The sequence below is a fragment of the Arachis stenosperma genome, chromosome 8, assembly GCF_014773155.1.
Source record: "Arachis stenosperma cultivar V10309 chromosome 8, arast.V10309.gnm1.PFL2, whole genome shotgun sequence".
Lineage (NCBI taxonomy): Eukaryota > Viridiplantae > Streptophyta > Magnoliopsida > Fabales > Fabaceae > Arachis > Arachis stenosperma.
The window spans coordinates 30,785,375-30,857,463 of NC_080384.1; the positions used below are offsets into that span (position 1 = coordinate 30,785,375).

General features: G+C 30.9%; 6 protein-coding genes and 2 pseudogenes across 9 annotated transcripts in view; 7 read left to right on the forward strand and 1 right to left on the reverse strand.

Annotated features, from left to right (window-relative positions):
• The first annotated feature begins 3,382 nt into the window (after positions 1-3,382).
• Positions 3,383-7,791, forward strand: LOC130945779 (uncharacterized; annotated as a pseudogene).
• A 4,204-nt stretch (positions 7,792-11,995) lies between these two features.
• On the forward strand, positions 11,996-16,611 carry LOC130945780 (uncharacterized; annotated as a pseudogene).
• A 2,388-nt stretch (positions 16,612-18,999) lies between these two features.
• LOC130946440 (uncharacterized) lies at positions 19,000-21,210 on the forward strand. Its single transcript, XM_057875192.1, has 5 exons — positions 19,000-19,364; positions 19,442-19,624; positions 19,745-19,956; positions 20,102-20,363; positions 20,573-21,210. The coding sequence occupies exons 1-5, from the start codon at positions 19,272-19,274 to the stop codon at positions 21,002-21,004; spliced, it is 1,182 nt and encodes a 393-aa protein (XP_057731175.1). The 5' UTR covers positions 19,000-19,271; the 3' UTR covers positions 21,005-21,210.
• Positions 21,211-25,604: 4,394 nt separating this feature from the next.
• On the forward strand, positions 25,605-27,332 carry LOC130945781 (ABSCISIC ACID-INSENSITIVE 5-like protein 1). The gene is made up of 4 exons (XM_057874483.1): positions 25,605-26,462; positions 26,698-26,769; positions 27,111-27,140; positions 27,246-27,332. The coding sequence occupies exons 1-4, from the start codon at positions 25,605-25,607 to the stop codon at positions 27,330-27,332; spliced, it is 1,047 nt and encodes a 348-aa protein (XP_057730466.1).
• Positions 27,333-30,835: 3,503 nt separating this feature from the next.
• LOC130944729 (transcription factor TGA9) lies at positions 30,836-37,519 on the reverse strand. The gene is made up of 12 exons (XM_057873219.1): positions 37,357-37,519; positions 37,183-37,271; positions 36,656-36,738; positions 36,288-36,506; positions 35,353-35,397; positions 35,133-35,192; positions 34,901-34,978; positions 34,737-34,782; positions 33,422-33,693; positions 33,118-33,339; positions 31,470-31,612; positions 30,836-31,293 (listed from the first exon to the last, which is right to left on the reverse strand). Exons 1-12 carry the CDS (start codon positions 37,485-37,487, stop codon positions 31,200-31,202), a joined length of 1,482 nt encoding a protein of 493 aa, XP_057729202.1. The 5' UTR covers positions 37,488-37,519; the 3' UTR covers positions 30,836-31,199.
• A 12,109-nt stretch (positions 37,520-49,628) lies between these two features.
• LOC130944730 (myb-related protein 2) lies at positions 49,629-52,303 on the forward strand. 4 transcript variants are annotated; one of them, XM_057873220.1, is made up of 7 exons: positions 49,629-49,826; positions 49,908-50,114; positions 50,213-50,289; positions 50,680-50,737; positions 50,823-50,919; positions 51,030-51,102; positions 51,262-52,303. In XM_057873220.1, exons 2-7 carry the CDS (start codon positions 49,913-49,915, stop codon positions 52,021-52,023), a joined length of 1,269 nt encoding a protein of 422 aa, XP_057729203.1. In that variant the 5' UTR covers positions 49,629-49,826; positions 49,908-49,912; the 3' UTR covers positions 52,024-52,303. The 4 variants fall into 4 exon arrangements, with proteins under 4 accessions (XP_057729203.1, XP_057729204.1, XP_057729205.1 ...); XM_057873221.1 differs by having other exon boundaries at positions 50,826-50,919; XM_057873222.1 differs by having other exon boundaries at positions 51,033-51,102; positions 51,262-52,302.
• Positions 52,304-54,922: 2,619 nt separating this feature from the next.
• Positions 54,923-55,948, forward strand: LOC130946282 (protein BIC2-like). Its single transcript, XM_057874958.1, has one exon. It carries the CDS (start codon positions 55,203-55,205, stop codon positions 55,641-55,643), a length of 441 nt encoding a protein of 146 aa, XP_057730941.1. The 5' UTR covers positions 54,923-55,202; the 3' UTR covers positions 55,644-55,948.
• A 14,540-nt stretch (positions 55,949-70,488) lies between these two features.
• LOC130943390 (glucan endo-1,3-beta-glucosidase 14-like) overlaps positions 70,489-72,089 on the forward strand; it is a 5,048-nt gene continuing 3,447 nt past the window's right edge. The window contains exons 1-2 of the mRNA XM_057871242.1: positions 70,489-70,752; positions 71,106-72,089. The exon at positions 71,106-72,089 is cut by the window's right edge and continues 44 nt beyond it. Of these exons, the coding sequence (XP_057727225.1) occupies positions 70,677-70,752; positions 71,106-72,089 (1,060 nt within the window). The 5' untranslated portion in view covers positions 70,489-70,676. The remainder of the gene's footprint in view (positions 70,753-71,105) is intronic.

The window sequence follows — 72,089 nt, forward strand, 5'->3', positions numbered from 1 at the left end:
TAGACTCCTTACGAAAGTGTTGCAAGATAGAAGTCCTTACGAAATATTATTTAATAAAAAATCAACTACAATTTTTTTAAAATTTTTTGTTGTGCTGGTTACCTTTCTTAAGACCATATAATAAAGTAAAGTTTGTATATAAATTAGAACAATGTTTGTTTTTAAGGTATGATGCTAATCACAAAAGTGTACTTAGCAAGACATGTTAATTTTAATAAATTTGTATTTTTCTATAGTAATATTTTCTAAGTTTGATTCTTCTTCTAAAAATTCTGAATCTGTAGCATTAGTTGAGAATCTTATTTTTTATATCATTCTACCAATTTATATAGCCTCTTTTCCTCTTTTTCTCTTAATTAGTACATCATCTCATTAATCTCTTGATCAACTTCCTTGTTTAGAACAACCTAACAATTGTCCATTCACTTCTACATCTACATCAAACATTTTATCTAACAACACAACTTTACATTTAGTATCTAGTACATTAGATTCATCTATACCAATTGGGGATATTGATATTGTCTTACCTCCTATCTCTCCAACTCCAGTGCTACCTAGTAACACTCATGCCATGGTAACTAGATCAAAATCTAGAATTACTAAACCAAGAGCTTTAGCTACTATAACTACTTCCAAATTTATAATCATTGATTGATTTGATACACAACATTCCTAAAATTGTAGCTCAAACTCTAGCCTCTTCACACTGAAAACAAGCCATGAATATTGAATTTTAAGTATTTATAAAGTATCAAACATGGACTCTTAAAGAACTACCCCTAAATGCTACCATCATAGAAAGCAAATGGATTTTGCCATTAAAATGATCAATTTAAAAATATTCTAAAAGACAAAGCTAGACTAGTTGGTAAAAATTTTCATCAAACAGAGGAAATAGATTATGAACAGGTTTATAACCCAATTGTGAGGTCTAGCACAGTTTGAATTGTTTTTAGTATTACTGTCTTTTTAGGTTGATCTTTATGATAATTTGGTTTTAATAATGTATTTTTTAACGGTAAACTAGAAAAAACTGTCTATTTAGCTAAACAAGCAGGTTACTCTCATTCAAATACATCCTTAGTTTGCTGTTTAAATAAGGCTTTCTATGGTTTGAAGCAAGCTCCACGAACTTGTTTTAATACTTTAGCCAAAATTTTAGCCAAATTTGGATTTAAGAATGTCAAATCTGATATTTTTTGTTTATTAAATATAATTTTTTTTGTTTACTTAATTGTGTATGTTAGTTGATGATATTATCGTAATTGGTAATAATATGAATGAAATTAATACTCTTATATTTGATCTCAATAAAAAAATTTTTGAAAGATTTGGGACAATTCAGCTTTTTTTGGGCCTGAAAGCAAATTATTTGCCACAAGAAAATTGATTAATTACTCAATCTAAATATGCATCAGAATTATTAAAAAGATCAATTATAGAGGACTCAAATCTCATGTCTACTCCTATGATATTTAATCTTAAGATGTCTATCAATGACTCAAAATTCTTTGATAATTCAAAACTTTATAGGTCTATAGTAGGTGGCTTACAATATTTAATTCTTATTAGGCCAGATTTATCATACTCGATTAATAAAGTATCTCAATATATGTACCAATCCATATTACACCATTAAAAGCGTGTGAAAATAATTTTGAGATATCTAAAAGGAACTTTGAATCATGACTTATTTTTCATAAAATCTACTAATTTTTGTCCTTTTTTTTTTGCAGATTTTAATTGGGTTGGTGACTTAGATGATAGAAAATTTATTACAAATTTTTGTGTGTGTCTTGGCAACAATCTAATCTTATGGAAGAGTAATAAACAAACCAAACTCAATAAGAGCAATATTGAAACAGAATACAGATTTATAGCTGCTGCACAAATCGAAATTATATCTCTTCAACAGTTGTTCGAAAAGCTGCACATTCTTAAAAATATTTCACATATCATCTACTGTGATAACTAATTCACTTGCCTTTTAACTGCTAATCTTGTCCTCTATAGCAGGTACAAATACTTGGAGTTAGACTTACACTTTATCAAATATATAGACAATCACAGAAAATTTTTTACCATGCATATATCTTCATCAGATCAGATCGCAAATATTTTAACTAAATTTTTCTTTTAAATGAATCATCCATTTAGTATAAAAAGAATCATCTATTAGTTTAACATAAGAAATATGTGACAAAATTTTTTGCATAAACATTCAAGTTACCTATAAAAAGAAAGATATTAAGTATGACCAAAATAAAATACATCCAATTCTTAAAATATTATAAAAATTCACAATTGTAATCCAAGAAAAATCTCAAAATATATTAAAAATATTTCAAACGGTAACATCATCACATCACATGTATACATTATAATGGATTCCACTCTTTGCATAATTTTTAGGTATCCGGACTCAAATAGTGAAGAGGCTAATAAGAATTGTTAGCATTCTTTACTTCCAACAATTAAAAAGGTTTCCCTTGGTTTTAACAATTTAAACCCCTCAATATGATTTAGAGAAACACGCAAAAACAGAACAACATCCGAACATGATACACTATAAAGTCCACTTTTCATGCCATTCAACCATAACAATCCAAGGAATTTTTCAACCTAGGCACAATTTAAAATCAAGATTCAAAATTAAAATCATAAAAAAATAATTTTATTATTTCTAACTTCCCCAAAAAGAAAAAAACACAGAGAACTGTCCTAATAAGACCCAAGGACAAAAACATCAAAGACCCAAAATTCCAAAATCTAAAAATCTAAGACCTTGAAGCAACAAAACAAGAAATTTGAATAACTGGGCTAAAACCTCATAATCATCAATTTGATTAGTTTCTCTATCGAATTAAGATTCCTCTTGTTTCATTTGTTGGCAATTGTTTATTTGGATTGTCTACTTATCATTGGATTACTTGTGGTTAAGATTATCTATATATTCATATATAAAAATTAAGTCAATTTGTTGAACCAACTAACACATATTATATATATAGACTGAAGAATTATTGAGGTGGCCCTCTGGCAGGTGCAGATTAATGCCGTTGTACAACAATTCTATAAAGAAATTTAGTAATTTATGAGTTCACTCAGCTTAATACAACTACAACAATATTCCAAACTAACTAGTTGTATTCATACTTAGAAAAAGTGGGTGTTGTACCATTGTATTCAAAAGTACCTAGTTGATCAAAAGCCACACCAGTTATTTAACCTTTAGTAAAAAAAAAAAAAACTTCGCACCACCATCAGCAAGTATCATCCACGGTACTTAAACCCTCCATCAATGAAAACCAACTATTAAATACTTACTAATTAGTTATGTGAAGGGAGGTTTTGAAGTTAGAGCAGTGGATGTCCTACTATGTTCGACGAAATAGAGCAGAGAGGCATCAACAGCACTGCCAACACTGACATGCAACAGCAGTGGCGCGTCCTCGGTAAGAAGGAGAAACACCTTGTTGATCGCACCTGGGTGGAGCAACGTCGCCACGGCCAAGGGTGGGAAAGCTCCGATTAATGCGGCGTTCTGGAATGGTCTACGGAGATCGACTGTTGCCCGCACGTGTTGGATGACGGCGCGGCGTCCAATGAAGGCAGAGAAAAAGTTTACTCGATGAACCTGGAACTCTAGCGCAGCCGTGAATGGTTTTCAAATTTTGCTGCGATAAAACCGTAAAAAGAGAGAATAGGGGTTGATTAGGGTGAATTTTTGGATGTTGTTGAAGTGAAATGAATTTTAGAGTCTAAGTCCAAGAAGAGCTGGCAGGTTTTTGGCTGGACCCCTCTTAATTTTCTAACATTATTGTTATTGTATATATTCTCTTTAAGTCTATTAAAAAATTAGCCAATGAGCCATATCTCACACGACATTCCGTCCCCTTTCTATTTCAAAGGTCTCGACCGAAGAAAAAAATTGGTAAGTATGTGAAAAGTGTGCGAATATATATTGTGTATCTAGAATTGGACTGACAAAAAAAATCTATTAAAAAATCAATGATAACATAATAATGAATAATAAATTTTTTTCCTTTTAGAAATGTGCCTTTTCTTGTTGGAGGTTCCCTCACTTTTAAGGTTGGTATAGTATGTGGACTATTATAGTAGCTAGTGGGGGCCACCTAGCTAGTTCAAGAATCATATCTAGGGCTAAGGGCTTGGCTTATTATTTATTACTTATTAGTTCTACTACATCATTATTTTTGGTATTATATCAATAATATGCCAACATAGTACAATTGGAAATTTTTTAGGATAAGTTTCCTCCATTCATATATATTAATTACAACTTACGGTACGGAAGTATCTTAGAGAAAGAGGCCTTTTCTCTTTCAGAGGAGACAAAAATTGTAACGAGGTAAAGAACATGGAAGCATAATTAACTGAAATTTCTTTTTATTTATTTATTTTTTTGGGCTTTGCAGTCATTACACCTGCCATTTCAACCCAGCACTTCAACAACACTTACAATTTTTAATAACATTTCGGTATAGTGGGCCTAACAAAAATGGGCCCAACAAAAGACAGCCCTGTCGCTCCAAAATAGGTCCAAAATGACCAAAAATATTTAATATAATATAACTATATAATCATAAATCAGCCACTAAACTAACTTGGGTTGGTCGAGTGGTCAGCTCTCTCGTCTGCTTAAGTAAGTGTCGGAAGTTCGAACCTCCGCTTTATACATGCAACAACTCATTGGCCAGCAGGACGAATTAGTCCTTAACCTGTGAAACTATTGGAACAGGAATACTTAGAGACAAAGGAGCAAATGATTCCACACTCCAAACAATCAGAAGAAGAGACAGAAGACTGTTAGATGGATGTAGTCCTTGCTTTATACATAACTAAACAGTCATCACCTAATGTTCAAGCCAACCTATCTAATGCTTTGCTGAATCTTTAGTCTCAATCTCAACCCCCACCAAATTATGCTTTATAAAGTTTTTCAGGTCTAAAACTATCATTCACACGCAAATAAGATACCATTGAGTAGATTTAATAAAACATCCTCAATTCATTCTTTCTTTGATTCTAGCTAGTCCATTCCATTATGCTGGGAATAGCAGCATGTATGGTGTTAGTGAGTGTTGTAATTTATGCATATAAAAGAATAATGCCTCCTCCACCAAAGGGTCCTCCTGTTATTTCTTCACCAAGAATTAAGCTGAGAGATGGTAGACACTTGGCTTATAGCGAGAGGGGGGTCCTGAGAGAAAATGCTACATACAAGGTCATTCTTGTCCATGGCTATGACAGCTCCAAAGATATCTATTTGCCTCTTTCTCAAGTAAGAACTCCATTTGCCTCTCCAAGGATATTTAATTTGAAAAATGATTGCATATAATGAGAGTGACATACATGCAGGAAGTGATGGCAGAGCTGGGTTTGTACATTGTGACATATGATAGAGCAGGGTATGGAGAAAGTGATCCAAATCCAAAGCGCAATGTGAAGAGTGAAGCATTTGATATTCAAGAACTTGCTGATCAGTTGCACCTGGGTTCTAAATTCTATCTTATTGGGATGTCCATTGGAACATACCCTGTCTGGGCCTGTCTCAAATACATACCCCACAGGCATGCTAATTAATTTCACCGTAAATATTCACAAATAAGTTCTTGAAAAATTTTATAATAGATTAGATCTTTGAGATAAGTGAATGGTGAAAATTTGCATGTTATTATCTTGTTATAAAATTAATAATTAATAATTATTAGATGATAATTTAATGAAACATATAAAATCATTTAATCATTTTCAGTTACTAATTTCATACTGAAAATATCTGCATATGGTATCAACTGTGGAGAATGATTAACTGCTTGAGAAATGGAGAATTATTGCGTATGGTAAAAGTTGTTTTAGAGTTCTCTCCTGTTAGTTAGGCGTTGGTTATGTCTGTTTATGTTGTTTTCTATGAGACCAAAATCTTTGTTCCCGGATAATAACACCCCCAAGATATAACTGATTCTTAGATTGGCTTCTATGGTGATTAGGGCTGTGCTTTTTGTCTGATTATATTTAGTGCGACATAAACTTAAATGCAGTATTCTAGGTTGTCTTTATATTGGAGGGGTTATGGTTTTTTGGTGTTGGTGTTTTAGATATGTAGGTGTTGCTTAGGCAGTTAGGTCTTTTGGTTAGAGTTTTAGTTTGGGTGCATTATTATGGTTTTGAATATTTGTCTTTCTACCACTCTTTAAATAATCAAGAACTACTCTTATGGATTTATTAAAACAAATAAAATAACTGGATACGAGTCTTTACCTAAAAATAATCAATTAAATCTCTAGATTTATAAAGTCGACTTACTTGATATATTTTTTAGATTTATTAATACTTTTAATCTTAAAGACGTATAACCCTATAATTTCATCTCAAATTTTTTAGAGGCCTATTTTATGAAAATAATTGATATTTCTAATTTTAAGGAATTATAATTCTATAATTTCATCTCAAAAGTACTTTTAATTTTAAGGATCTATAATTCTATAATTTGATTAATTTTATCTCAAATTTTTTAGAGATCTATTTTGTGAAAAATAATTGATATTTCTAATTCTAAGAAATTATAATTTTATAATTTCATCCCAAAAGTACTTTTAATTTTAAGGACTTATAACTCTATAATTTCATCTCAACATTTTTTAGAAGCTTATTTTGTGAAAAATAATTAATACTTTTAATTTTAAATACCTATAACTCTATAATCTCAAAAATACTTTTAATTTTTAATGACCTATAACACTATAACTTCATTTCAAAATGTTTAGAGGTCTATTTTCTGAAGAGTAGTTGATACTTGATAGCATTGATGGTTGGTGCAGGTTACTTTTATTGATTTATAAAAAAATAAAAAAAAATAAAAAGATCTAGATTTATAAATTCGACGATTTACTTGATATATTTTCTAGACTTATTAATACTTTTAATTTTAAGGACGTATAACTCTATAATTTCATCTCAAAATTTGTTAGAGGCCTATTTTATGAAAAATAATTGATTTTCTAATCCTAAAAAATTATAAATCTATAATTTTATCAAAAGTATTTTTAATTTTAAGGACCTACAAGACTACAACTTTATAGTTTCATCTCAAAATCTTTTAGAAGTCTATTTTGTAAAAACTAAAAAGTGATTAGTACTTTTAATTTTAAAGACCTATAAATCTATAATTTTATCTCAAAAATACTTTTAGTTTCAAGAACCTATAACTCTATAATTTCAACTCAAAATTTGTAGAGGTCTATTTTCTGAAAATCAGTTGATGCTTGATAGCAGTGATGGTTGGTGCAGGCTAGCTGGTGTATCACTAGTAGTTCCAGTGATAAATTTCTGGTGGTCTTATTTTCCTCCAAAATTGGTGAAGCGGGAATTTGAGAAGCAACTTAAAAGGGACCAATGGAAACTGCGGATTGCCCACTATGCCCCTGGATTCGTGCTTTATTGTTGGATGACCCAGAAGTTCTTCCCTCGTGATTCTATATCTGAGAGACACCCTATACTTCTTAACAAACGAGACCTGGAAACTATGCAGTAAATGTCACAAGTACCTATGCCCAATCAGGTGCAATTTCCATTGCTACCTACTTTCATAGAGTTTAATTTGTTATATTTACATAAATAAAACTCAATAATATAGTGAATCAATTGATGTTGCAGCATAAGATACGGCAGCAAGGTGAATATGAATCTTTGTATCGAGATATGATGGTGCATTTTGGAGACTGGGAATTTGACCCTATGGAGCTTCAAAATCCTACAAAGTAATGCTAGAAGTGAAATTTATACCTTAGATAATTTTAGAATCCCAAAATCTTTAAATACTAATTCTGGAATTGGTTGTAATAATGTTAATGTTCAGCAGTTTCAAACTAAATCCATTGTACTCAACAATGGGCCTATTTCTAATTTTAGTAATTCACATATATTAGACTCATATTTGGATCTGGCCTTTAGTTCTCCGGTTAATAAAAATAAAGATGTGCAATTATGACATAAGAGGTGAGGCCAGACCATAGTGATATTCACATTGGTCTTACTATTCTTAATCAAACTTATAATTTTTTGGTTCTGCTGCTAAATTTCAACATGTATGTGAAATCTGCTCTATAACAAAGATGCATCACTTACTTTTTTCTGTCTCTAAAACTTGCTATACACAGCCCTTACAACTTATTTTTGTAGACATTTGGAGACCAGCCCCCATGAACTCTAAAATAAATTTTGATACTATATATGTTTTATTAATGCATATACAAAATATACTTGTCTTTATTTGCTAACTAACAAACTACAAGCATTCGTTGCATTTCAAAATTATAAAGCTTTTATGGAGACGCAAAGTGGTCACAAAATTAAAGCAATACAATCGGATAAAGGTATGAAATTTTTTTAAAAAATTTTGCTTTATTCTTGGTATCAGAAGGCATTTTGCACAAGTAATTTTGTGGTTACACACAACATCAACAAAGAAGTGCGAAAAGAAAGCATAAGCACATCATAGAGATGGACCTATTTTTACTTGCCACAGCTTCTTGTCCATGAATTTCTGGGAGAATGTCTTCATTAGTGCAGTTTATATCATCAATAGACTCCCTACGAAAGTGTTGCAAGATAGAAGTCCTTACGAAATATTATTTAATAAAAAATCAACTACAATTTTTTTAAAATTTTTTGTTGTGCCGGTTACCTTTCTTAAGACCATATAATAAAGTAAAGTTTGTATATAAATTAGAACAATGTTTGTTTTTAAGGTATGATGCTAATCACAAAAATGTACTTAGCAAGACATGTTAATTTTAATAAATTTGTATTTTTCTATAGTAATATTTTCTAAGTTTGATTCTTCTTCTAAAAATTCTGAATCTGTAGCATTAGTTGAGAATCTTATTTTTTATATCATTCTACCAATTAATATAGCCTCTTTTTCTCTTTTTCTCTTAATTAGTACATCATCTCATTAATCTCTTGATCAACTTCCTTGTTTAGAACAACCTAACAATTGTCCATTCACTTCTACATCTACATCAAATATTTTATCTAACAACACAACTTTACATTTAGTATCTAGTACATTAGATTCATCTATACCAATTGGGGATATTGATATTGTCTTACCTCCTATCTCTCCAACTCCAGTGCTACCTAGTAACACTCATGCCATGGTAACTAGATCAAAATCTAGAATTACTAAACCAAGAGCTTTAGCTACTATAACTACTTCCAAATTTATAATCATTGATTGATTTGATACACAACATTCCTAAAATTGTAGCTCAAACTCTAGCCTCTTCACACTGAAAACAAGCCATGAATATTGAATTTCAAGTATTTATAAAGTATCAAACATGGACTCTTAAAGAACTACCCCTAAATGCTACCATCATAGAAAGCAAATGGATTTTGCCATTAAAATGATCAATTTAAAAATATTCTAAAAGACAAAGCTAGACTAGTTGGTAAAAATTTTCATCAAACAGAGGAAATAGATTATGAACAGGTTTATAACCCAATTGTGAGGTCTAGCACAGTTTGAATTGTTTTTAGTATTACTGTCTTTTTAGGTTGATCTTTATGATAATTTGGTTTTAATAATGTATTTTTTAACGGTAAACTAGAAAAAACTGTCTATTTAGCTAAACCAGCAGGTTACTCTCATTCAAATACATCCTTAGTTTGCTATTTAAATAAGGCTTTCTATGGTTTGAAGCAAGCTCCACGAACTTGTTTTAATACTTTAGCCAAAATTTTAGCCAAATTTGGATTTAAGAATGTCAAATCTGATATTTTTTGTTTATTAAATATAATTTTTTTGTTTACTTAATTGTGTATGTTAGTTGATGATATTATCGTAATTGGTAATAATATGAATGAAATTAATACTCTTATATTTGATCTCAATAAAAATTTTTTTGAAAGATTTGGGACAATTCAGCTTTTTTTGGGCTTGAAAGCAAATTATTTGCCACAAGAAAATTGATTAATTACTCAATCTAAATATGCATCAGAATTATTAAAAAGATCAATTATAGAGGACTCAAATCTCATGTCTACTCCTATGATATTTAATCTTAAGATGTCTATCAATGACTCAAAATTCTTTGATAATTCAAAACTTTATAGGTCTATAGTAGGTGGCTTACAATATTTAATTCTTATTAGGCCAGATTTATCATACTCGATTAATAAAGTATCTCAATATATGTACCAACCCATATTACACCATTAAAAGCGTGTGAAAATAATTTTGAGATATCTAAAAGGAACTTTGAATCATGACTTATTTTTCACAAAATCTACTAATTTTTGTCCTTTTTTTTTGCAGATTTTAATTGGGTTGGTGACTTAGATGATAGAAAATTTATTACAAATTTTTGTGTGTGTCTTGGCAACAATCTAATCTTATGGAAGAGTAATAAACAAACCAAACTCAATAAGAGCAATATTGAAACAGAATACAGATTTATAGCTGCTGCACAAATCGAAATTATATCTCTTCAACAGTTGTTCGAGAAGCTGCACATTCTTAAAAATATTTCACATATCATCTACTGTGATAACTAATTCACTTGCCTTTTAACTGCTAATCTTGTCCTCTATAGCAGGTACAAATACTTGGAGTTAGACTTACACTTTATCAAATATCTAGACAATCACAGAAAATTTTTTATCATGCATATATCTTCATCAGATCAGATCGCAAATATTTTAACTAAATTTTTCTTTTAAATGAATCATCCATTTAGTATAAAAAGAATCATCTATTAGTTTAACATAAGAAATATGTGACAAAATTTTTTGCATAAACATTCAAGTTACCTATAAAAAGAAAGATATTAAGTATGACCAAAATAAAATACATCCAATTCTTAAAATATTATAAAAATTCACAATTGTAATCCAAGAAAAATCTCAAAATATATTAAAAATATTTCAAACGGTAACATCATCACATCACATGTATACATTATAATGGATTCCACTCTTTGCATAATTTTTAGGTATCCGGACTCAAATAGTGAAGAGGCTAATAAGAATTGTTAGCATTCTTTACTTCCAACAATTAAAAAGGTTTCCCTTGGTTTTAACAATTTAAACCCCTCAATATGATTTAGAGAAACACGCAAAAACAGAACAACATCCGAACATGATACACTATAAAGTCCACTTTTCATGCCATTCAACCATAACAATCCAAGGAATTTTTCAACCTAGGCACAATTTAAAATCAAGATTCAAAATTAAAATCATAAAAAAAAATAATTTTATTATTTCTAACTTCCCCCAAAAAGAAAAAAACACAGAGAACTGTCCTAATAAGACCCAAGGACAAAAACATCAAAGACCCAAAATTCCAAAATCTAAAAATCTAAGACCTTGAAGCAACAAAACAAGAAATTTGAATAACTGGGCTAAAACCTCATAATCATCAATTTGATTAGTTTCTCTATCGAATTAAGATTCCTCTTGTTTCATTTGTTGGCAATTGTTTATTTGGATTGTCTACTTATCATTGGATTACTTGTGGTTAAGATTATCTATATATTCATATATAAAAATTAAGTCAATTTGTTGAACCAACTAACACATATTATATATATAGACTGAAGAATTATTGAGGTGGCCCTCTGGCAGGTGCAGATTAATGCCGTTGTACAACAATTCTATAAAGAAATTTAGTAATTTATGAGTTCACTCAGCTTAATACAACTACAACAATATTCCAAACTAAGTAGTTGTATTCATACTTAGAAAAAGTGGGTGTTGTACCATTGTATTCAAAAGTACCTAGTTGATCAAAAGCCACACCAGTTATTTAACCTTTAGTAAAAAAAAAAAAAAACTTCGCACCACCATCAGCAAGTATCATCCACGGTACTTAAACCCTCCATCAATGAAAACCAACTATTAAATACTTACTAATTAGTTATGTGAAGGGAGGTTTTGAAGTTAGAGCAGTGGATGTCCTACTATGTTCGACGAAATAGAGCAGAGAGGCATCAACAGCACTGCCAACACTGACATGCAACAGCAGTGGCGCGTCCTCGGTAAGAAGGAGAAACACCTTGTTGATCGCACCTGGGTGGAACAACGTCGCCACGGCCAAGGGTGGGAAAGCTCCGATTAATGCGGCGTTCTGGAATGGTCTACGGAGATCGACTGTTGCCCGCACGTGTTGGATGACGGCGCGGCGTCCAATGAAGGCGGAGAAAAAGTTTACTCGATGAACCTGGAACTCTAGCGCAGCCGTGAATGGTTTTCAAATTTTGCTGCGGTAAAACCGTAAAAAGAGAGAATAGGGGTTGATTAGGGTGAATTTTTGGATGTTGTTGAAGTGAAATGAATTTTAGAGTCTAAGTCCAAGAAGAGCTGGCAGGTTTTTGGCTGGACCCCTCTTAATTTTCTAACATTATTGTTATTGTATATATTCTCTTTAAGTCTATTAAAAAATTAGCCAATGAGCCATATCTCACACGACATTCCGTCCCCTTTCTATTTCAAAGGTCTCGACCGAAGAAAAAAATTGGTAAGTATGTGAAAAGTGTGCGAATATATATTGTGTATCTAGAATTGGACTGACAAAAAAAAATCTATTAAAAAATCAATGATAACATAATAATGAATAATAAATTTTTTTCCTTTTAGAAATGTGCCTTTTCTTGTTGGAGGTTCCCTCACTTTTAAGGTTGGTATAGTATGTGGACTATTATAGTAGCTAGTGGGGGCCACCTAGCTAGTTCAAGAATCATATCTAGGGCTAAGGGTTTGGCTTATTATTTATTACTTATTAGTTCTACTACATCATTATTTTTGGTATTATATCAATAATATGCCAACATAGTACAATTGGAAATTTTTTAGGATAAGTTTCCTCCATTCATATATATTAATTACAACTTACGGTACGGAAGTATCTTAGAGAAAGAGGCCTTTTCTCTTTCAGAGGAGATAAAAATTGTAACGAGGTAAAGAACATGGAAGCATAATTAACTGAAATTTCTTTTTATTTATTTATTTTTTTGGGCTTTGCAGTCATTACACCTGCCACTTCAACCTAGCACTTCAACAACACTTACAATTTTTAATAACATTTCGGTATAGTGGGCCTAACAAAAAATGGGCCCAACAAAAGACAGCCCTGTCGCTCCAAAATAGGTCCAAAATGACCAAAAATATTTAATATAATATAACTATATAATCATAAATCAGCCACTAAACTAACTTGGGTTGGTCGAGTGGTCAGCTCTCTCGTCTGCTTAAGTAAGTGTCGGAAGTTCGAACCTCCGCTTTATACATGCAACAACTCATTGGCCAGCAGGACGAATTAGTCCTTAACCTGTGAAACTATTGGAACAGGAATACTTAGAGACAAAGGAGCAAATGATTCCACACTCCAAACAATCAGAAGAAAAGACAGAAGACTGTTAGATGGATGTAGTCCTTGCTTTATACATAACTAAACAGTCATCACCTAATGTTCAAGCCAACCTATCTAATGCTTTGCTGAATCTTTAGTCTCAATCTCAACCCCCACCAAATTATGCTTTATAAAGTTCTTCAGGTCTAAAACTATCATTCACACGCAAATAAGATACCATTGAGTAGATTTAATAAAACATCCTCAATTCATTCTTTCTTTGATTCTAGCTAGTCCATTCCATTATGCTGGGAATAGCAGCATGTATGGTGTTAGTGAGTGTTGTAATTTATGCATATAAAAGAATAATGCCTCCTCCACCAAAGGGTCCTCCTGTTATTTCTTCACCAAGAATTAAGCTGAGAGATGGTAGACACTTGGCTTATAGCGAGAGGGGGGTCCTGAGAGAAAATGCTACATACAAGGTCATTCTTGTCCATGGCTATGACAGCTCCAAGGATATCTATTTGCCTCTTTCTCAAGTAAGAACTCCATTTGCCTCTCCAAGGATATTTAATTTGAAAAATGATTGCATATAATGAGAGTGACATACATGCAGGAAGTGATGGCAGAGCTGGGTTTGTACATTGTGACATATGATAGAGCAGGGTATGGAGAAAGTGATCCAAATCCAAAGCGCAATGTGAAGAGTGAAGCATTTGATATTCAAGAACTTGCTGATCAGTTGCACCTGTGTTCTAAATTCTATCTTATTGGGATGTCCATTGGAACATACCCTGTCTGGGCCTGTCTCAAATACATACCCCACAGGCATGCTAATTAATTTCACCGTAAATATTCACAAATAAGTTCTTGAAAAATTTTATAATAGATTAGATCTTTGAGATAAGTGAATGGTGAAAATTTGCATGTTATTATCTTGTTATAAAATTAATAATTAATAATTATTAGATGATAATTTAATAAAACATATAAAATCATTTAATCATTTTCAGTTACTAATTTCATACTGAAAATATCTGCATATGGTATCAACTGTGGAGAATGATTAACTGCTTGAGAAATGGAGAATTATTGCGTATGGTAAAAGTTGTTTTAGAGTTCTCTCCTGTTAGTTAGGCGTTGGTTATGTCTGTTTATGTTGTTTTCTATGAGACCAAAATCTTTGTTCCCGGATAATAACACCCCCAAGATATAACTGATTCTTAGATTGGCTTCTATGGTGATTAGGGCTGTGCTTTTTGTCTGATTATATTTAGTGCGACATAAACTTAAATGCAGTATTCTAGGTTGTCTTTATATTGGAGGGGTTATGGTTTTTTGGTGTTGGTGTTTTAGATATGTAGGTGTTGCTTAGGCAGTTAGGTCTTTTGGTTAGAGTTTTAGTTTGGGTGCATTATTATGGTTTTGAATATTTGTCTTTCTACCACTCTTTAAATAATCAAGAACTACTCTTATGGATTTATTAAAACAAATAAAATAACTGGATACGAGTCTTTACCTAAAAATAATCAATTAAATCTCTAGATTTATAAAGTCGACTTACTTGATATATTTTTTAGATTTATTAATACTTTTAATCTTAAAGACGTATAACCCTATAATTTCATCTCAAATTTTTTAGAGGCCTATTTTATGAAAATAATTGATATTTCTAATTTTAAGGAATTATAATTCTATAATTTCATCTCAAAAGTACTTTTAATTTTAAGGATCTATAATTCTATAATTTGATTAATTTTATCTCAAATTTTTAGAGATCTATTTTGTGAAAAATAATTGATATTTCTAATTCTAAGAAATTATAATTTTATAATTTCATCCCAAAAGTACTTTTAATTTTAAGGACTTATAACTCTATAATTTCATCTCAACATTTTTTAGAAGCTTATTTTGTGAAAAATAATTAATACTTTTAATTTTAAATACCTATAACTCTATAATCTCAAAAATACTTTTAATTTTTAATGACCTATAACACTATAACTTCATTTCAAAATGTTTAGAGGTCTATTTTCTGAAGAGTAGTTGATACTTGATAGCATTGATGGTTGGTGCAGGTTACTTTTATTGATTTATAAAAAATAAAAAAAAATAAAAAGATCTAGATTTATAAATTCGACGATTTACTTGATATATTTTCTAGACTTATTAATACTTTTAATTTTAAGGACGTATAACTCTATAATTTCATCTCAAAATTTGTTAGAGGCCTATTTTATGAAAAATAATTGATTTTCTAATTCTAAAAAATTATAAATCTATAATTTTATCAAAAGTATTTTTAATTTTAAGGACCTACAAGACTACAACTTTATAGTTTCATCTCAAAATCTTTTAGAAGTCTATTTTGTAAAAACTAAAAAGTGATTAGTACTTTTAATTTTAAAGACCTATAAATCTATAATTTTATCTCAAAAATACTTTTAGTTTCAAGAACCTATAACTCTATAATTTCAACTCAAAATTTGTAGAGGTCTATTTTCTGAAAATCAGTTGATGCTTGATAGCAGTGATGGTTGGTGCAGGCTAGCTGGTGTATCACTAGTAGTTCCAGTGATAAATTTCTGGTGGTCTTATTTTCCTCCAAAATTGGTGAAGCGGAAATTTGAGAAGCAACTTAAAAGGGACCAATGGAAACTGCGGATTGCCCACTATGCCCCTGGATTCGTGCTTTATTGTTGAATGACCCAGAAGTTCTTCCCTCGTGATTCTATATCTGAGAGACACCCTATACTTCTTAACAAACGAGACCTGAAAACTATGCAGCAAATGTCACAAGTACCTATGCCCAATCAGGTGCAATTTCCATTGCTACCTACTTTCATAGAGTTTAATTTGTTATATTTACATAAATAAAACTCAATAATATAGTGAATCAATTGATGTTGCAGCATAAGATACGGCAGCAAGGTGAATATGAATCTTTGTATCGAGATATGATGGTGCATTTTGGAGACTGGGAATTTGATCCTATGGAGCTTCAAAATCCATTCCCACAAAATGATGAGGCTTCTTATGTGTATCTATGGCAGGGTCATGAAGACAAGCTTGTTCCATTTGAGCTACAAAGGTTCCTTGCAAGGCAACTACCTTGGATAAGGTACCATGAAGTTCCGGATGGTGGACATTTCATCATTCATGAAAAGTACTTGTGTGAAGCTATTTTCAGAGAACTTTTGCTTGGAGAACAACCAAAAATTAATTAATTATTGATTTGGCTAATTAATTAGACCAAATAGAACATGCTTGATGTAATAAATAAACTCTAAATAATCTAATTAGCCTCTAAAAAATTATTTATTTTTTAAATTGGTTTTTAATATTTTTTTAAATCAAATTCGTCTTTAAAGATTTTAAGTTATTCATGTTAAGTCCTTCTGTCACTTTGATTACTAACCACGTTAGAGTTTGCTAATATAGTATATTATGTGACATCACAACATATTTAGTAATTTTAATTGATTATTAATATGATCAATTTATGAAATTAGATCAAATCAACATCAAATTGAGGAATTTTAATGCCTCAAATTCTTTTTTTAATTAAGTTTTGATTTGATCTAATTTTATAAATTTATTATGTTAATATTTAACTAAAATTTTTAGACGTATGTTATAGTATCACTTAACATGTTATATTAGTAAATTTTGACACTATCAACAAAAAAAATAACGGAAAAACTAACGTTATTAACTTAAAATTTTTAAAAGATGAAATTGATTAAAAATATTTTAAAGATCAATTTAAAAAATAAATAATTTTTTAGAGACAAATTTGATTTACAAAATAAATAAATAACAATGTAATAATGCTATATGTGTTAACCAAAAAACATTGCTTGAATAATAGGCTAATTTTTCCTTATATATATGATTGACTTGTTTATCACTGCGTGGGTATTCATAGCGGGGCTAACTATTTTTCCATTAGTGTATCTTGTACGTAATTAATGAGATTAGGAAGAATTTAACACAGCAGCATAACATACGTAACTCCATCTCCATCTCTCCTATCTGGGAAAAAGAATGTTCTATATTTGATTCCTGCCACAAAATAATCACATCAAAATTTGTCTATATATATCCACGTTATTATTTTAAGGAAAATTTACTCCCCCAATCCGTGTCTGTGTTCTAAAATAATTAAATATTGTGTCAGACGCACTTTTATAGTGGGGTAACACACTACACTTGAATTAGTAAATAGTAAAAAGAGAGTCATTTAAATAAAAATATCAAAAATATTTTTTTTAAAGATATTTTTAAAAAATAAAATTTAATACATATAATTAATTAAATTATATTATTTTTATTAAAATTAGACTGAATAAATTATTTTAGTAAAAAAATTAATAAATTAAATTTTAAATCAATATAAATTAATATTTTTAATAAAAAATTATTATAATATTTTTATTATAAAACACAACTAAAATATTTTTATTATATATATATATATATATATATATATATATATATTGAAAAGTTTAAATTCTAACCCTATAACAATAGAAAAGAAAAGAGTTAGAATTTAGAATTTTTAAAATTAATATATATAATAAAAATATTTTAGTCATTTTATATAATAGGAATATTGTAGTCATTTTTTATAAAAATAATATTAATTTAGATGAATTTAAAATTTAATTTATTATTTTTTAATCAAATTAATTTATTTAACCTAATTTTAACAAAAATAACATACTTTAAGTGATTATATGTGTTAAATTATAATTATTAAAAAATATCTTAAAAAAAACGTTTTCTGCATCTTTATGAGCATCCTCTAGTAAAAAACTAACATTTTATTAAAATTAAATTCTCCGCAAGAAGCAATTACGAATTGCAAGCAATGTTGTATTAGTGTAGGTAATATCATATTAATTATTAAATCAAAACTTGCAGGATTAATCAAAATAAAGAAAGAAGCCAGAAAACAATAAAAGTGACGGTGACATGCATCCAGCTAAATATATAAAAGAATATTCTTAAAATATCTTGGTATAAACTCCCGCAACCCTCACCACACAAACATTCATCTTCTGCTATGTTTATACTTTATACGACCTACCCAAACATAGAATTATTATTATTATTATTATTATTTTACCGAAAATAGAAAAATTTAAATCCGTGACTTCTTATGTCATTTGAGCGATAATTCATTGGCAATGATAGAATTATTATTATTATTATTATTATTAAATGGAAAGTGCTATCACTCTCTAGTCTCTAATTGCACTTTGCCACTCTGTATGTGATAGTGTGGTCTTAAATCGAAATATGCACAATTTCAGGAGCCAGCAATCCAGCATTATGAGCTTTAGTATTCATTTTTTTTTTCTTTAACCATCAATCATCAATACAACTTGCCATTGTTGTTCTAATTTCATCAGGAATTTACTAACATCTAAATTTATGGTGTACGGTTATATTAAAATGCAAAAAAGTAAAAGTAAAAATAAAAATTAATCATCCTAGTGAACTAAGTCAACAGAGATCACCTCCAGTAAGAAAATATATCTAATTTCAACAAAACAAACCCATGAAATATGTTAGACTTGTAAATTTCTACATTTCAATAAAGCAGTTCTAAGGATTAAGGAGATAAGTTCAAGTGATATTACTAGAAGATATTTTTCTTTTGAAAAAATAAAAGAAAAAAAGATGCTTCCTTAATGGAACCTTTGTAAAGGATATCCCCCAGAAGCAAAGGAAAGAACTTGAGAAAGTCAAATCAAGTACCTCAAAACCTCTCTGATTTAAACAAACCAAATGAACCAAATTCAGTTTTCATTCCATTCATATTTGATGTGCACACAGAAATAAAAAGCATAGCTTGGATCTACTAAGTCATCAAGAACAGATGAAAAGATTCGGACATCACCTTAAACTATTGTTCAGTGATAAAAAACCATCACAATCTCAGACAAAACAACTCTGCAGAGGTTTCTGTCAGGTAAACACTGATAAGATTTGTTCATTCTTAATGGTTTCAATATTATATATGTTGTTTTTTTTTTTTTTTTGTTTCAGGGGACTAAGGTTGTTTCTCCAAACCAAGATGATCTTGTTATGATTTCACCAAGAATTAAACTCAGAGATGGGAGGCACCTGGCTTATCTTGAGAGAGGGGTTTCTAAGGATGTGGCAAAGTACAAGATCATCATTGTCCATGGTTTTGGAAGCTCCAAAGAGATGAACTTTCTCGCACCCCAAGTACAATTACTCATTCCCTTTCAACTTAAACAGAATAGTAGTACTATACAATTAAGATATTCATATGCTGAATAAGGTTAGATGACTGAAAACTCAACGTGTATATATACATATATACAGGAACTAATAGATGAACTAGGCATATATCTGCTGCAATATGACCGAGCTGGGTATGGAGAAAGTGATCCAAATCCCAAACGCTCGCTCAAAAGTGAAGCACTTGACATTCAAGAACTTGCTGATCAGTTAGAGTTAGGGCCACAGTTCTATGTCATTGGAGTCTCAATGGGTTCATATGCTACATGGAGTTGCCTTCAGTACTTGCCCCACAGGTACAGAATTACAACCTTCCATATGGATATATAGATTGCAAGACAAAATAGTCTATTAGGATTTGTTTGATAAGAGGGAGATTGTGTGTGTGTATTGTATATCAGTATGCATAGTTTAAGCAAAGGACCAATTAATTTTGTGCAGGCTTGCAGGGTTGGCACTGATAGCACCAGTGATCAATTACAAGTGGCCTTCACTTCCCAAGAGTCTAATAAGAGAGGATTATAGAAGGAAACTTGTGCAATGGGCTAGGTGGCTTGCAAGCTATTGTCCTAGGCTATTGCATTGGTGGGTAACTCAAAAGTGGCTGCCTTCAGCTGCTGTCATTGAAAAGAACCCAGCTTTCTTCAACAAGAGTGATATTGATATTCTAAAAACACTCCCTGGCTTCCCAATGCTTACCAAGGTATACTACTTATGAAGTTGGTATCCTGTATATCTAAGATTATTCAACATTACATATGTTTCAACTTTGATTGTCATCACTTTGGTGTCTCATTAGAGATTTTGGTTTAGGTAGAGTTGTCGCTTATTTTGTTTGTCATCTTTGTATACATTGAAGTAGGCATAAGCTGAAACACTTAAATTCCTTTTCTGTTATGTTGCTTGTTACAGGACAGCTTAAGGGAACAAGTTGTATTTGACACACTTAGGCATGATTGGAGGGTTGCTTTTGGAAAATGGGAATTTGACCCTTTAAAGCTCATGAATCCATTCCCTCATAGCACAAGTTCTTCAGTTCACATATGGCAGGGATATGAAGACAAGGTTGTGCCATCTCAACTTCAGAGGTTTGTGTCAGGGAAGCTTCCATGGATACATTATCATGAAGTTCCAGATGGTGGACATTTAATTGTGTACTATAGGGGATTATGTGAGGCCATATTAAGGGCACTCTTACTTGGACAAGAATACATTGCATATAGGCCTAATAAGTCAGCATTATTTGCACTCAATGGGGTTGAGGACAAAGGTTCTTGCTCCACAGAGGAGGATCCTACTTGTAGGGATCATTTAACCCTACCTCTTCATACTCCAAAGGATTAGTTTTTTACTTTTTTATTCAAAAATGGTAGATATAGAGAGTTCTCCATGAAAATATTTATTTTGGATTGCTTTTTACATTTTCATTATCTGTTTATTGTTTACATTTTTTCTTCCTTTGGGAAAATTATGTCAATTGTGTAAATTATGTTTGTGATTTGTTGGATGAAAAATAGAAATAGAAGGTGCCTTATATGTCAATTACTAAATTATACTTAGCCATCATTTTTTGGAATCATGCATGTGAAAGTGTTCTGTTTTTGACTAAGTGTGTAACTTGTTAGAAAGAAAGGAAGAATACATGAAAAAGATGGCCTTAAACTTACCTAGAATTTTTGGATTATAAACGTTTGGAAACAAAAGGAATAGAACTCTCCATCAGCCTGAGATGTTCTTCTCCAAAACATGATCTATTTTTTAGATTTCTGTAGAAAGAAAGGTAAAGTTACATATCCTATATCCTAAATTCTAAATTCTATCCTTAAATCTTAAACCTTTAAAGAAATAAAAGTTGAAAATGTAATTTTATAATAAGAGAAAAAATGGGCTAATATTAATTAGGTGCATTCTATGATGTAGAAATGAAATTGTTTCTACATGTATAAAAAGACATGTGTCAATGTATTAGTAGTTTATGATGATGGCTCTTGGATGGAGAAAAATTAATCAAAGTACACAATTATTGATTTTTTGGACCCACAAAAAGAGAGTGTGTGACAGTGTATTTATGACATAGAAATAACTTAAAATTATTACCATATAGACGAGATATATGTATTTGTAAATATAAATATATATTTTATAAAAATAATAAAAAATATTAATAATTTGAATTAGACCAAACTCTTAAAACTAAAACATTTCAAATAATATGGAAGGTGGACGATCTTAACCGTACTACTTCCATCTACTGACATTTTTTATTAGAATTTACACTAAATCAATTCAAATAATAACAAGGCGGGATTTGAATCCCCAACACTTGCTTAAGCAAATTAGTGAGCTAACCACTAGACCAAATTCATTAATTAGTTAGTTAAAACTGCCTATTTCTTCTGTTATTTTGAAACTGCTCATCTTTTCTATTATTTGAAACTGCGTATCTTTCTTATTATTTGAAATATTCTATTTTTAAGAGTTTGATTTAATTTAAATTATTAATATTTTTTATTATTTTCAAAAATTATATTTTTATATTTACAAATACACATATCTCGTTTACACTATAAACGAGATAATTTTTTATGTATTTCGTTTATAGTAAGGAGATATATGAAAATTGAAAAATATGCATATCACGATAGTCGATACAGGTAAAATTATCTCGTTTACGGTATAAACAAGATAAGAGATGCTGACATATTTTTCTAATAATTTTTAAAATTATTTATTTCAGAAAATAAAATATTTATTTAATTTATTATAACAAAAAATTCTCACATATTATTTGATTTATTGTTAATAAATAATGGTCTTAATTCTAATCTCTTATCTTGTTTATACCGTAAACGAGATAATTTTACCCGTATCGACTATCGAGATATGTGTATTTTTTCAATTTTCATATATCTCCTTACTGTAAATGAGATACATAAAAAATTATCTCGTTTATAATGTAAACAAGATATGTGTATTTGTAAATATAAAAATATAATTTTTGAAAATAATAAAAAATATTAATAATTTAAATTAAATCAAACTCTTAAAAATAGAATATTTCAAATAATAAGAAAGATAAGCAGTTTCAAATAATAGAAAAGATGTACAGTTTCAAATAATAGAAAAGATGAATCACCAAAAAAATAATAGAAAAGATGTACAGTTTCAAAATAACCGAAGAAATAGGCGGTTTTAACTAACTAATTAATGAACTTGGTCCAGTGGTTAGCTCACTAGTTTGCTTAAGCAAGTGTTGGGGGTTCGAATCCCACCTTGTCATTATTTGAATTGATAGTAGATGGAAGTAGTACGGTTAAGATCGTTCACCTTCCATATTATTTGAAATGTTCTATTTTAAGAGTTTGGTCTAATTCAAATTATTAATATTTTTTATTATTTTTATAAAATATATTTTTATATTTACAATACATATATCTTGTTTACATGGTAATAATTTTTAAAATTATTTATTTTAATAAATAAAATATTTATTCAATTTATTAAAATAAAAAAACCTAATACATATATCTCGTCTGCATGGTAATAATTTTTAAAATTATTTATTTTAATAAATAAAATATTTATTTAATTTATTAAAATAAAAAACCTAATAAGTTGTTTCTATGTCATACATATATTGTCACACACTCTCTTTCTTTTTGTGGGTCCTAAGAATCAACAATTGTATACATAGTTGTCAGAACCGAACCGGTCAAATTATTGGGTCACTGGGTCATTGGTTTAACCGGTGGTTTACTGGTTGAACCGGTTGACTCGGTACTATGTAAATAAAAAATAAAAATAGTCAAAAACCTAAAATTAAATTTTGAAAAATACATATTTTTACTAACATTTTAAGAACAATTAAGTCGAATTCTATAAATAATTAATACAAAAATAGACATATAATTAGTTCATACTACTATATAGTATCTTAATTAGACACAATAAGAATAACAATCTATGAATTATATCCAAAGAATAATTTCAAGGTCTAAATATTTTTGTATAATTAAATAATTATATAAACTAATTTTTTTCTCTGAATAAATAATTTTTATTTTATTTTTATATTCATTATTATTTTTTATTTTAAAATTAATTAATTTGTACGTCAATTAAAAAATAATTAATTTAAAAAATATTGAGTTAAGTATTTCCATGTATACATATATATATGTATTAGTTATAAAAAATTGAAATATATATTACAAAAAGCATTAGAAATACTAAAGAAATAGGTAGTGCAGTGGTTGTCAACTTGGTTTTCAATTCAAAAGACCCAAGTTCAATTCTTACTCCTTGCAAATGTATTTTTCCAAATTTAACAACCCGCATGCTGACGTGAGCGTGAGTTGGCCGTTGACTGGACCGGTTCGGTTCTGGTCCGTGTCGGTTTTGATCGGTTCATACCGGTTTTGACCGGTTCATTTCTTTAAGCGGTCAATATACCAAACCGGACCGATACATGGTCCGGTTCACCGGTTTTTCGGTCGCACCGGTCGATCCGGTCCGGTTTTTACTGTAAATGTATTTTTCATCGGCACGCAAGTTGGCCGTTGACTGGACCAGTTCGGTTCTGGTCCGTGTCGGTTTTGACCGGTTTGATCGGTTCATATCGGTTTTGACCGGTTCATTTCTTTAAGCGGTCAATATACCAAACCGGACCAGTACATGGTCCGGTTCACCGGTTTTTCGGTCGAACCGGTCGGTCCGGTCCGGTTTTACTGTAAATGTATTTTTCCAAATTTAACAACCCGCATGCTGACGTGAGCGTGACGTCATCGGCATGCAAGTTGGCCATTGACTGGACTGGTTCGGTTCTGGTTCGTGTCGTTTTTGACCGGTTTGATCGGTTCGTACCGGTTTTGACCGGTTCATTTCCTTAAGCGGTCAATATACCAAATCGGACCGATACATGGTCCGGTTCACCAGTTTTTCGGTCGAACCGGCCGGTCCGGTCTGGTTTTTACAACTATGATTGTATACTTTAATTAATTCTTCTCCATCTAAGAACCATTAGCGTTAACTACTAATGCATTGACACATGTCCTTCTACACATGTAAAAACAATTTTATTTCTACATCATAGAATGCACCTATTAATTAATTAAAATTGATTCCATATATTTATTCAAATTAAAAATATAGGAAGTAGATATAATTTTAAAAATCAGAAACTGGTAAGTATGAAGAAACTGATTAGAGATTTCTATATTTTAACTTCTTTCTCTGACCTAATTAATAGTCTTTGTAACTATGTAATGTATGTGAAAAAAATTAAGAAATTAAAAGAATAATTATTTGATCACAAAGGAATTAAAGCAGTGGTCCAAACTGCTGAAATAACCGAATTAACTTGTCAAACAACCCCATTGCCCAAGCGTTACATACATACATACATACATACATACATACATACATATGCATTGATGTCGCCAATGGCAGTTGAAGTCTCTTAAGTGTATATATGCGCAGTGTTACCCCCTTTTCTTGTATTCTATTCTTCAATTCCCTAACTACATTCCTTTCCTCTCTCTAGAATTCATCACATTCTCTCTTGCATGCTCTTCTTTCATATTCAGGTATTCTTTATCTTATTTTACACATGCATACATCTCTTCCTTTTCCTTCCTTTACTTTACTTTTAATCTTACTCTTTCAAATCCATGATGATATGTGAGTTATGTTACTTGCTTTTGACACAATCTCATTCTTCTGATTGCAACACATTCAGATGTGTCTTTGCATGTTGCATGCAACTGCTTATATCAATTGTATCATATATATGATTTTAATATTTTATTAAATCACTTTAATTTTGTTGATTTAGTTAAGTGGAATGCTGAATGTCTCTTTAATTCTTCATCAGCTTTTCTGGATCTGAGAGTTGAACAGGCCAATAGGGGGTTTGATTATTGGCCTGTTGATGCAACAAACAACAATGGCAGTTTCTGGAACAAAAACCATTTCTCATGAAACCCTTACACAAGAATTGTTACAATCAGAAGCAGCAGAACCAGTGAGCAAGCAGAACTCAATCCTCTCACTCACACTTGATGAGATCCAATGCAAGAGTGGTAAGAGCTTTGGATCCATGAGCATGGATGAATTCTTAGCCAGCATTTGGAGCTCTGAGGACAACAACAACAACAACACAAATCAAACCCTTCATGATGAACAAGCTTCTCAACACATCATGAAAAGTGCTGTAACAAAAACAGAACAACAACAACAAGGTTCATTCTGTGTCATCCCATCTCCAATTTGCAAGAAAACTGTGGAGGAAGTTTGGTCTGAGATCCACAAAGACCAAGAACCACAACAAAGGGATGAATCTAACAACATTGGAATGAATGAGGCACTTAGAAAGCAACAAACACTAGGGGAAATGACATTGGAGGATTTTCTAATTAAAGCTGGTGTTGTACAAGAATCAAAATTGACATCAAAATCAAGAGTTGCTACTACAACAATAATGCCTTTAGTATTTCAGAATCATGTTAGCAACATTGCAAGTAGTAATAGACCAATGGATCCAAGTTATGCAGTGAGGTCTCCTATGGGGGTAGGATTCCCTAGCCAACAAAATCTTGGGAACCATGGGACTAATAACAATGGACTTGGAACATATCCAATTTTGTTACAGAATAATAATAGCTCCACAAGGCTTCTGGACTCGAGCGTGGGCAGCAGCAGGAAGAGGGTAATTGATGGTCCTCCAGAAGTGGTGGTAGAGCGAAGGCAGCGCAGAATGTTGAAGAATCGAGAATCTGCCGCAAGATCACGGGCGAGAAGACAGGTTTTGTAGTTACACTGTATGCTTATTAGTCAAGTAACCACTTTGAGTTATGCTTCATTGCTTCACATTTAGCAAAAAACTAAGATTTGTTACACTAGGTACATGGAACTATAATGGCAAGTCATAAACTCATGGCTACATTAAAAAGCCACTAACTTTTGAACATGTTTTTGAGATAAAACGATATCTTGTGATGTTATTTTTCTTTCCCTTATGTCAAAGTCTTGTAATGCAGGCATATACGGTTGAGCTAGAAGCAGAGCTGAATGTGCTAAAGGAAGAGAATGAGAATCTAAAACAAATTCTGGTACTCAATTTGTGGGAGAGTTCTGTTCTTAAATTACTTTTGATTTTTTTTTTTGGGAGCAAATTACACTAATCTCTCTGATGTTTGGTAAAATTCAACCTAAGTCTATTCTATTTCTAAAATTATACATTTAAGTAGCAATATAACACTGAACACAACCTATAAAGTATAAACTTAGCACTAACTTCCCTTAAAAGAAGTAGGGGAGATTAATTTCATTTAGACAAATAGAATGGGGCTATGCTGAATTTTACCAAACCTCAGGGACATCAGTGTAATTAATTATGAATTATGTTTTCTTATGCTTATTATATTGTTGTGTTATTTTGAATGTGCAATAGGATGAAGCAGAGCTCAAGAGGAAACAAGAGGTAGTGAGTGTTATTCCAAATATAATGAGTTATGTTTGATACATTGCAGGGTTATGATTTATGAACATAACTTTGTAATTTGTGCTTTTTATTTTATTGAAACAGATTTCACAGAGGAAGCACACAACAAAGCCACAAAAGAGGACAGAAAAATTGAGGGAAATAAGAAGGACTATTAGTGCAGCTTGGTGAACATGTCAACAGGAACCTTTAAAATTTAATGAGAATAAAATAAGGTGTCTCTGTGTGTGCTCTGTATCTTCTAAGATATATATCTAAAGAGTCTGCTAAGATCTTATTATCCTCTCTTCTTGACTTGTACATTTGGAATAAAAAATAATTCTTTGGCTAGTTCTTAACATTTTAATTGAGTTTAAGTAGTGTTTAACCCACAATTTTAAGGTGAATTAATACATTTACATGCAACATGGCTTCTATTTACTTATTAGAACATAAATCAACATAGATTTGAAGGGGAAAAGAAAAAGAAATTGGATGAACCAAAGATCCTCCATATTACCCCGTTTTTGTAAGAAAATAAAAATAAAAATTATTTTCTTTTGGGTCATTGTAATTTTTTTCTCACGGTATGACAGGCCAATGATTAGTTCGTCCAATAATTAATTGGTAGCGGATCGGAGTTTCTTTATTGTAACTATGCCGTCTACTTTCTCTTTTTTTTTTTGTCACAGTTTTCCTCTATTTTCTATTGGGTCCACAAGGCCACATAGTTGATCCATTTCATTTTAGATTAAAAGCCCAAAATATATACAGGTAGAACAAGACCTGAGCCCAAAGAAAAACCATCTCTCTGGTATAAGACCAAAAAGTTCACGTCCAAAAAAATGACCAAAAAACGTAACCCTCTTTAGTACGTGCATTGTATGATATGGTCAGTCTGAACAAAAATTTAGGAAATTTATTAGATGATTATTCACGTAAAAATATTTTTGTATAAAAATATTGAGTTAAAAACTGTTAAATTATTTAATATATGTGATTAATTTATTTAATATGCATTATCATCTAAATTATTATTTTCATATGAAAATATATTCATAAAATTTTACATAAAGTGAGAGAGAATTTTGAACGGAAAATATTAGAGCAACAAATAAGTAAGTTTCTTTATTTTATTGAGAATTAGAAGAATATATAGGCGATAGTGGATTAGATTTGATTAGATTAACACATACCTAATCTAGACGCCCTTATGTAACTTGAGCTAAATTGGACGTAGAAAAATAAATCAAGTTGTTAGTAGCATGCAATATCAAATTGGACGGTTAATTAAATAAGCACGCCGACAATGACATATATCGCTATCTCCCTATTATTTTATTTCTATAGTTCATAATGGATCCTAAAGTAATTAATAATCATGCATGATACATGGCCACAAAAGCCAAACTTAGTCTTATAGATACATAATTATTCTTCTTTTTTTCAGGGATTGATTCTTCAAAGATTGTCAAATATTTTTTAGCTAATATTTAATACAATTTTTTTATTATTTATCAACGAAGAAAGAAGCTACTACATGCAATATTTATTTGTATATCAATATAGTAGAAACTCAAATAAATAATAATTATTTATCTCTTTCATTACGTACCGATTTAAGTATCATATCCATAAAAGTAACCTGGCAACTCTCCTTTGGAATTGAATAAATTATTACGATTGGATAACTAACATTGCAAGGTAAGGAGATTAAATTAAAGAAAAGATATAATATTTACCAATAATTTAATTAAGTTTTAGGGCATGCAATGTCACCCAACTTCCTAATACACTAAAGTGGACCTTCACTGGAAATTCTTAAATGATTGAATATGTGGCTACCAGCAAATTCAATGTGACGTGGTTAATAATAAACAATATAATAGAATCCCAGCCGTGTAACAATATAGTGCAATAACACTCTAAATTAAAGTGTGTTTTGTCCATATAAGTAATTATTATTTAAAATTAATTTTGATAATATTTAAAATTGTATAAAGACAAAAGAGATAAAACTATTCCTTTATTTAAATAATAAATATAAAAGGTATTAATAAAGTCGTTGAGCTAATGCTTCAATTTTTCGACCTATAGTAATAAATTCATTTAGTTTTCTTGCTTCTTTAGGCAGCACGCACGTACATAGGTGATGTGTGATGCTTTTACGTTTTGGTTTGACGATTTAATAAGATGAATCGACATAATTTCGTTCAACTTCATTTGTTTCTCAAATCCATGCATGTGTGACTACAGTACTAGATATTCATATTCATGATCACGTAACCTATGTATGTTATTTGCACGTAAAATTAATTAGCATACTTACTAGTTGAGAATCTCTATATATATCTACCATGTAATGTCTCAACTTTGCTACATTTTTGTCCGCAATGCAAGATGGTATTAATTTGAGAAATAATTCTAGAAATCAGAATCATACCATGCATACATTTTATAAAACAATAATACTAACTAGTTTTTTGTTTTTTTTAATTAAATATCTGATACCTCCCCCTATTTACGTGGCATTAATTAGTGATGCATGCATCTGTAACAAAATACACACACCCTTGTGTCTTCAACTCTTCATATTCAACAAATACAAACAAAAATATCAACTGAACATTTACATTTTCAACACCCGCAAACGTAGGCATACAACCAAAATTCATTCCCTCTTCCTTTTCTTTCTTTCTTTCATCCATTTTTTTCTCTCTTTTTCTTTAAAAAAAAATTCATAAATTAAATTTCTGTATATTAAATCAACTATTAAAATTAGTTACTATGTATTTTATATATAAATATATGTATTATTTAACTCATCTACTAGTTCCATTTTTTTCTCTCTTTTTCTTTAAAAAAAAATTCATAAATTAAATTTCTGTATATTAAATCAACTATTAAAATTAGTTACTATGTATTTATATATAAATATATGTATTATTTAACTCATCTACTAGTAATTAATTTTAGTAGCTAATTTTAATATTCTCCTAATATAATTGATTAAAATAATACATTTTTTCATGATAGAATTTCATAGCATTATAACCTAAAGGTCTAGAATTTGATATTTGTTGACTTTAAAAAAAAAGAATCATAAGGCCAATAACCAAAAAAAAAAAAATTTTGCAAAAACTCATGCAAATCCTTGTATGAGAGGACGTGTATATTTGAACATTGCTAACAACATCATTTTTAGGATTATGTATAATTGAAGTTTTTTTTTTACTAAACACACAATACAAAAGCTAAGTATTTAAACAAGACTCATATATAACGACTTCAATTAATTATTGAAGGAAGAAAAAACAAGAAGAGTGTTCTTTTTAGGTTTTTAGGCTACAGAGGCACCCAAATTATACATAGTAGCCACCACAATAAGACAATCCTCTTTTTCTTTCCCATTGTCTCCTATGCATTATAGAAATATAGAATACTATATATTGATCCACCACTTGCAATCACAGCCACTACTTTTCCATGCAAATGCAACAACCTTCTCTATCTATTTTCTTCCCCCAATTTGTGCCATCCTTCCGAGTGTTTGAAAAGCCATTAAATAAGATATGGGTGATACATACATATATAGCACATAATAATAATAATAATATATTTCATATATTTAATTAATACTAAAAGTTAGAAGAAAAAGGAAGCAACTAGCTATGGATATGAGATAGGATCAATAATACTTTTTAATGGATCCACTTTATGTATATGACCTCAAATTAAAGCACCTTTTCATTTTCATGAACTTTTTTTTTTCACTCTAATTCTATGTAGCTACTAAAGTTGCTCCCTCATCTTTCACATAAAATAAATAAACTCGATTTACATTTACATTAAAATTAAAATATAAAGACACAAATGCACGCATGGGCGCAGAAGAGAAGATTGAAAGAGAGAAAAATAAATAAATATTTATATTATATATAGATATATTCTCTTCTAGTAGATGATGATGATGATGATGACACGTTCATTCTAAAGCAGCCCTAAAAGGAAATACCCCACTTGTAATTAACAGCAGCTTTTAGGCCATGCATGGATCCATTAGAAGCTGGGGAAGTGATTCTGATGATGAGAAGGATGCACCATTTGCAAGTCAGTGGTTGTTTGGCATGAGTTATCATCGCTCATCAACGTCCTATTTAGAAATGAAACGAATAAGATAAATGGTGAAGACTCACTTACACTTGTCTTTATATGAAATTATTAGTAGTTAACATGTTTGACTAAATTACTATTTAACCATTCTCAACTATCAATTTCACATGAAATTAACTGTACGGTGAGTTTATAAGAAAAGAATCGATAACATACTCTCGTGGTCTTGATGTCCAAAGAGAACTAAGGGCGCGAAGGCGTCCATAATATTCTCCAATGACAATAAAACACCGTGCTGCTTGACGAACTGTTAGTAACCGACATAATTGATGAAGTGTTTGCTGCCTCAAATTATCAGCCTTGCACACACAAATAAATCATGTTTAAAAGAAAAAGTTAATTGTGTAGCTAGAAATTAAAATAGGTATGTTCTAGACATAGAAAATATTCGTCTTATTCGATAATATTATTAGTAGAATTAAGATATAATTGCACATGGTTTCAAAGCGGTTGAAAACCGCTAAGATTGTCTTGGCTATTATATAAACTTGCATTGGACGGTTACTAGTCATGGAATAAAATAATATATATTCTACCTAGGGTTTGTTTATGATGAGATTAATGATTATGGATATTTATCTAGCCCCATCACTTTCTGAAACCAACTCCCGAGTGATACATTTTAATTAAGATGTTATATTAGAAGCTAAGCGTAATAAGTATACATCCCAATGGATAATCATAAACCCTAGTAGTGAAGGCAATTTGTCAAGCTCGTTACCAATTTACACTAAGAAGAAAAACAAAAGAAAGCAACACCTACTGTGTGTCATTATTAAGAAAAATGAAGAAGAACAAAAAACAAAAAAAGAGAAAAGGAAATCAATCATATTCTCAAGCAAAATCAAGATGATGAAATGATGGAGAAATGTTAGCTATGTAGTAATAGGTGGTAGGGATAAGGGACACAAATTTGCGGCGCAAAATGTGCACGGAGCCAATGAATGAGCAGAAAAAAAAAATACAAAATAATGGATTAGAAAGTTACGTATCAACTGATGTTATCATCTGTTACTGGAAAATGATATTCTCAAATGATTTTGTAAAATCTAATGTCACACTATATAAAATTTAAGTAGGAATAAAAAAATATCCGAAAAAAATCTTATGAAATTATATGGTAGAAATTCGATTTCTATTTACGAGTCATCTAGTTTAATTTTTATATTTTAACAAATTCATTAAAAATTTGTATATTTATCATAAAAACTTTCTCACTTAATATACTCTATCTCTATCAAAAGTGCCATAATAATTGTCTTAATTGTCGAAAAGTCAAATAGAAGAGAAATTAAAGATATAAAAACCCGTTCCCGGACCCTTTGGCATCCAATTTCATCAACAACTATAGAGTTTATCAACCAATTAACATTTGTAACCTCATATTAGAAGTCACGTATGCATTCAAATCTTGTTTTGAAAATCATTAGTCAAACTAAAAATGGCGACAAAAACATATGTCACCTGAGGCTTCACTTCACCAAATCTAGTAGTAAAAGATAAATTAATAAACGAAAAATAATCAATAATCAATAGTTATCAAAATTTATTATTTTTAGATATACATTTAATTTTTTTAATTTAATAATATAATATATTTTTAACTGATAATATTAGAGAGAAAAACATCTTATTTAGTATTTATTAATAGTTATAAATTATTACTAAAAATTAAATAAGACAAATTATGATTATTTTTTATTAATATTTTTTTAACTAAATATTTTAGATTTTTAACTCTTAAACATTAATGATTTAAAAATAATAAATTGTGCTATTACTTGTAATTAAATTGTTTAATTACCTGGCGAACAAAGCCTTCAAGATTGGCAAGCTTGCCCATGGCAACAACCATCTGTTGGACGCCGTCGACAATGGGGCCGCCGGCGATGGTGTCGACGAGAGACTGCTGGAGCTGGTCAAGGCCTTGAGAGAGAGCGTCCTCCGCTTGCTGTGAGGAATGGCGCAGGCCATACATTCCCATTATCTGTTGCTCCGCCAGTGGCTCCAACTGTTGTATCAACATCTGTTTACAAACAGTAAGCAGTTAATCTCAACATTAATCCCAATTTGAACCCTAGCTAGCTTAATTGAAATGCTATATTAACCGTGATGAGGTCGGAGGGCTTGAAACCACCGATCCAGAGGAAGCAGCGTTCAGCTTGGGAGGTCCACATGCCATTGATGAGATGGAAAACATCTGATTTCGCTGCCACACTCTTCAGCCTGAACAGCTCATCGTAATGGGACAAATATCCATCCACTATCCCTCTCATTTCCCCCTCCGACACCGCCGCCTGCACCCCGTTCCGGAGCTCCCCCATCAGCCGCTGCTCTTCCTCCAACCACCTTCCGTATTCCAGGTCAAACATCGCACCTCCTGCATGCATATGCGTCCAATAACCACATCTTACATTATTAACCCTAATTCATTCATTCATTCATTATTATTATTATATTTAGTGCCGGTTCAAATTTGGATTGGTTTTTATTAATTATTATTTAATAATAATGTAGCTATATGTGTATATTATAAGTATTAAAATGTTTGGTTGATTTGGTGACTGGTGCAATGTGGCTACCACTGAAATTGACCCACCACCACCATTTTTATTCCTTCTCATTAAATAAATAATAATGGATTCGTTGTATGATATACTACATACAAGAAATTTAATTTAATTTTAATAGACTTAACATCGTGAGAAAATTATTTATATAATCAACCAAAATATTGTGTTATTTAATTTTATCAGTTTAAATTTCAGAGATAATGTGTTTACTTTTTCTCATTTTTATTTGTTGGTTAACTTTTTTTAATTTTCTTCTCAAAAGCCTAATAAAAAGTATCATATAAAGAGCACAGTATCTTAATGGAATGATTCTGTGAAAAGCTAAAGTATATAAAGTAGACTTTACATATATCATATATGTTAAGAAAAGGTCTTACAGTTCATCAAATATATATATATATATATATATATATATATATATATATTATATGCATGATCTAATCTATAAATTCTGGCCCACGATTGTTTCTATCATGTAGTTTAGTCTGTCATTATATAATTCAGATTCAAACAGAATTAGCCATAGGTGTTGGTCAAACTCAAGAGACTTCTCTTAAAAAATTAGCTTTCAATATCAAAATTTGACTTTTTATTTGGTATTCCAAGAATTTATACTTCACAAGAAAAGAAAAAAGATATATATTACAAGTAAATAAGGATTCACACAGCAACCATAGTTTCTTATTCCTATGTGTCAGCACTGAGTAATAGCTTCAAGTGTAAAAAGAATACTACAAACCAAAGTTTCAGCTACTTATTTATGAATTCCCATTTTAAAAAATTATTATAACATGAAACTGCACTTCAACATTATTTTTTTTCAAAGAAATAAGAATTGGTAAAAACTCACCAGAGCTTAGATTGCCTCCAACACCACCACAATCCATGAATAGTCCCTATTAAATTGAAGAGCTCAAATAGTGAAAACACACATATACAAAAAGAGAACTTTATAATTTATATAGTATAACATAATAATTGATGAAAATATATTTTAATATATGAGTTTAGAACCTGAGAACGAGCCCTTTGAAGGTCTTGTTCAAGTTGTGTAAGCTTTAATCTACTTGACTCTAATTGCTGCACATAAGCCTGCAACATAGACAGCAAGAAAAATGCACTTATTATTCATTTTTATTAACATCCAATCATTTTTTGTCACCATTTTACAATATATGCTATGCTTTAATCTTATCTCTTAACAACTATTTTTGAATTTGTGCAACCATATAATAATAGAACAAACCTTTTTCCTTAGACGGCTTTTTCTTGCTGCCTCTCTGTTTTGAGCCAAACGTCTCAATGTCTGATAAGAAAAATAATATAGAAAAAAATATAAATGTAAAAGAAGTTAACATAGCTTCAATAATGCAGAAACTATATTATAAAATATAATAGAGAAGGAGATATAGATACAAAAAAAGGTCTATGGAAAAATAATAATCTATGCTTTCATATTCAAACACCTTTGCATCAAGTGGTTTCTCTGATGTGGAACCAGCTCCCTTCCTCTGCAACTCAAGGGGAGAAAAAAGTTATTTGAAACAGATTGATTATTGCAGAATAAACAAGAAAAAAAACTTATTTGAAACAAAAATTTATTTTTGCTAAAAACAATCAGTGTAGAATTTGGGACTAGAAAATCAGAACAAAAATGTTTCCATAGCAGAAGCTTCTTGGTATAAAAGAGGGAGGGAAATGAATACAAGTTTAGAACATGTTTAGGTAGCTAAGCTATTAAAGGGTGCTACAATTTTTTTCAATCCGAAATGAAAAAGAAAAGACAAATATGATTATATTTTCTCACAGAATTTCTAGGAAGAGTTTCTGAATGCTGATCAAGTCCCTTAGACCATTTCTCTTGAGGCATGCAATAATCAATATGATAAGGGTAGCAAAAGGGATCATTTTCAGCCATTGTTTTTTGTGGCTTAGAACTTGAGTAGGAGAAGAAGAAGAAGAAGAAGAATGAGAAGAAGAAGAGGATAGTAAACTTGGTAGGACACCGGGTTTAAAATGAGAAAACTTTGATACTTGATAAGTACTGAAAAGATTCTCCCTTTGTTTGTTTGTTTGTTTGTCAGTACTTTGTACACATCCATCCCTCTCTATTTCTCTCTCTCTTTCTCCATCATATTTCATGTCAGAATATATTCATCAGAAAATCCTTCAGGAATCAGGAAAACTCTGAGTTCTTTTGATTTTCCGATACATGTTGGGATCTGTGCTGTTCTATGTGAAGATAAGAGAGAGAGAGAGGGACTGATGTGGAACAGTAATAATTGCATCAAGTTTGAACTTTCCCTGAGATTTTGGGATATGGAAAAGAGTGAAACTGAGAGATTAAACAGTTGAGAAACAGTGTTGGTTTTGTGAAGATCAGAGTAAGCTAATAAGCTACCTTTTCATGAGGTGATTTGGCTTGTGATTGATTCTGTGGTGATGAAGAAGGGCCTACTATTCTTGAGGCATCATGATGATCATGTTGAAGCTGGTGCTGATGATCTAAAGAAGAAGGTGTTGTTGCCTTTTTACTCATTGGAGATTCTGCTTCGAAGGGTGGCTCAGTTTTTGTTGAAAGTGCTGAATCAGTGCTTTCTCCTCCTGATTTTGAACCTCCCTAATTGCAAAGATTTAATTTTGATGAGCATGATTCAAACCCAACATGATTAATATTAATATTATTATTGTTTGAACTTGTTACTTGTAAGCATAAGAAACTTTATATTAATAATTTTGAATGGTCAAAGATGAGAGTAGTACTAGTACCCTTGAGGTTTGGTGAAATCTGATTGGCCATGAAGGGAACATTTCTAGTGTAGCTGCAGGTCTGGGTGCTGTTGTGAATAAAGCTGCAAGAATCACAAAAGTAAAATCTGAGAGGATCACCAAACCATAAAGGACTATTGAAGCCTATACCAAAATAAATAATATCATAGAAAAAGAGATGAGAAATGAGGAACCTAATCCTCCTCCTTTTGCAGCAGTTATGGAGTCAGTAGAAAAAATAAAGAAAGAAAGAAAATCATGCAAGGAGGGTGAGCCTTTCTAAGATTGTAAGCCCACGCCATCATAGCCTATTGCCTCAGAATCATTATGGTATTGGAAATGGTAACACTCTTTTCTCTCTTTTCTTCTCTTTCTCTCTTAGCTTCTCTCCCCAATAACTCTGCATTATTATCATTATTTCTTTTCTTTTTGACACATTCAAACCTTCTTGAATTCTTCTTCTCCTCCTTCTTATGCTTATTATCTAACGTCACAAAAAACAAAACACAGAAAGGGGAAAACATTACGTGCTTTGCCTTCATCATTTCTTGCCTTTACTCCTTGCAGCACTATTGCCTCTTCCAACTCTCCAAAGTTAAAAGCATGTCCTTCATTACTATCAAACAAAAACATTATTATTAAACTAATTATTTCTAATTAACATCAGATCATATTATAGCATAAGGGAGAACTTTAATTACATTAAGGTTGATGGATTAGCAGTATTAATTCCATGAAGAACACCATAAGAAGGGACATGGTGATGGTGGTGAGTTGAAGGCCCTGCCTCAGATAAACCAAGTCCTCCTCCTATTATTCTCTGGCTCCCCATGCATGCAACAACTCTTTTAGCTTCCTTACTCCATTCTCTTCTTCCCTGAAATAATATTTAGCATCATTCTAGTATCAATAAATATGTAAAAAGAAAAAAAGTGGTACATATTTATATATGGTCTAAACTTATATATATCTATGTGTTTACCTCTCTCCTATACTATAGGTGATGATATCTAATATCTAAGTTTGTATTTGTAAGTTGCCTCAATAAGAGGGTCAAGTCTTTGTCTCAGATATGATGATATATCCTCTAACTCATAGCAAGTAGCACCCTTTTTTCCTTTTATCTTTCATGGGCTTGTGTCTTTGTCTCTGTCTCTATCTCTTTCTTTTTTTTTCTTTACTACTTCTCTATGAAGAAACCTGGTTGATTATTGATTAAATGTCTTTGGCTTGCTTTGCCACTCTCTCTAACTTGAAATCATATTTCATTTCATTTTGAAGAAAAAATATTAATTGTGTGGTGCTTGCTTAACATACTGTCCCAGCAAACATGTCTCTAGCCCTTGTGGGCCTTCAAAGGTGGCTCAAATAAAAATTATATAGAAAATAAAAATCTAAAAAATTTAATTAAAAAAAATGGAAATTGGACATGTGGGTTCTTGTGAAGGAAGGCACTAGAATCAGTGAGTCCTACTCCATTCTCTCTCTCTTGTAACCGCCTGTGTTTTCTTATTGGTTCCCTTTGTGGGTCTCTTCAGGGCAATATGTACTTAAAAACAAATATGACTCTTGTATTTTTCAAATGCCTAGTGGGAACACAATAAATTCTGCAATGAGATAGATTAATTAAGTTTGATGAGACTTTGTTTTTTCTTTAGTATTTACTTTCCCATCAAAATATGGCCCCAAAAAAAGGGTGAAAAAGAAAGGTCAATCTTTGATAATTGATATCCTTTTAAACCTAGGAGGACATTGGATTATTATTTCACTTTTTACAATTTAAGTTTTGTGTAAAAAAATATATAATTTAAGTTTTTAATATATTTATTAACAAATAAAAAAAATTTACTACTAATATATAACAACTTTAACATGTGTTGATAAAGTTTTGGTACTATAATGCCATGCCATTTCATTTCAACCAAAACATTATATTATTAGTATAATCTTTTGTTCATAAGCATATAGCATATTAGCAACCACTTTGTGTATTTAATCCCAGGTCTGAGATGGATTTGTTTGGTGTTATACTTCTTTGTTGATGAGTCAACATCCATTCCCTGTCACCACCTAAAACCATACCTCGTTAAGATTCCTTTCTACTTATAGAAATTGGAAAATCTGTTTCAGACCAATATAGTACTCATTGGTAATCATGAATTACTTGCTGCAACTTCATCTCATTTTTATGTTGTGCTCACAAATCCACCATTTAGATATATCTACAACTCTCTCTTTGACTATAATATGAGGAAATGGTCAGACAAATTTGTCTCTCAAAAATTATCTATTTTTTAAATTAATTTTTGAAAATTCTTTTTAATAAAATTTAGTTTCAAAAATTTTAAGTTGATCATATTAGTTTTTTTATTATTTTCGTTATTCATGACATTAAAGTTTGTTGATATAATATATTAAATGATATCATAATATATATTTAATAGTCTTAATTAACTGCTAAGATAACAAATTTATGCAATTAGATGAAATCAACTCTAAATTGAGGATATAAATATATTATGTTAGCAGTTAATTAGGACATAACTAAATATATGTGTTATTAATATGGTATTATTTAACGTATTACATCAATAAATTTTGACATTATTAACAATAAAAATAACAAAAAAATTAATTTGACTAATTTAAAAATTTTAAAGCACAAATTTAATTAAAAAAGACTTTTGATAGTTTAGAAAACGAATGATATTTCATAAACAATTCTGACCATTTACTCATTAAGGTATTTTAAGCTAATATTTTTTATTAATCATTATTAGATGTAGTAGTGTAAATTCTAGCAATAATATATCAATATAGAATATATTATAGTGATAATTATATTCAAATAATATTATTGGTCAAACTATTGTATAATAAGTTAATAACCTTATCTACTAACCTTCGAAATTTAAAAGTACCCTAGAGAGAAGGACGTTATGACTTGAGGGTACATATATACTTATTAGGCAGAAGAGATGCATACTTTAAGTATTTATTTCCACACTTTCATGGTCTATTACTCTATTACATATTAAAATGGAATGGGGCCAACATTATTGAGCACATAAATATATTAAGCAATATATGTCTATGTAGATAAAGAAGAGACAAAGAGATAGAGAGAGATATGAGAGAGACTTTTATTGGTAATGGACCCATGAACTATTTTCATAATAAAGAGGGTAAATTAAAAGCATATATTATATCTTGTGCTCATCTAATACCTTTTATGCACTCCTACCAATTATTCCTCTATGATGCCAATCATAGGTCTTAAAAAAAAAAGGTGGTTTGGTTCAAAACATAAAAACCCTCCTTGTGGATTAGGTCAATATGTATTTTTAAGTACATACATGGCTTTTGTTCCCAAAATACCTTACAGCTTCTTCATGTGGAAATGTTTATTTTTGACAACTTCTTAAGACAACTATAGATCATTCCATTCCACGAATCTATCACACTTCCTTGAGCCGTAATTATTTCAACTCCATTGTAGAAAGGTGATTGGTCCGAATCAAAATCATGTAATTAATTATTATTTTGTTGATTATGTTTGAACTATGTATATTGTATGCTAAGTCCCGTTACTTGTCGTCTAAGCAAGTAACAAAAATAGCATATTTTATTTTTATTATAACATATTGTTGTACGTCCTATCTAGTAGCTAGGGCAATTTGCATCTTGGTCTAAATATGAATCAAGAATAATGTTGAGCAAGACTGTGACCATTGTCTTTCATTCATTGGTGGTGAAATGGCCATTTGCATATATCAACCAGAGATGTCATTTGTGGTGGGAATATATATACATATATATGTCGACAAAAATCATGGCTTACAATGATTGGCAATGGACCCTAGCTAGAGACTATAGAAAATTGTATATTTTGTATTGATCCCTTTTATATATTTGGTAATATGTTAAAATCACTCAATCAAACCTACAAATTTATACGTCACAAAATGTGGAGAATAATGAACAAGAAATATTGAACCGGTGACCCCTCCCCCCCATTAGTGTTCCTCAAATTGCTTAATCTTTTTATATACATAATTTTAATTTACTGTGTGTGTAAAATATGTGTGTGTAAAATAAGTTTATATGTGTATTTAATTATATATTGTCACGCTAGAAAAATAATTACTTTTATATTAACTACGTGAATAATCATCCTAAAAAAAACGAATATAATTATACAACTATATAAAACGTTTTACATCGTCAATCTATCAAAATTAAACAGCCACTGGTAGAAGTTCAATAACAAGAGACTTAAATAGTATACATCCATTTCTAGTTCAAAATTGCTGTCAATTGCACAGAAAGAAGAACTATAGAAAACATAACCCTTTTTTTTTAAATATATATAATTTGGGTCGTGAAGATGAAGTTCAGTTTGGCTACACAAATGGTTTACCTAAGAATACCCTACTCTTTTTGTGGTATGGGACATAGAGGTTCAAAGCCCAATAAGATAAAGGCATTATTACACTACTTTAGCAACCGAGCCTATGCAATATGGGAGGGAGAAGCCTTCAGAATCGGCTTGGATCAGAATCTGCCCCATACTCCTTTTTGTTGCTTATCAAAATCTGCTTTAGTTTTTTTCTTCTTTATATTTTTATTCAAATTTGTTAACAGAGTCCATACCCAAAATAAAAATAAAAAAAAAACAAGAGCAAAACTTTGATACCAGAAGGACAGCCAAATTGTACTACTTGGACTCAGCGTTGTAATCTACTAATCTTAAAAGGTTAATTAAATTTGTAATTATAATTTATAAACTCTAAACCCTAACTCCTAAATCAGGAGTTTATGCAAAACAAGAGGAAAATCATGCACAGATAAGACATGTAGTGGTTACCTAAGCTTGAAGGGTAGGAATTTTATATATACACCCAAAAAAACAAAAGAAGGATCTTAGATCCACGACCGGACGACTGGCCAGAGTATGTACATGTGTGGTTCTGTGCGTGCGCATGAACATGCACGTGTGTTGGATACTGGAGGATGATCTTGAATTCTGAATCTTATCATCATCCATCCATGGCGGAGGTAAGGCAGGAGCTCAATATGCTGCATGATAAGATGAGGATGCAAGTTGTGCCAAAGAAGGAGCAGCCCCACCTGCAGTTATGCAAAAAGAAACTGTTACCAGGAGCAGCCCCACCAGAAGTTATGCAACATGATATATATATATATATATATATATATACACACACACACACACATAAAGCTTTTTACTCAATTCTCACAACTACTGTCCAGAACATAAAGCTTGTTACTCAAATCACCAACAATCAAATGTTTCTTCACTTTTGATCAGATATTCTTGTGTTCATGTGAAACTTTCCTTACAAACTCAAATGTGGCTCAACCTTGAACCGATACCAAAGGACTGTGTAAGAATATATTAATCATGCTAAACAATCATCAAGAAAATTACCTGCGAGTCCTGCACAGGCAGAAGAGAACACTATCACAGGTGGTGCTTGAATTGGAGAGAGGTCTATGTCAGTACCATGTTATCAACTTCTAACCGGAGTATGAAAGCATAAGGTACAATCCTAGGAATCTTTCTCCACCACATAAGTAAAAGCAAAATGACACTTCAATACCTATGAAAAGTGAATTTTATATACTCCAATGTTCAAATGATGAGAGATAAAAACAATAAGAACCAAACTGCAAAATATATCATGCTGCAAAGATTGAACAGTTACGAATTGCAAAATCACACTAAGAGGAAATGGATCCAGCAAGAGGATAATTTTGGCCCGGTCGGAGTTCACTGTTAATTAAAACGCATGAAGATCTTCCTGGGAAAGCAACCAATGTTATCTACATTCAAACAGGACCGATCCAAATTGGAAACATTAATGATGGTACAAATTAGAAATGATAATAATGGACAAGATTGTGTAGACAGTAGACAGCATCTTTAGAGGCTCTGAAAACTAAAATAAAAATGCCTCAACAGAAATGTTTCAAAGGTGGTGAGTCAGAAAGCAACTTTTAGAAAGGCTAACTACAGAAAATAACAAAAGCTTAACCCTCCCAACACATTATCCTGTCCCCTCTGGTCTGTGAATATCAAATACCTACCTAATACAAAGATTTAGTCATTGACAAGCATTATGTATGCAGTAGTCATGAAAGGAATGAACTGAAACTCACAATAAGTTCTTCTATTTCACAGTTGATTTATGATTCTCTTGCTAATTAAAAAGAATGATCAAAGTCAACTTACTTACATTTAAAGTGGCAATGTGATTCTATAGGTCAAGGGGAGGAAACAAGAGCAGCTAGGTCAGCCATTGTTCCATTGATGCCAAAGAGAAAGTTTGCGGGGCACCTCTTAAGCGTACGGAGGCACCACAATCATGCAAGAATAGTTTAAAATTTAAATACCCCAGAAAACTCTTAAGTTAAATGAATTGAAGTCCCCATTCTAGTTTATAAGACGAGTTTTATGATTCAAAATTGTCTAAACTTCCCGAGTTTAGGTGAACTCTCAAGTTTGATTGCTTTTCCCTAAAAGAATTATTTTAGGGGCCAACAGCTTTGCTTCGTACACTAAGTCGTTAATAAAAAAACGAACCACTTTGCCATGATGGGATGAAAATATGAAGAAATCACAGATTCTTAGCGAGGATATCTTCATGATTTTGAATTAAGAGAACATGTATCTTTTAATGGTTGTATTTTTAAGTAGATCATGTTGCTCTTAAAACATGCAAAAGAATATTACCAATTGTTTAGTATTCTTAATTTTAAGAGTTCTATACCATAGATATAACATCTTCAAAGATTTAGAAACAGGGAAAACCGGAGCTGAACAAAAAGGAAAAGTAAAGAAAAAGTAAATATATAAAAAAGAGAACTAAAAAAAGCTATAGATGCATTTGGTTTGTGTTTTCATTTTCTTTTTTTATTTCTAGTATTTTCAAATCCTGTTCTGTTTCCACTTTTTATTTTCTCTTTTTTCTTCGCAAAATTCTGAAAACAAAAAATATTAAAAATAAAAATAGAAAATAAAAGCATAAACTAAACGCATGAAAAGGAAACTCAAGAGTGGAAATAAAAGGTAATGAACTTACACCAATGAGAAAATGCAAGCACATAGGTCCCCCAAAACTGCATTAGAGAAGCATCAAAGTGCTTTCGATAAATAGAAGCATTTGATACATGAAACTTGTAATCTTTTTCAGTGGATGGAATGGAACATTTAGCATACTCTTATGAGAAAATGAGCAAACCTACAAGTTTATTATTTAAAATTAAAACTCTAGCCTATTACTATGAAAATTACAGCTTTCCGAATGGAAGTGGTGCTATTTCCATAATTACAAGTAAATCAAACTTTGAGAATCTCTCAACCCCAATCTATGTCCCCACTGAACCTTAAATGTAATGCATCTTAATAGCCACAAAGACCTAAGCATTACACATGCGTGTTATTCCATCACAGCCAAGCTCATATATGCAATTCCTCTTTTATGATTTTTAGGTTTTAAAAAAAAAGCTAACATGTCTAGTGAGACAAACATACATGCACAATATAGATGTGATAAGAAAAATCAGTCCCCAAAGGATGGGAAAAAAAGCATACCATTGATGTATCCATAAAATGCACTTGTAGTGGCACCAATAGCATAACCAATCTGCGCAACATTAAAACCCACGAACAAAGATTACAACTTTAAAACACCCATATAATTAAAATAGTAAAATTCAATTTTGATGGCAGGGGATTGCATCCTACACTACACACAATATTTCTTCCCATTTTATTTATTTTATTTACCATACAAAAGCTATCCCTGATGAAAGGGAGAACAGTCCAATGAGTAGTTTCCTGAAGAAAACAAAAAGAAGGTGAGAATAAAAAGCACATGCAATGTTTGATGAAAAAGAAAGAGAAAGTGTTATAAGAATCCTCAGTACTGAGTAGCATAATAGGATAAGATATATACAAACGAACGAACGACGTCGTTTGAAAGCGGAGCTGCGCAGTGATGGCGGTAAGATTGGAGGGTGCCATCTGCCATGTCAGCAACAGTAACTGTGCTGCCTGCTGCGATTTTCGTGTTCGGAATCGGAGGAGACAAATCTAATGTGTGTAGTTTTAGTGTTTTACACTTTACGCTTCTAGTTCTAAGTTCTGACTTTTTTTTATTTTTTTAATCCCCTAATAATTTCTCCAAGTCCAAGGGTATAATTCAACTTTTTTGAATTACCGTAACAAACAAGATTGGAGGTTTAATCAAGAAAAAAATTGGTATTTATTTTATAATTTAATTTCTATGTACTATTAAAGACTAAAAAATTTTATATATAATTATTTTTATATAAAGTTTTTTTTCCAAGTATCTCTCAATTTGACTTGTCAAAGACTAATCCATCGCAGTACTGAGCTCTATTTAAGGGTTTTGTCGCTAGCCAATGGATTGTTGCACGCATAAGGCGAGATTCAAACTCCCGACACTTGCTTAAGCGGACTACGGACTAGTGAACTAACCACTGCTAGACCAACTCAACTTGGTTTTTATATAAAGTTTTTAATCATTTTCAAATAACAATTTTAAATATGTAAGTTTTTGTCACCTTACATGGAATATGAGTTAATGGTGGACAACAATTAATTTTTATGTCATTTATTTTTGAAATTAATTTTTGTCTAATAATAATAAAAATTAAAGTCTTTATTATTCTATGAGAAGGGAGATTTTTAAACTAAAAGCTATTTATATGTCACAATTTTTTATAAAAAAAAAATCAATAATCTAAAGATTTATTACTTCTGCCTTTCAAAGAGAAAAAGAATTAATTAAATTACTTCTTCTGTTATCACAACTATGTTCTAATTGAGAGACATTATCTATCTAATTTTCTATGATGTCATTCTGATGAGCGTCTTACATTAGTTTTTATTTTTATTTGTTTCTCAAACAAACAGATATATATTTTTCATCCATAATTTAGCTTTGGACTGCCATTGGTGGCACTCTATAACTCACCCTTTAATATAGAATCATATTCTCTTCTCTGTAGGGTATATCTGCATATCATGCATAACATTCAAGCCGGTCTCTATTGAATTAGATATCCAATCAATCAAACATAGTCATATTCAAAGATAATAATGTTCTAAATGGAAATGGAATAGATGATCAAGCTAAATAAAATTAGCTTATAAAAGTAATCATCATACCAAAATTAAATGGTTAGTAAAGTTGAGAAGAGTGCAAATGTCAACCAATTAGCCCCCATTTTTATTAGGAGAAAAGTTGAAGGGAACATCAACTACTAATCTTGTTAAACATAAATTACATCTAAACATAGCAACCTGCCAGATATGATATCATTATATCAATGCTAATTAGGACTTAACACATTCTTAATAATGATATAAAAAAAGAAGCATCTGATTGCAATAAGTATAAAGCTAGGTGGGGGAGTGAGAATCCATTTTTTGTGGCTTTTGGAGAAGAAGAATATAACTACATTCTTTACTTGAGAATATGATTTTATGGGCTTTAATAATCTGTGAGTTAAGATTCTCATGTTCTCATTCCATAAGAATCTTTGAAAACTTTCATCATTTTCCTTACTTTTTTTTTTCTCCCTCTCTTTTCCCCTCGAGGAATATCATTCCGTGGTCATTTCTCGCTTTGCATTTCTTCAACCAATGCCATCATGCATGTGGCTCAACCAAAGTTCATATTAATCAATAATCAGTACTAGTAACCGTCTCAATGATGGGTTTTGCTCATGATTGACCATCTAGACTACAATTTGATTCCCACTTGTCAAGTGCTTCTCATTTCAAAGTTTCTTCTTGCACTAACAAGTGAATCTATCTTATTGCAACATGCAGGGGGGAAAAAGCAATGAACTACATTAACTTCCTGTGTAATGTGCATTTAGGCTATAGTTTTTGAGATTTAAATGACAAATCAAAGAGTTAGTATCATTATCATGCATGTGTGTGTAATATCGCCTAGCTAAACCTAAACTTAAAAGAAGTAAATATATTTTACTGAAAATTAAAAAGAATAAAATTTATGTCCCATGTCTCAAGGTGGGACACCCCACCATGTTGGAAGATAAAGGCAATTTGGATACTCCTAAAAAGAGATAAGTAATCCATTGTTCTGTACAAAACATACTCTTTAAAGATGCCAACGACTTGAGAGTAGTAAAGTTCCCTAGAAGCATGAACATGATATCAAAGTTGATATACATATATATATACACCCTCAAACAGAATCAAAAGCATGCATGCATGCATGGTTTTGAGCCAAAAAGAGTTAAAGAAATGACTTGGACTTGTATCAACAAGGTTATCATTGTATGGTTCTGATTACAGTAAAGGCAATTAGTCTTCATCATTAAGACAATAACATCTCTAATTGCATGGTCAAAAATGATATAAAATTAATCAGACACTGCATAACTAAGACCTCGAACAACTGGTGGAAGCACAAAAAGAAGCAAGCATAAAGGTCAGTTCTCTTTATTCTCTTCCAGTAACACCCTCGATTTTATGCATCTTTTCTTTTCCATAGTCACTTGGGAGAAAACATTGAAGAACTCTTGTATTTCAGCTATGAAATAATACATTCTATACACAAAAAAGAGTAGAATTTCTTGGGCTGCATATAGAGCTATAATTGTTTCCATTGTTCTTTTTGAACGAATTTTATAAATCATGAAAGACTTGTAGCAATGCCAAAGATGACAACTTCAAAATTCAAATGGATCCTCTAGCCAAGTGGTTATACCAAGTCCATCTAAGGAGCAAGTAAGGTTCCATAAAAGGCAGAAAAAGTGGCAAATAAATCTTCATTGGCCAATTTATTCCAATCCACATGCCAGGAAACTATTTAGAAACTCAGCTTTAACTTTGCTCAAAAGTCTCTCACAGATTCGCTGGCCGCATTATATATTCTCAAAAATCAGAATCAAGAACAAGAACAGGAACATGGAGTAGAAGTGATATGAAGATACTATTCAAGGAATATTTGGCCTTTTTTTTCCTTCTAATTTTAGTGGTTTCTATAAGTTGTCTAAAAAATGTTTTATCTTAGTATGTCTTTAGCACCTGATGAATGGAGTTCAGCATATCATATTCTTTTGATAAATAGCACACTTTTGATAAACAACACTCTCTCCTTCTACAAGTGGTTTTGTGTTTATTTGACATAAAATTTATTCTATATTAGCTGTTAATCATTTAGTTGTTATATTCATGGGATTTTATTAATCACCCCATCTTACACCACTTACTCTTATTGTACAACACTAGGACATCATTATCTTTACAATTGAATAATGCAGATTTTCATGCAGTTGACACATGCATATGCATTGCCTATGGAATGCACGGTTTTAATTAAAACTGAATCAGATTCTAATGCATTTATTTCTGTTGTTTATAGTGGTTTAGCATGGTATATGCCTTGCATTTACACTTCCTAGCTATATCTCCAGATGTGCCTATCTGTTTTATTTGCATATAAAATTCAATAATTGGCCAACTAATCTACCATTTTCTGTTTCTTAAAGAGTATATCATGTAGGTCTAAATGCATGGCTCTATCCAAAGAGCATCCACTTAATGAAAAAATTCTACGTGGATAAGAACAAGTGTTCACAAAACTATAAAGTATAAAGCTGGTTACATCAGGAATGAAAAAAATGCATTGATTCATAAATGAGAATCCACTACATTAACCATGGTACAAGTCAAGGGCAATGTGGAAGGAAAGTAGTCCTATATATATTGTAATAGACTAATAGTACTGCAATTAACCGAATGCAAGTATAAAAGCAAGTACAACTCTGGCTTTCCCTTTTTCTCTTAGGTCCCTTATGCTTAGGATTCTAGAGGATGGGGCCTGTGTTTTTGTGCCAAAGAAAGAATGAGAAGTTCTGGGCCCAATTTTCTCTTATTTTAAACGGTGGGGGCTGAATAAGTACCAAACTTATTGAAGGAGACAAAACAGAACGTATTCTTATTCTATTCTTTACCTCCAAACAGTCCCAATAGGAAGCATCTTGCCACAATTTTTATATATATATATAATTTACTAACCTTCTCTTGTATCCAATGGTGCCTTAGTCAATCTTTCTTATAGTTTCACCAATAAAAACCAATTAAGATATTTATTGATGTCTTTGTCTGCAAACTTTACCGTTGATAATTCAACCACCCTGTATATCATGCTGATAAATAACTATTATCCATAATGTTCATTGAGGACTAATAAAAATGACACCAAGTTCAAGATGTGGAATAAAAAATTTATTAGACTTCTTAACTTCTAAGAATCTTCCTCTACATCAAGATATCAGATTCCCTAAACTAAGTCATATATATATATTAAACAAATTTGGGAATATGATTCCCACCTTTACTTGGAAAAAAAAACGTATAAGAATGCACATTAGGTTAAAATTTGAAGGATCAATTCTGGAACCTAATGCAGTTAGGAAAATGATAGCAGCACATCACTTTCTCTTTATACAAATTATAATTTATGAGCAATTCCTCCACAGGAAATACAGAATGTACATGGATATAGTCTGTCCAATAAAAAATTTGCAAAATTTTATTTACAAAGTTGCACTGCATAACTAAACGAAAAATGCTATAAAAAGAATCCAAAATTTTGCTAAAATGACGTGAGATATTTATTTACTCTTAACTAAGAAAGCAAGCCATTATGTATTCATCTAGCAAATATTTAAGTTTCGCATACAAAGTTTTATGTCATTGTTTTAACTAAAATGTACAGCACCATCTGAGAATGGAAAGTGGAAATAGAGAACTTAGGCCCACAAGTGAACAAAAGTAGGAAGGAATATGATATTTTCATGTCACCACACACAAGCATTTGAGTTTGTTTTTCTATTGGTTCTATCCAAGATTCCATGGGTTACTAACTCCCCACCATTTCTCAGATATAAATACCACCCCTCAGCATGCATTCCCCTAAAGAGAAGTGTGCATGCATTGGAGAAAGAAGAACAAGAACACAGATTTTACACAAAGTCTTCCACTCATTAGAATCAGAAACCAGTAAGAATAGTTGAAAATAGATCACTATCTAGTTGCATCTTCCAGAGGAAGAAAAGTGATCCAGAGAATAGAAGCCATCAGGTAAAATCCTAAATACACAACACAACTGGGCTACACAGTTGTTATTGAATATGTCAAGGTTCTAATACCTGGCTTTTTTAGGTGTGATGTATCATCCTCAAGGGAAGAACATGCACTCTTCTTCAAGAATGCCAATCCCCTCTGAGAGGCACATGTTCCTTCAAACAGGAAACGGGTCTGGTGATTCTGGACTTGTTCTCTCAACTGATGCTAAGCCACGATTGAAATGGACGCCGGATCTTCATGCCAGGTTCATAGAAGCAGTGAACCAGTTAGGTGGAGCTGACAGTGAGTATACACATAACATATCCACTTTTGGATAACTAAGTCTTGTGGAATATAGAATTTGAGGTTCACTAATGCATAGTGCAATCTTTTTATTGTAGAGGCAACTCCAAAAACAGTAATGAAACTCATGGGGATTCCAGGTCTTACTTTATATCATCTGAAGAGCCATCTGCAGGTAAAAATCATCAACAATCTGTGTTAGAACAAGACTTTAGTTTCCATCTATTGGTTGTGCAATGTTTCATTTTCATTAGTCATTGCAAGCAATTTGAATTTCAGTATCATTCATCTAAAGTTGAGAATCAAATATAGTTTTATGTTGAACAAAGTCTCTACCAATAAGATTTATAACTGAATTTTCACTTCGTTGCGTAGTAAATGCTTCTTCATTTAAGAGTTCCACACCATGTGAATCAGAAGGATGTTACAGATTGTGAAGGTTGCGGATTATTTTATTTTATTTGTTCTTTTCATATTCTCCTAAATGAAATTTTGGAATTGCCATAAATATTTTTCATCACTATTTTGGAATTGCACACCTGATCCTGTTTCCTTTTGTCATCAGAAGTACAGATTGAGCAAGAATTTGCATGGACCAAATAACACTGTAACACACAAAATCAGTAAGAGAACAATCTCTTCCATTTCATTGAATCTACTTAGAAACCAGAGAGCCTTTTTTGTTCTGAACAACAAATTTTATCTTAGCAGCAACAAATGTGGGGGCAACAACAAGTGAAAGATCACTTTCAGAGCCCAGTGGAACTCATATGAACAAGTTAAGCCTTGTCCCACAGACTAACAAGTAAGAAAAACCAATCCTTTTTTGTCACATGCTTCATGCTTGTGTAATCTAGTTTGTTATAAACATTCTACTACTCAAGGAATTTATGTTAATGATAATTGTCCTTGTAGCAGAGATTTACATATAAGTGAGGCACTGCAGATGCAAATTGAAGTGCAGAGAAGGCTAAATGAACAACTTGAGGTGAGTCGAACGCTTAACCAAAGCAAATTAACTTGGTATAAGAAAAATTTGAGGCACTAAAAACATATTTAAGCCTATAAAATTTCTTGCACATATTTCTTTGCACGACAACTCTACAAGTTTTATTGAATACTAACAATTCATTCCGGACTGGTTCAGGTACAAAGACACTTGCAGCTTCGGATAGAGGCACAAGGAAAATACCTGCAGTCTGTGCTAGAGAAAGCTCAAGAGACACTTGGTAGACAAAATTTGGGAATGGTAGGACTTGAAGCTGCTAAAGTTCAACTATCAGAGCTGGTGTCCAAGGTCTCCTCCCAGTGCTTGAACTCGGCATTTTCAGAGCTGAAGGAACTACAAGGATTTTGCCCCCAGCAACCACTAACCAACCAGCCAAATGATTGCTCAATAGATAGTTGCCTCACATCTTGTGAAGGGTCACAGAAGGAGCAAGAGATACAGAATGGTGGGATAGGTTTAAGGCACTTAAATGGCCATGGCCATGCATTCATGGAAAGAAAGGGAGGCACAGAAGCTCCTAAATGGAGTAATGAAGTGAAAAACAACACCTTTCTAGCTCCATTAGGCAAGAATTCAGAAAGAAGTAGCTATGGTGCAGAGAGAAGCAGTGGAAACTTGTCTATGAGCATTGGACTTGAAAGGGAAACTGAGAATGGAAGCAGCATGTACACTGAGAGTCACACTCACACAGATGGTGAGTTCTGGCACAGAAACAGCAATAGGACAGAACCAAAGAATGAAGCAATGGATGGAGGAAGAGGTTCCCATGATTATAGGTTGCCTCCTCCATACTTTTCAGCAGCAAGATTGGACTTAAACTCACATGGAGATAACAATGAAGCTGCAACTACAACAACAAGCTGTAAACAACTGGACTTGAACAGATTCAGTTGGAGCTGATGAGAGGCCTAACTAACTATGGATACAAACAGAGAAGAATAATGGTTCTTCAAGATTTGATTCAGCATAAGTTGGAGGATTGTAGGAACAGTGTGTTATTATTTTTCAATATCATCTGGTCTCTCTTTGAATCCAACAAGTGGCCAAATATATATTTATATGTCTTTGTTAACTGAATGAAATAAGTTGCAACATCAAAGACTAATGATTAGCTTGTAAACAGTAATGATAAAAGAGATAGCTTCAGCAGGATATAGTTTTTGTTATTTCTACCACATTCAAAGACACCATAACATTTTTTAATGGCAACAACATTTTTATACATGCTACTAATTAAGTGATGTTTTATATTATCATTTCAGCGGAACAACTAAACAGTGCCTCAACCTCCATTAATAAATTAATACGGAAAAGATGGAGTTGCAACAATTATTCGTTATTATCCAATTGCTGCTACAATATCCGCATTTTTTCTCGACTAATTGAATTAAAAATAAAAAAAATAGAGCAAGTTAAAAGGATGTAACCTGCATGAAGGAGATTGAGGAGCTAAGCATGAGTTGCTACCATAACCGGTATGAGGAAATGAAAAAAAGATGATTAATGTCATTTTCAATGTGCCCTAGGACCCAGCGGGATTATACTAATTTGTGGAAAAGTGAACTAACTCGCTCTTAACTAACTCTTGGTCTTGCTAATTGTATAACAGTACACATACACTGATGTCCACTTTTTCCTCAACTTATGATTATAATTTTTCTTTTTGGACATTTCCCATCAAGTCTCATTCTCATAGTTAATGGGCCGTACGCAGCAACTTGTTCTGGCCCAATTATAGCAGAAGGCAAGTTTTCTGTCGGCCTAAAAAAAAGGCCCTCCATTTGTAACTTGTTTGGCCCTGGCCCAACCTACTACTAAGATAAATATTTGATGGTTCGAAACCTCCCTTGTGCAGCAGTAACGTATTAGTACTTTTAAATGGAGATCAGATTCGCAGAAATCTAAAAAATATTGTGAGTAATTAAAAAAATAAATAAATAAATATTTGATCAAGACAAAAACAAAAAGATAAATATTTGATGAGAGAAAAATGAACATTTTGCAGAATATTCAAGAAAAAAAGGATAAATATTTGCAGTTGAGGCTAGTTGAACTTGAAATATCAGACCATGGTATTGGTACCTCTTAGGCGGCTCTTATGCACCTGGTGGTATAACTGTATCAGAATCCATAGTTAATGCGTGGTGTGTGTACTGTGTAGGGTCTGTTTATATTATATAATATAATTAATACATTTATTAATAAAGTTGCTATGAATAGTATAGTGGTGTAGGATTTGAATAATATGTATTGAGTTTAATTTATTTCTAAATTTTCGTTATTCAATTTATTTAAAGTAATTCACCTTATAAAACTAAATATAAGTTGGTTTTTTAATTAATTAATTAATTAATTAATTAATTAATAATAATAATACACTTCTTTTTATCGAAGATAATAAGAAAAATAAACGAGAATTAAATACATGACTTCAAATTCAAATAAAATACAGAACACTCAATTATTAAATTGAAGGATCAACGGTAGTCATATTCAAACACTTAATAACAGCCAACACTGTTATTTGGATATATGACTATATGTGGAATAATATGGAGTGTGCTCTACTAACATGCTAACATACTATTATTGTTGTTGAATCATAATTAGTGTAACATACTAACATGTAGTTTTTTTTTTGGGTAGACACTAACATGTAGTTCGTTATAGTGATAGATTACTGTTCTTTTAATCGGGGTCTAGAATTCAAATGCTTAAATATAAAAAACTAAGATTAAAATTTACATGATGTGAAATTATTAATAAAAATAATATTAAATAATTTGATATATTTAATTAAATTATTATTTAACAATTTGATTATCAAATTTATATAAATATACGTGAATTTTCAAACAAACAAAAAATAATAGTATTAAATTTGAAATAGAACAAAAAAAATTGCAACTATTTTGACGACAAATGACAAAACGGTGATACATGAAGCAAAACGACAATGTCAGAAAGCCATATTATACGGTGCAAGTTTCAAAGTTGCATCCATGGTAACATGGCCAAATTCTGAGGATGGCTTTATGCCAACCTAGCCCCCTCATATAGAGAGAGCAAAATACCATATAAAAGAGAAAAATAATTAAATTAATAAAGAAAAATATCTGGTTGGTTTCAAAGGGCCGCTCTCACTCATGTCCACATCTTTCTCATCAAAATCAATTCCCATTAATGTTATTAATACAATAACCCTAAATCATAAATCAATAATAAAATCCAAAGAAAAATAAATTGCATGTTCGGTCCTCCTCACAAATAAAATAAAAGAAATATAATATTTTTTAAATGCATATAAAATTTGTATTATGATTAATTTTTATATATACATAGTATATTCAAATCAAAAGAATAAAAAAATTATGTAATAAAAAGTTTTAAAAAGTTATACAAACATCAATTTTTGAAAATAAAACCTATTATAATATGAAAATAGTTGTTAATATTATTATCATATTAAATTACATATATATTACATTCTTTAAATAAATATTTTTTTAAATTTATTTTAAAAAAATACTAAGAGACGAGTAAATTTTGTGATTTGTAATTATTAATTAATTATTATTAATATTTTTAATATTATTATATTTAATAATATAAAATTATTTAATTTTTTATTAATTAAATACTAACTAAATTTTAATAAAAATATTGACTTTCTAAATTTTTTCTTAGTTAATACGAGATACTTGTACACCGGAGTTGGGTGTAAAGTAAAAGAGAAAATGTTTTTGTTTGATGGTATGCTAATATAAGTATACGTACATGATAACTAAACCACACAATGGGTTTTGTTGAAACCATGAGCGAGACGTAGAAAGCTCAGACGCCATAGAAAAGCATGTAAGTGACGTGTACCCTAAACACCCCACTCGATCCATATTATTTCTTTGTTATTTCATCACATTGCTTCTAAATCTTTTATTCACAAATCACCACACATACATAAACAACCAACCTTACCTTAACTAACTAACCACCATTTCCATCTCAAGAACGAAGAAGCACGCATCATCATATATATCATCACCACCTTGCTGGATCTCACTACTTATATTATTGTTTCAATGGAAGAAAACAAGAAATTGTCCCACCACATGCCTACATGGAACACCACAAGGAACCCCACTACTTCACAAATAGTTCTTCCTCCTCCCAACAATTACGATAAGATAATTACCACCACAAGAAGAGCATCTAGGTCTCCCAATTATGACGAGGATGATGAAGAAGACGAGGACGAAGAGGAGCGCGAGGAGACAGGAAGGGAGAGGCTGAAGAGGCACAGAGAAGAAGTGAAGGGAAGGGTTAAGATTCCAGAAGACTGGGGACAAGAGAAGATGATGAAGGAGTGGATCGATTACACCACTTTCGATGCTTTGTTTGCTCCTCACAGAATGATTGTTACTGCTCGTGATGCTCTCATTGCCGATGCTCGTAAAACTACTTCTTCTTCCTCATCAACGCCTCCAAGATCGTCTCAGAGATTAAGGATATATTCACAGTAGTTAATTAATTAATTACCTTGCTTCATTCACATTTTTAATTACATACTATGTGTTTTTCTTCACATACCCTAGTGAATTATTCCACCTTATTTTTAATTGATGGTTATTTTTCACATTTTGTAATTCATTATTTCAGAATAAAGGGAGAAGAAGAACTACTCGTCAATATTCTTTTTCTAGCTATACACGACCAAATATAAGAAAAGAAAACTCTTTATGTCATTTGCTGCATATTTATATGTATGTAATTATTTCTTTGTATAAAATTATACATAATTTTCTGGCTATGGACCGGGAACACCTTTATGAGGAAATTAAACTTCTTAATTATTAGATTTATATTAATTGGGCGATCATATTTGTTGTTCACTTTCACTTGTTTTAGATCTATCCAAAGCTAGCTTGGCACCTAATTAATTAAAGGGATAATGAAGAAAAAATTAACTTTATCATGGCTTGGACCTTATAATTGCCTGGATTATTAAATGTTCTTCTTTTTTGATCTGGTTAATCATGCTGTTTATTATTATAATCTACACATATATTGATCAATTAAGAGTTAAGACTTAAAAGCTAAATTCACATACATTATATGTTATGGTTTACAATTGATTCATATAAATTAAGATGGTGCTTTTAGAGTATATTCTGTGTCTTTTTCTTTTTGCAATTGACTCATATAAATTAAGATGGTATTTTTAGAGTATGTTCTTTGCCTTTTTTTTTTTCTGGAATATATAAAATCTAGATTCTGACTTTGGTTTGTTTATCTTCTCTTTAGTTTTTTATGGTATTTTTTAATTTAGTAAGTTAAAAACTAACTTGTTATAGATTTAAATTCAATTTACAGATAGGGGCCTGCTACACATACAAGTAAAAAGGCCGTACAAGTTTTACAAGTTATCAGCCCAAACTTCATTAACACGTGCATTAACTCATTTTGAATGGAGCGTAACTACACGCGCCCCACTCAAACGGTTCTCTTCGTTTTCTTCTTCTTCTTCTCTTCTTCGTCTTCTTCTTCCTCTTCCTCTTCCTCTTCCTCTTCCTCTTCTTCTTCGTTTTTTTTTCGATTTTCATGGTTTCTGAAATTTTTCTTATTCTTCTTGCTGCACGTTCTTCTTCCTCTTACTCTTCTTCTTCTCCTTTTCTTTCGTTTCTGCACGTTCTTCTTCCTCGTTTTCCTCTTTTTCTTCTTCTTCTTCATTTACGTCTTTTCTCTCTGTTTTCTCGTTTTTTTCGATTTTTCATGGTAAAATCGTTTTTGAAGAAGAAGAAGCAGCAGAAGATGAGGAGGAGAAAGAGAAAGAGTTCTGAATTATGCATGATTTACAGGTACTATAATATGAAGTGGTGATCCAGATAGATTGGAACCCATATATGACGGTCTGCATAGAGATCTGCATAATACACCCAAACACAGACTATAAATACACCCGATAACAAATTAAATTTACACCCCTGCTGCAGATTTTAACCCAACACTACCTGAAAGCCACTTGTTGTCCACAAGACCAAAATTAATTAAACTCTCTCTGGTGTATTCAAAATGTCTGATCTACAGGTACTATAATATGAAGTGGTGATCCAGATAGATTGGAACCCATATATGACGGTCTGCATAGAGATCTGCATAATACACCCAAACACAGACTATAAATACACCCGATAACAAATTAAATTTACACCCCTGCTGCAGATTTTAACCCAACACTACCTGAAAGCCACTTGTTGTCCACAAGACCAAAATTAATTAAACTCTCTCTAGTGTATTCAAAATGTCTGATCTACAGGTACTATAATATGAAGTGGTGATCCAGATAGATTGGAACCCATATATGACGGTCTGCATAGACATCTGCATAATACACCCAAACACAGACTATAAATACACCCGATAAAAAATTAAATTTACACCCCTGCTGCAGATTTTAACCCAACACTACCTGAAAGCCACTTGTTGTCCACAAGACCAAAATTAATTAAACTCTCTCTGGTGTATTCAAAATGTCTGATTTACAGGTACTATAAGATGAAGTGGTGATCCAGATAGATTGGAACCCATATATGACGGTCTGCATAGACATTTGCATAATACACCCAAACACAGACTATAAATACACCCGATAAAAAATTAAATTTACACCCCTACTGCAGATTTTAACCCAACACTACCTGAAAGCCACTTGTTGTCCACAAGACCAAAATTAATTAAACTCTCTCTGGTGTATTCAAAATGTCTGATTTACAGGTACTATAATATAAAGTGGTGATCTAGATAGATTGGAACCCATATATGACGGTCTGCATAGACATCTGCATAATACACCCAAACACAGACTATAATACACCCGATAACAAATTAAATTTACACCCCTGCTGCAGATTTTAACCCAACACTACCTGAAAGTCACTTGTTGTCCACAAGACCAAAATTAATTAAACTCTCTCTGGTGTATTCAACATGTCTGATTTACAGGCACTATAATATGAAGTGGTGATCCAGATAGATTGGAACCCAAATATGACGGTCTGCATAGAGATCTGCATAATACACCCAAACACAGACTATAAATACACCCGATAACAAATTAAATTTACACCCCTGCTGCAGATTTTAACCCAACACTACATGAAAGCCACTTGTTGTCCACAAGACCAAAGTTTAGCAGAAAATCATTCCAATTCCTATCAAATGAGTCTTTGCTATGAGAGTTTCATTTTCCCTCTCTGCTACATGTAATCAATTGATTCTTAATCTCATTTTCCTTTCTATTTGTGCTCCGAACTCTTGTAGAAAAACCTGCAACCTTGGTATAGTTTCTGTAAAACTTTCGAACATCTTCAAGGGTGGTAAAGGTCATTCCAACCTTCGGAACAAACTGGTCATCAACAACAGAGAGGTTGCAGAATACACTATGTCAAAAACTATAAATACACCATGTCAAAACGAAGCTGGAGTTACAGAGAGAAAAACTAACGTCAATGACGAAGAACAAACCAATGAGAAAGGAGAGGAAAAGAACGATCGAAAAACCAGGGGAAGACGCGCGAGAAGAAGAACGATGAAATTTGAAAAGAAAGAAAACAAAGAAGGAAACAAATCTTTTAAATTTGGTAGTTATACAAACGCGGGATCTTTGTATGGCGCGTGTAAGTGACGTAGGAGTTGCAGCGTGTTTTAGCGGATTAGGCGTTAATGAACTTGTAATAGTTACAAGCCCTAATCGCTTGTATACTAAGCTTTTCTCTTAAAGATATCCTGCTAGTTAAGTCATGTGATGAATAATGAAAAAAAAATAATAGTTTTATTTTTATTTTTTTAATGTAACTTTAAATATAAATTTTTAGTATTATAAATTTTTATGAATTTATTATAGAAGAAAAATAACGTTATTAAAATATAAATGAGAATATTCAGTTTCAAAATATCATTATATATTCAACATCTCTTGGAGATGTATATATTTGACAAAAACAAATTAAAACTTACTTTATTTAATAATCATTAATTGTTATAACAATTAAATAAAACAAATTTTTAAGAAAAAGAACTTCTCTACCATTTAGTCATTCACTCTCTTTGATAAATTAGATATCTAACAAGAAGTCATGGTTTCCTTTTTAATTAGTTTACACGCATACGTTGATTAGCCTATCAAATTAATTTTTTACATCATGATGACTTAACTACTGTTACTACTTGCTGACAATATGCATTGACTCTAACTCTCTAAGGAGGAATTTCTAGCAAAGAAGATTGAAGAAAGGACGATACGCATAGACAAACTTCTAATCTATTAAGACCAACAATAATTCAATTCCTTGACATGCACAAGAATCAAATAGTGCTTGCATTCAAGTTATTGATGTCATTTTATGTTGCCAACAGTTTTAGTTTCGCGTAATCAACATAAGTTGAGATAATGTCATGATTTTAGACCATCCATATATATATAGACAGAGACAGGGGGTTGAGATTAGTTGCAAAATACTCAAATATGGTAAAAGAGCAAAAAAAAAAAAAAAAAAATCGTGGATTACACCTAAATAGCAAATGTAAGAGATTAGTTCCACGTCGAGAAAATAAAAAATAAAAAATACATAAATTTAATGCTTTAAGGTTTTTAGTTAGATATGACTTATTTTATATTTTTTATTTAGTTTTTCTTCACATTTTTTTTCGATAGGCCAGAACTCCCCATGTCCCCAACATTAAAATATAAAGGTTCTATTATTTTACTCATTCCTTCTCTATGTGCCTTTAGTTTCTTAATCTAAATCATTGGTTTTTTTTTAATGAGAGCACCTTTTGTCGAGCATTTAAATTTAATTTTAATAGAAGAAATTCTCCCTTTGCACTCTTTAGGCTTTGTTTGTTTCAGTGAAAAAGAAAAAAAAAAGAGAGAGAGAGAGAAAAAAAATCGAAAAAAATATTTATTTTTTATTATTTGATTAAAGAGAAAAATTAAATAAAAAAAGTTGATAGAATTTATCAATTTTTTTCTTTTCAATATTGAATAAAAAAGTGATAGAAAACTTGTTATTTTATTTTAATATTATCCTTATTTTTCTAATATATTTTATAATACAAAAATAAAATTATCTTTTTAAAATATTTTTTCTTTCTTATTAATTTTCTTTCAGCTAAATATATATATAAGAAAAATACAAATTTACTCAACTTCTTTTCTTTTTACTTCTTTCTCCTCTCTATTTCTTTTTTTCCAACTAAACAAAGCCTTAAGGATTATTTAAAATTTCAAGACCTTATGAGAAACGGAGTCATATTAGCCACTTCAAATTGCTTAATATAATTTATTTTATCTGATGAACATACATTATAAAACATACCCATTCATAATGTTAAATTGTTGAGGAGAGAAATTGTGGATAACTGGATATGCCATATACAACACAATTCTATAAAAATTAGGTCTTCATGAATCTGGGATATGGAATTTATCAAAATTTTTTTTTTTGGACCTGAAATTTATTAAATTATTTTTTTCTTTTTTATTGAAAATGGGGTTAAAGCCCGAAAAAGAAAAAACTACACACAAATAAATTGTGGTAAAGTAGGCCCTCTAATTTAATTTTTAGTATATGAATCAACAGAAACTCCTTTAACTTGTACCATAACATAGCCCAGCCCAGTTCAGCCCAGTACATAAGCCCAAAGCAGTTTTATGACGTTTTCCAAAACTAGCCGACATATCATTAGAAAAAAAATATTTGCGTTGAGAATCGGAAATTGGAAAACATTCTTTAAAGTGAAAAAAAGGGAGAGTATATTTTTAATTTAGTAGCGCTAATTTATATATGGGTGTTCTTTTTTATTTTCCTATTTTTTTAATTTTTAGAAAAAAAAGGCAAATGACATATATAGTATATAAATTGAAGATGTCCTGCCGTGGTGAAAGACTTGAAGATCATACTCTCCGGATATATGATAATATGAACACACAAATAAATATGAACACAGTTTGAAAAAGATTAAAGCACATATATAATAAGAAGAAAATCAGAGAAAGATATTTTAAAAATAAGACTGCATGTGTGAGAAAACCATTTTGAATTGTTGTTTCAGGTTCAGAGACGTAACGAAACAAGTCTCACAGTTAACGAATCCTCGCAGACATGCATGCTTTATTCAAATTCAAACATGAGAATCATAATAATGGATTTTCACACAAGGGTCCAAAAAATCTCCCCACTAGAGGAAAATAAAAATATAAAATAGTTAACCATTTATTTCTTACGTTACATATAAGACACACACAAGTGGTGAGATTTACGTATAGTGTATGATATTGACATTTTGGTTGTATTTATAACAAGTCATGATGCATGGCTCACTCTACCCCGCAGCCTTGCACCTACTTGCTGGCTTCCTTCCAGCTGTGGGAATCAAGTATTTATTAGCAAAATCTTACTTAGAGAAACAACTAAATTAGTAATTATTATTCTTAGTAATCTATGAAGAACGCTTTCTTTAATTTGGAGTTTTCTGCATGTCCGAACACATGTGTGTTTGTTGTATTAATCATGTCTTAATAAAAAATAAAAAATTTTTTTTTTGACATACTTAAATACATTTACCATTACGTGTCAAAGTATTTAGTCTTATTTTTAATATGTATTTTTAAAATAAATTTAGAAATAATATATTATTATTTATTAAAATAAAAGAATATTTTAAATATTTTTATATAGTTAAAAAAACATTAAAAACAGTTAAAAAATTATTTTACATTTATATATATGCTATGTTCTCGTGTCTTATAAAATTCGCATGTCCCGTATCGTGTCCAATGTCTGTGTCAATGTTTATCATAGTTAGAAATAGACTACATATAATACTATTATGCTTGTTTAATATAAAATATTAATTTAATTTTGATATACTATTTCAAACAATTATCTAATCATAAAATATAGTTAATTTTATTTGTATAATTAAATATATATGTATAAATTTTTTTATGTTATGGATACATGCATCAAAATAAATTTGTAAAATATTTATAAAAAAACACGTTTTATTTAGATAATCTTAAGAACATAAATTGATAATGAAAATTGTTACTGAATTGTAACTATATTATTAGTTAATTCAGTTAGTTAAAATAGTACTTAAAGATCAAATCACAGAATATTATAGATAAAATAAAATTAGTTATTATGTATTTGGTCAAAGGGATGGGTAGGGACTAGGGTATACATGTTATGATGTTAATTATTTGTAACTGATACATCATCTTTTTCTGCTGGCTTTCCACATTTTGAATTTCTCTTGTCCCTTCTATATGTGAAACAAAAAGTGTGTAGTCTTTTTACCCTTTTATTCATCATAATTGTCCTTTGGCAAATCAAAAGTGTACGTATGTGTATTTGTAAATTTGTGGTTGCCTTGTTACGTTATCTAACTTTCCATAAACATATATATATATATATATATATATATATATATATATCCAGTAATTTTATTAAATTCTGACTAGCATGTAACCAACAAAAAAAATAAATTATTAGACAAAATCTTACATCAATCTTACACTATTAAAATTATTAATGATGGCTATTTGATAGCTACAAATCACAAAAGTTGCTGACTCTAGCATTACTCTATATATATATATATATATATATATATATATATATATATGCACATTAATTCATGAACATTGAAAGTAGTCACCTAACAATACTCACAAAATTTCTTTATTTTTCTTGACCGACATCGTATAACATTGTTCCAAACTTGGGAATTTGTTGAAAGTTTACATATCCTAAACCTTTCACTTCGAACTTTCAAATTTTAGCTTGTAATTGAACATTAAAGAAATGAAATCTTGGTAGGTAAAGATTAAAGAGAATATCCAAACACATACAAGAGGGGACACTACAACCTTTAGCTAGTTGGAGTATGAAATATTAAATATACTTATTATAATAATAAAATTACGTGTCAAAAATCAAAATCACGAGTTATGTTGATAATGATGAAATAAGATAAGACTCATAAGAGAGGGACTCAATGAATATAGAAATTGAAATTATGTAGTAGGAGCTATTAACTGTAGATAAATAAAGTTTGCATGATTTGCTTCTAATAATTGTTTATAAGAACCTTTTGTCAATATGTGTATAATTTGATATCTGATTCTTTTTATTATGTGTCGATGTGTTATTATATTAGGGTTTGAGAATGACGCCGCTTACTAGAAAGTGGAGAAGGGGGTCACTTTATTCGCAAGCTAAGTCATATTTTCAATCAAATGCATCTCAGTAATAAAAAGGTGCAAAATTAAAATCCTAATCGCTAATCATCATATTCCTTTCTTTTGACGACTTCTTTTCTAAAATATTTATTATATGAAAACAAGAGTAATTCTTCATAATGATTTAATATTTATTATTATAAAAATTTAAGAAACGAGAGAAAAGAATATAATAAAACAAATTGATAGTTATAAAATAATATACAATAATATCTTCTTCCACAAAAAATAAAAGAATATGTCAACATTTATTTCATCCAGGACCAAATTATGGCAATATATATGGGGGTCTGAATGGCTAATTTATGTTTTTGCCAGTAAATTAAGGAAACAGCTTTAATGAAACTCTTTTTTAGTATCGTTCAATGTTTTGGGACCCCATAAGGTTAATGTGATGGAACATTACAGGAGAGATCTTAATTATTTCTTTTGTTCCAAATCTCAATGAAACCTTGTATTTTACTCTACTCCACACCCGAAACTTATCTAGTAAGGCTAATTAAGATTCACATTAATTTATTAATTGTTAATAAAAACTTGATATTTTTATTGTTGAACACTGTACTATAAGCTTACTCTTACCCACAAAATAATTAAAAAGAAAAATAAATTGTTATTTTTTTATAATATTTTCATTCCAGCACACTAAAGATTAATCCATCTAGATCATAATTTTAGTTAAAGATTTTTTATTGACTAATTTATTACTGTATATACAAGATAAAATTTAAAGATGTGATATTTATTTAACACTACAACAATATAGGCTATTTTTTAGGATCATTATATATAAAAAAATTAAAATTCGTCAAAAAAACAAAATTTGACACTATTTTAATTATGAAAATATGTTAATAAAAGTTTTGTCAAAAATAGTATTTTTAACATATAAGTAATTGTAAAAAAAATTTAAATCTTATTTTGATAAATATTGGCCGTCAAAAATAATTTGTTAGAAAAGTTTGAGAATATATTTTTTGTGATACTTATTAACAGTAAGAAATACTATTTATTTTGACACTTATTGACCATAAAAAATTTTCAACAAAATTTTTTAACAAAGAATGAAATGAGATCTTGGAACTGAAGAATAAATTGAGATTTTGAAGATGAAAAATGAGTAATATAATCTCAAACTGAGAGTAGTGTGATGCTAAAATTGACAGAGTTCAACGAAGAAAATGAATAATGGAATAAGTTGAAAACAAATTAATGTCAAAATTGAAGAGTAATTTTCTACAATAAAATTATTCATCAAAAAAACATAGAGAATTCGATATTTGTGATATTTGTCAAAAATATATATTAATTTTTACACTTAATTATAAGTTTATAACTGTTAAAAAATATGTTAAAATAGCTCTTTTTTCTTGTAGTGTAAATAGACTAATAAATTAATGATTAATTTAATTTAAATTAGTTAAAAATAAAAGATTTAATTAATAAGTATTGTTAGAGTACATAATAAATTTATTATTAGTAATTTTTTTATATTTTTAATAAAATAATTTAATCTATAATTTTAATATGTATTTTTAAGATAAGCGATAGATAAATATAAAATAAAATATTTTTATTATTCATAAAATTTATGTGAGGCACAATTTTTAGAAAAACAGCGGTGATTGGTGAGTGCTGAAATCCATATAAATGCATAAACAGATTTTTAAAATAAGTAATAGATAAATGCAAAAATATTTTTTTTTTTTATGATAAAATTGTTGAGAGGCACAATTTTCAGAAAAATAGTGGTGATTGGTGAGTACTAAAACATATGAATTTACTTCCTAACTCATTCCTTTTTTAAAATTTGAACCAAGCTGATTTTATAGAATTTATTTTGAATAAAAGTAAATTTGTGTTAATATGATTTATATTTGACAATTTTATATTAAAATTAATTTTAATAAAATAAATATTATTTAAATAATATTAATTAAATTATAATGTTATCTTTTTAAATATATTTAATTTTTTATACTTTTTATTAGTATATTTTTATATAATATTATTTTTCTAATACTTTTAGTATTTTTTTAATATATTATAATTTATTATTATTATTTATAATTAATTTTTTGTTTAATATCAATAATAAATATAATACATAACAACTACAACCATAAAAATATACAATATCAAATAAAAAAATTAACAAAAAATAAAAACAATAAATACTAGAAAAATAAGATTTATATAAAGAGAAATAACAAAAAAAATCCATAAATAAAACAACACATATATAAAGGATACAGTTAGTAGAAAAAAATAAATTTTTAAGATTAATGATTATAAATGTGATTTTGAGTTCAAAGATCACATCTGCGTTCAATAATAGACGTCAAACTAAGAATTGAAGCATAAAAAATTTGTACAGTGCTTTTCATGTTCCAAATGTTAAATTAAACACATCCTTAAAATAGGGATGTAATATTAATCTAATAGAAATTTTTTAATTTTTTAAAATATTAGTGTTCTAATAATTTTTGTTAGAAACAAAAAAGTAATCTAAAGAGTGTATTATTCAAGTTATGTGAAATGATATAATATAGAAGGATATTATAAGTGCTAAAAGAATTGAAATAATAAAGACATAATATCTTATAATAAATATTTAGATATGTTAAATAATTTTAATAAAAGCTAATTGATTTTAATGTATTCTAACATTTCTCCTCAAACTCAAGTGACAACTTGACTTTGAAACTTATTTAAAATAACCTAATAAAAAAAACTGCATAAACTGATGGAACTGATACAGGCGGAACTAGCAGAAAGAAGTGCAGAGAGAATTGTTGGAAGGAAGCACAGACAGAACTACCGGAAGAAAGTGCAGACAAAACTGTCAGAAAAAAGTGCAGACAGAACTGCCGCAAGAAAAGTGCAGACGGAACTATCGCAAGAAAAACACAAATGAAACTGCCAAAAAGATGGTGAATTGTTCGAAAAGTGACAAACTGCGATAAATGGTAAAATGCTAGATGACGAAAAATATTTGCTTTCTCTATGAAAATAGGTAAGCAACAGATGATAGCGGTGTTTGATTCTTTAAATTCGGAAAGACATAAGATAGAGAGAATAGGCTAATCTCCGGTAATGGTCATGTCATCAACATATAAAAGCAGAAAAACAACTACACGTTCACTTTTACAAATAAAGAGAGCATTCTCATGAGGGATGCAAGTGAAGCCGAGATTGCATATAGTGGTGCTGGACTTGTTATCAAACCATTCACGAAGAGCTTGCTTAAGACCATAAAGTGCCTTGCGAAGGAGACAGACTTTGCTAGAAGGACAAGGATAATTCGGAGGTAGTTTCATATAGACCTTCTTTTTCAAATCCCCATTAAGAAATGCATTCTTCACGTCCATCTGACTGAGAGACCATTTTTTTACCGCAGCAATAGCAAGAAGAGCTCGAACAGATGTGAGACGAGCAACAAGAGCAAAAGTCTCTTCATAGGCAATACCATACTCTTGCGTACAACCTTTTGAGCAACCAATCGTGCTTTATAATGATCAATAGAACCATCAGAGTGAGTTTTAATCTTGTATACCCATCTACTACCCACAACTTCCTGATCAAAAGGAGGATCAACCAAATTCCAAATGTGTGCTTTTTCACCTTTTTCAAGTGGCTGAATTTCTTCCTGCATTGCTTGCTATCAATTTGGATTTTTGGAGGCTTCTCTGAAGAATTTAGGTTCATGTTGATGAAAAATAGTAGAAAAATAATGATAATCAAGAAGATGAGGAGGTGAATTCCTTACCTTAGTAGAACGAGTGGAAGGAGGAGGCATGACGGCAAGAGTAGGATCATCGGCTAGTCTGGAATAATCAGGAAGTGTAGAAGGCGGAAGAGTAGGAGGCTGTATAGGTTGACTCGAGATAGAACCTCACTAGGAAAAAGATCAACATTGGGTTAATGAAAAAGGGTGACTGAGTAGGAAGAATTGACTCAAAGGAGGAAAATTGAGAAAACATGTGATGCTTGCAGAAGATAACATAACGAGATATACGAATACATCTAGATAGAGGATCCCAACAATGATAACCCTTGTGTTTAGTGCCATAACCAAGGAAACAACATATGCGAGCCCGAGGTTCAAGTTTACTATGTTCATAAGGTTGAAGAAGAACAAAACAGACACGACCGAAAACTCGAAGAGAACTGTAATCTAGAGAGGTATGATAAAGACGCTCAAAGAGAGTAACGTTACCAAGGACAGAAGAAGGAAGTCTGTGGATAACATAAATAGAAGTAGAAACAACTTCACCCCAAGTACGCTCAGGACATGAAGAAGCAAGAAGCATTGCACGAACAGAGTCAAGAATGTGACGGTGTTTGCATTCAACTCATCCATTTTATTGAGACGTACTAGGGCAAGAAAACTCAGATAAAGTACTCTGTTCTGCAAGAAAAGTTAAAAGTTTGGAATCACAGTATTCCATAGCATTATCGCATCGTAAAACCTTAATGACCTTGGAAAATTGAGTTTTAATCATAGTGACAAAGTTAATATAAATTTGAGGTAGCTCATAGCGATTAGTCATTAAATAAACCCAAGTAAAGTGTGAATAATCATCAATGAAGACGACAAAGTATCGAGCTCCTCTCATAGAAGCGGTGGGAGCGGGACCCCAAATATCATAATGGATAAGATCAAAGGCAGAGCAATGCAAGAGATGAATTATTGTAAAAATATAAAGCAATTTTTTGGCAGTTTGACAAGAAATGCAATAAAAAAAGTCATTATTAACTTTACTAAAAACATTCTGAGACACAAGAGGACGCAATTTACTCAAGGAGCTGTTGACAAGACGGTGATGCCACAATTAAAGGGTATATAGAGAAGAGCAACACCGAGATTTGGCACAAAAGGAATATAAGATTCTCGAGTTCAAACAACCTTCTGACCTTACGTCCAGTTCTGATGATTTGTCCCATCCGACGATCCTGTACACGACAACTAGAAACATAAAAAGTAACATTAAAACCAAGATTAACAAGTTGACCAACAAAAATAAGATTAAAGTTCAATTTGGGAATATAATAAGTATCAGGGAGATTAAGAGTTGACTAGAAAATAGAACCCTTGTGTGTCACATGCAAGAGAGAACCATTAACAGTATTGACAGAACGTGCATTTGTAGTGGTAGACAAAGATGAGAAAAGATGAGGCAAATAAGACATGTGATTAAAGCAACCAGAGTCAAAATACCATTTAGAATTACCTAGAGGAGTCGAAAAAATAGCAGGAGTATTACCATAAAAGGAGAGAAGATGCTTAAGAAGAGATGCAATATCAGAGAGACAGAAGACGCGTTGAGAGGAGCACAGATGGTAGATTCAGTAGTAGCAGCAACAGCAGAAGCAAACACAGCTGAGTTTTCCATAATAGTAGATACAAGGATCAAAGAGAGGAAAGAAAACTGTAAATTCAGGACTGAAAACGAGAAAACAAACGGCAAAATCGGAAAGAGCTTACCAAAAAATCTTACGGAGGGTCCCACTGTCTATCACGTTAGCTGCCACGTCAGCAAGGTAGGACACGTGGCAACACATGACAGGAGGAAGGAGACGCGTCAGCACTGACGCGGACACGGAGCTGGCACACAGGTCGGAGAGGTGGGCCGGGTCGGGTTGGACGCGGGCTGGAGCGGATCCGCGTGGCTTGCTGCCTTCAACACGTGGCTTGACGCGGAATCGTTGATCTGGGGTGCTGATTCGATGGCACTGGAAGCATCTAGAGAGAGGAGAATTTGAAGCGGACATCGGTCTTCAGGCGGCGTTGGAATCTTGACAAAAAGACGAACACGATAGTAGTGGTGGTGACGAACCAAAACGTCGAGAAAAGATCGAAAAACGAAGGCAAAGAGCACTACCAGAAGAGAAAAATAAGGGGGCTATGAACGAATTCTCAAAGAAAAAAACCTATGCTCTTGATACCATATTAGAAACAAGAGAGTAATCTGAAGAGTTTATTATTCAGGTTGTGTGAAATGATATAATATAAAAATATATTTATAGGTACTAAGAGAATTGAAATAATAAAGACATAATATTTTATAATAAATATTTAAATATGTTAAATAATTCTAATAAAAACTAATTGATTCTAATATATTCTAACAATTTTAATATTTTTTTAATCAATATATTATATATCATTTTTATAATTGAGACCCATTGTTAAAATTATTAAAACATCGTATTTTATAAACACTTACAATTTTTCTTAATGCATGTGTCAATACTAATACGTATTTGTAGGAGGAATTTATGTTTTTCTTTATAGTAGAAATAAATAGGGAATGGATCCTCTTAATTAATATTTATATGAATATTAATATTTAAAAATATATATTCTATTCATGATAAATTTTTGGGGAATTATTTTTAAAAATTAAAAATAATACGTATTCATTATATTTGATTTTCATCTTCAAATAACTTAATGTGAAGATAAAAATCAAATAGATATTATCTTAATACCAATGATTAAAAAAGTTTAATAGAAAATGATTGCTAATTAGCATTTAGTAGTATTTTATATCTTTATTTGATTAATCATTAGTAGGACAGAATTTTCTTCTCCCCCACATTATGTGACAAGATTGGATAAGAAGATGGAACGACAGAAGATAGTGTTTGTGAATTGTGATTATTACATTTGCAATATTCTTTTGATTCACCCACTCTTCCACTTCAGATTGGGTGGATTAAACTGAATTAAATCTATAAATTAAAAGAAGAAATACGAGTAACTCTCATAGAATATGATCACTTGTAATAATAAATATATAATGGACAATGGATGAATGATATGATACACTAATCAGAAAACAGGTATTTTCTTAACTTGTAACTAGTTAACATGAAGGTTTCCATAAATAGTGTCTTCTCTGTAAAAATTAAATTAGTAATTAAAAAAAAAAAAACTCACTATGTCGGTGAATTGGAACAAGGGGAAGAGTTTCAATTTCATACGTGTAACCCAAGTGGTGGATATATAATAATGCCAAATGACAACTAAAATAAACAAGTAGCATTACCCTGTTTTCCACATAAAATAAAAGAACAGAGTTGTTCTGTTTTTTCACACGCCATACATACCATACATATGTATCATTTTTGTTTCTATATATATATATATATATATATGATAAGCTTTGGTATGTGACCGACCTTTCGTGCTCTTTGATTTGGTTTCTCATCCTGAAAAGCTTGGTGGTCTTGGTTGGCTTCAATGGCCAATATGAGATCACTCATGTCAAGCTTTTCCTCCTACTTCAAACTGCTTTTGCTGCTTCTCACTATTTCTGGTGTGTAACTTGTATACTTCTGCATGATTCTCTTTTGATTCCACACAAAGTTGATGAAAAAACTGATTTTGTTATCTGGGGTAATCTTATTCTGTTTCTGTCTATGTTTTCTTGCTAATGGAACATTCTAGTCTAGTTGTTTAGTGATCAGAATGTTATTCCTTCTTAGCTTCATGGAATGAAAGAGAAACTACATTGCATCCTCAGAGGAATCAAAAACCAATAATTAATTTATATATTATTCATTTTAGTTTTATGATTCTATCAATTTGGTTGTGTACTTATTCTTCTTATTCAGCATAGGAATTTAAGCATTTTATTTTTCTGATATTTCAAAACTCTGTTTTTCTCAGAGACATTTATACAGACAAGTGGTTATGATTTTGGAATCAACTATGGACAAATAGCCAACAATCTTCCCTCTCCATCACGCGTTGCTGTTCTTATAAAATCACTGAATGTAAGCAGATTGAAGCTCTATGATGCTGATCCAAATGTTCTATCAGCTTTCTCCAATTCCAATGTGGAATTCATTATAGGACTTGCAAATGAGAATCTTCAAAGCATGAGAGACCCTTCAAAAGCTCAGAGTTGGGTTCAGCAAAATGTTCAACCTTACCTATCACAGACCAAGATCACATGCATCACTGTAGGAAATGAAGTCTTCAATCTAAATGATACTCAGCTCATGATGAATCTCCTTCCAGCAATGCAATCTGTTTATAATGCCCTTGTTAACCTTGGATTATCACAACAAGTTACTGTAACAACAGCACATTCATTCAACATTTTATCTAGTTCATTCCCTCCTTCATCTGGTGCTTTTAGGCAGGATTTGATTCCATATATACAACCACTCCTTAACTTCCATGCTCAAACCAAATCACCTTTTCTTATTAATGCATACCCTTTCTTTGCATACAAGGACAGCCCTGATAAGATTTCATTGAGTTATGTACTATTTCAACCAAATTCTGGCTCAATTGATCCTGTAACCAATCTGCATTATGATAACATGTTGTATGCTCAGATTGATGCTGTCTATGCTGCCATCAAGGCCCTAGGCCATACCGATATCGTGGTTAGGATTTCGGAGACAGGTTGGCCTTCTAAGGGTGACCCAGATGAGGTTGGAGCTACACCAGAGAATGCAGAGATATATAACAGCAATTTGTTGAAGAGAATACAGCAGAAACAAGCAACTCCTGCAAATCCATCAGTTCCAATTGATATCTTTGTATTTGCACTTTTCAATGAGGATTTGAAGCCTGGTCCTGCATCAGAGAGGAACTATGGCCTTTATTATCCTGATGGTTCTCCAGTTTATAACATTGGAT

What these genes read in the sequence shown, in the direction of transcription:
- LOC130944730 (XM_057873220.1), top strand. Translation starts at nt 49,913, where the DNA reads ATGTATCATCCTCAAGGGAAGAACATGCACTCTTCTTCAAGAATGCCA. An exon ending in CACTGTAACACACAAAATCA is followed by an intron (nt 50,738 to 50,822) that starts GTAAGAGAACAA and finishes ATTTTATCTTAG; the next exon opens with CAGCAACAAATGTGGGGGCA. An exon ending in CTTGTCCCACAGACTAACAA is followed by an intron (nt 50,920 to 51,029) that starts GTAAGAAAAACC and finishes TTGTCCTTGTAG; the next exon opens with CAGAGATTTACATATAAGTG.
- LOC130946282 (XM_057874958.1), top strand. Translation starts at nt 55,203, where the DNA reads ATGGAAGAAAACAAGAAATTGTCCCACCACATGCCTACATGGAACACC.
- LOC130946440 (XM_057875192.1), top strand. Translation starts at nt 19,272, where the DNA reads ATGAAAAGATTCGGACATCACCTTAAACTATTGTTCAGTGATAAAAAA. An exon ending in TGAACTTTCTCGCACCCCAA is followed by an intron (nt 19,625 to 19,744) that starts GTACAATTACTC and finishes ACATATATACAG; the next exon opens with GAACTAATAGATGAACTAGG. An exon ending in CTTCAGTACTTGCCCCACAG is followed by an intron (nt 19,957 to 20,101) that starts GTACAGAATTAC and finishes AATTTTGTGCAG; the next exon opens with GCTTGCAGGGTTGGCACTGA.
- LOC130945781 (XM_057874483.1), top strand. Translation starts at nt 25,605, where the DNA reads ATGGCAGTTTCTGGAACAAAAACCATTTCTCATGAAACCCTTACACAA. An exon ending in GATCACGGGCGAGAAGACAG is followed by an intron (nt 26,463 to 26,697) that starts GTTTTGTAGTTA and finishes CTTGTAATGCAG; the next exon opens with GCATATACGGTTGAGCTAGA. An exon ending in AGCTCAAGAGGAAACAAGAG is followed by an intron (nt 27,141 to 27,245) that starts GTAGTGAGTGTT and finishes TTATTGAAACAG; the next exon opens with ATTTCACAGAGGAAGCACAC.
- LOC130944729 (XM_057873219.1), bottom strand. Translation starts at nt 37,487, where the DNA reads ATGGGGAGCCAGAGAATAATAGGAGGAGGACTTGGTTTATCTGAGGCA. An exon ending in TGGAGGCAATCTAAGCTCTG is followed by an intron (nt 33,694 to 34,736) that starts GTGAGTTTTTAC and finishes ATATGCATGCAG; the next exon opens with GAGGTGCGATGTTTGACCTG. An exon ending in TGGACATCAAGACCACGAGA is followed by an intron (nt 31,294 to 31,469) that starts GTATGTTATCGA and finishes ATTTCTAAATAG; the next exon opens with GACGTTGATGAGCGATGATA.